Here is a 70,836-nt window from a genome sequence, read left to right on the forward strand (position 1 = left end):
TTTCTTCTAAAGAACATACGCTTGGATCTGACAGAAATCCAGTCTATTATATTTGCTCGGTGTAGTCTGCGAGGCATAGTCGTGCTTGTTGAAACTGCTGACACATGTGAACATGCTCTCGAGTCCAAGTGCTCCTACCCTGGCAGTGTAAGCCTGGCCGGTCACTTAGGCTCAAACCCCTCGTCCCGGCCTATGGTGAATGGGGTGGTTGTGTGAGGATTAAATGAGGTGCTGTATATAAATCATTTGGCAGACTGACCAACACAGGTAGGCCCTTAATAAAGATTCCTTTCTTCCCTGGACCTCCCTCCCCTTTAGACAAACATGGCAGACACACTCTCGAGGCCAAGTGGGTGTTAGAGATGCTCAGAGCACCAGGGGGAAGGAGACTGGTTTCCTCAGTGCAAAGTCAGGTGAGTGGGAGCGTAGAGGTGGAGTCGGAGGCCACAAGTCACAGCCAGGAGCCTGGCCCTGGATCAGGTCTCATTATTCCCTCTCTACAGATGAGCAGGTAACTGAGGCTCAGGGAAGTCACTTATCCCAGGTCCCCAAAGCAGCCCAGGGAGGCGGGGGCCCTGCAGCCTGTTGGAGGCTTGATGTCACTGGCAACATGCATCTCTCACTGCCGGCTTTTCCCTCCGCCCGTCAACTTTCCCTCAGTCTCGGCCTCAGCTGCACCACGTGTGGGAGCCAGTCTGTGTCTAGATGTATCTAGGGCTCTCTCAGAGGCACTGACACAAACTCTCAGTCTCTCTGGGTCTCAGCCTTCCTATCCTGGACCTCACTCACCAGTCTTTGTTTACGCGTGAGACAGAGGGACAAATCCAAGACAAGAGGAAGAGACACAGGGCAAGATGGTGACAATGACGGTTCACAACACTGATGGGGTCAAATGGTGCACAGACAGTGGGGTCATCAGAAACAGAGGCAAGGAGGCTGCAACCTGGCAGTTGGGGACAGAGGCTGTGACATCCAGTTACAGACACGGACCCTGAAAGAGGGACAGTACAGAATTGTGAGAGGCCAGAGGGCACACTGACAGGATGCTGGTACAGGAGGCTCTGGCGCCATGGAAAGGGCAGACTGAGTGCAGTAACACTGTACAGCGGCCACCACCTGCCAGGCTTGTCTGATTGTTACAGACTGTTCTTGCCCCATAGGGCCCACAGCTGGTGGGGAGATGGCCACCTAGCCATCTATAAGGACAATGCAGGGTGGAGCCTGGTGACTGCCCCCGGGAAAGCATCAGTCATTCATTCAGCAGACATTGGTCAGGGCCTGTTGCCCCATGCGCTGAGGACACTGAGAGTAAGACATGGCCCCTGCTCTGAGCAGCTCGATGTCCTTGGAAAACACAAACTACAGCTCTGCAAGGAGTAACTAGAATATGGTAGGAGGTCTAAGAGAAGTAAGTATGAGGCACTCTGGAAGCAGGAAGGGCAAGCTGAAGTCTGTCTGAGGTTGCGGAGGACATTTGAAACATCCTGGAGGCAAGAAGAGATGAGGGCTCCAGGCACAGGCACAAAAGCACGTATGGCAGGAAAAAAGTATGGTTTCTTCAGAACCAGAAGTTGTTTCATGTGGCTGGTGGGGCCACGGGGGATGAGGCCAAGGGCTGGGTTGCAAATGATTGTGACTGGCAGGTGGAGTTTGAGCCTTGTCCCACAAGGCAGTACTCTGAAACCATCTTCACATCACTGCACGCATAGAAAGGTGACAATATTCATATACACACAAGAAGGTACCTGGAGAGACTGCTTGGCACCCAAAGTGACTTATGTCTTGGCATGCTTGTCACCCATTCCCTGGGGAGCTTCCCACCGTGGAGACATAATTGTATTCAGGTTGCCTGCTGGAGGTGAGTGTGGAGAATGAAACAATAGTGTGTGTGTGTGTGTGTGGGCGGGGGGTGCATGTTGTGCGTCTGTGTGTGTAAAATGAAGGCAGGAAGGGTCAGGAATGAGACCCTGCCAGAATCCAGATGACAGGTAACAATGATGCAGCAGATGGATGAGAGATGGTTTTAAGTAAAACCAACAGGGCACATGCCTAGTAAGACTAGGGGGCAGGGCAGGAGAAGTGCATGCCGGGTGGGTGTCATGTGGTGCCCTGGATTAGAACAGGGAAGGTAGGAGAGAGGCTGAGGGTCTAGAGAGTCTCCTTGGGAAAGGCAGCCTCTCAAGTTGGCCGTGGAGTGAGACACAATGGACCGAGTGAGGCACCAGGTGCGAGGGCACAGCGGTGGGCTGGGCAGGTGCCCCTCCTGGGCCAAGCCGGAGGGAATGGGCGAGAAAAGACACCACGTGTGAATGTGAAGCCGGAGACACCCGGCATCAAGCCCCTGGGGACCACTGAGTCCCGAGAGCAACTTGACCCCAGCTGCCCTGGCTCCAAGGAATGATCCACATTGTCAGCTCAGCTGTGCTCTCTCTGAGAAGGGCCTGAGCAGGGTATGGAGGGTGGCAGGAGCCTTCTGGAAGCTTCTCCAGCTGGCCTGAATACCTTTATGTTCACCAGGGGCCTCCATCTGGGTCCCCTAATGAAGAGCTGTCACCAGACAGCCCAGAGCCTGCCCTGAATCACCTTGTCACTCTGGGGAATCTCATCAGTCCCCCACCCCGCCCCTCCCACCCCTTTGGGAACTCAGGGTCTCTGGTGGAGGTGGGGCCACCCTGAGGGCTCACTCCAGTCAGGGCAGCGGGGTGACGTGGACCCTCAGGTGAACCGTGAGTGCGGAGCTGCGGCTGAAGGTCTTCCCGCAATCGCTGCACCTGTAGGGCTCCTGGCAGGCGTGGACCCTCCAGGGCTTGATGAGGGAGAAGTTCTGCGCAAAGGCCTTTGTACAAACCTCACAACGATAGGGCTTCTCTCCGGAGTTCTCAGGTGTTGGATCAGGGCCGAGCAGTCACTGAGGGTGCGGCCACAGGCCTCGCACCTGTAGGACTTCTCCCTGGTGTGGACCCTCCGGCGCTGACTCAGATGCGTTACCCGGCTGAAGGCCTTCCTATGCTCCTCACATGCGTGCAGCTTTGCCCAGGTGTGTACGACGTGGTGCTGGGCCAGGTGGATGCTGCGGCCCAAGGCCTCCCCGCACTTCCGCGAGTGGCTCCTCTGTGCGCCCCCAGGGCCGCCGGCTCTGGAACGTGCTCCCACATTTGCCGCACCTGGAGGACCCCTTCCTGAGGACGTGCAGGCGGGCCCTGTCCGGTATCCACCAACCGCCCCAGTTTCTCTTCGGAAGGAGTCTTCTCTCCAGAGGTGAAGTCTGGCCACACAGTGGGACCTTCCCCCGAGGCCCTGGCTTCATGGCCCAGCTGGTCTATGGGGGCGTCCTCCTGAAACCCATCTCCTGGGTGGCAGACTTTGTCCATCTCTCCCTGAGAGCCTGGCCAGCCTCTCTGAGCTGCCCTGGGGTTCGCAGGCCTTGCTGAGGGCGGGTCCCAGGGAAAGCCCTCCCACCAGGGTTTCGGAGGCCCCGAATCACGGCTCCGACTCTTTGAGCTGCTCTGCTTACAGTTTGCCTCTGAGAGCTCAGACCCCAGCTCCCGTCCTGAAATAGCCAGAACCGCAGGGTCACTGCTTCCTCCAGACCAGGTCTCGCCTGTGCCGCCCAGCCCGGCTTACTCTGAAAGGGGAGATGTGCGCCACTCCGGACACTTGGCCCCATTTCCAGGGTAGAGTTTCTCATCTGGTGTCTTGGATGATGAAAGGGCACAGGACTGTCCTCCCAAACTCGTGCCACAGGCTCCCATCCACCCCTCACCCACCGGCCCCATCAACCCTCCAAACTCTCCAGTCTCTCAGGCTCCAGCGTCAGAAGAACCCTGAGGCTGCACTGACCTGAGAGAGGGCAGGAGCAAGAGTGAGCACGTGGGGCACCTGCTCCCCACCCCAGGGGCAGGCTAGAGCTCCCAACCCACCACCCTGCCCGCCCGCGGGGCCGCGGTGGGTCTGCAGATGCTCCGTAACTACAGGCCCAATGAGGGAATCAGTCCAGATGCAGCCGACTCTACTGTGAACCCCAGGCAGACAACTGCTGTGGGTGGTGATGCACCCCCTGGCCTGCCTGCGCGCCCCGGGAAGCGGAGGCCCATGCCTAATAAAGTGCCATGAAGGCGGGGCGGGGCTAGGCGAGCGGGAGAGGGGCTGTGTACCAGGTAGGAGCCAGCCCAGGGCACTGGGACGCATAGTTGGGCATCATTTACTGAACAGATTTCAGGAAGGGGAGGGTGGCCAGAGTAACTGCTGGGTAAGTCCGCAGAGGGGCCCCAGCTCTGCCACTGGCCAGCTCCCAGGCCTTGGGCAATCCTGCCCTCATTTGGGACTCATTTTCCCCATCTGTAAGAGAGGGACATGATGCTGCTCACCTCCCCAGGCTCTCGTTCCGTGCTAGGCTCCAAGTGCAGTGGCTAACTTCCACCACCTCATTTCAGCTTTATTCTGCTCTCAGAAAGAGGTACTTTGGTGAAGGTGTTTCAGGAGGGGAAACTGAGGCCCATCTGAGGGGAGGTCTTGAGTAATTGGTACAAGACCACGTGATTAACTCAGAGAGGGTGAGTAACTCGCACAAGATCACAGTTAGCTAGTCGGCAGGTTGGGATTTCCACTCTAGACTCCTCCTCCTCCTCTAAGCCCAGGGGCGTCCCACCGACTCCCCCAGCCTCCCTAGCCACACGCTGGGTCCCCACCACCCTTCTCCCTCTATTCCAGAAGCACTGACCCACCTGCTCTTCCCAGAATGCACCAGTCCATAGCATCCATGGGGCCTCTGCCCAAACTACGGTTCTTTCCTGTTGTCTCAGTGCCATCTGCATTTCCTCTGAAGACTCTTGACCCTACAAGTGATGGGGCCGTGCCCTCATCCCTGCCTGGGGCTGTGACATCTGCCTGGGAATGGCTGATGGGGCCCAGGGAGGGCGTCTGACCCGCCACTTTCAGAAAGTCTGCTTCTCAGGAGCTGAACAAGGTTTCACAACAGCTCCTCACTTGTCGGGGTACTGCTCCCCGTGCCACAGAGACTGCCTTTCTACACCTGTCCACAACACTGAGGTGCAAATTACGGGCTACAATCCCCATTTTATTGACAGAGAAACAGGCACAAGAGAGTCACACAGCCAGGAGGAGGCAGGGTGGTGGGTGGACCTACCCAGGCTCTGTGATTCTTCTGAGTCCAAACTCCATGCTCTCCCCGCCCCAGCACGCCTCCTCCCTGGTTCCTGGCACACCCACCCCAGCAAATGCTACCATCAGGCAGGGCTGCGACCCTCTGGGAGAAGCTTTCGCTTCCTGCTCTGGACTGTCCCAGGGCTGGATCCTGCTGGCATCCCTCAGGACCTCCCTGGGCTGCGACACCTGAGTGGGTGTCTCTAAGCGATGGGACCCACCCTGGCCTGGAGCAGGTCTGTCTCACCCAAACCCTGGAGGTCAGCATAGGGAGGGCTCTGAGGGGGCACATGGGGACACACGGCGTTTCTGCCCCTGCTCACCACCCTGCAAATCCAGCCTGGTTCTCTTTGGGGAAGTTCCCTTGCTCACAGCAGTCCCTGGGACTCTGTTCAGCCAAGCACAAGACCTTGACCAGCTCAGTGAGCTTCAGCTCAGGGATCTTCTGCTGTTGTCCCCATGGGGTTTCTACACTGATAAGACACAAGTCTGAGACTGGGAGGCCAACTTAGTCTCCCTTGGGGACAGAAGCTACTTAAGAAGGAAGCTAACACGTGTCTTCAGATTATAGTTTTCTCCTGTACACCTGAAACTAACACGGTAAATCAACTACACATCAATAGAAGACACAATTTTAAAAAATAATGCAACTAACACAGGAAAACCCAACTGAGAAACAAAGGAGGACGAGAGAGTCCTGATGCCGTCACCTGAGCCCCTGGACATGAAACCTCCCTGCCTGGTGATGGCCAGTTCGAGCTGGGGTTTTGGTCATTAGCGATCAAAACAGACCTGCTTACCACAGTGCGTGAGGGTCTGGGGCAGACACTAACATGAGACCAGTACGCGAGTGACCCCAAATCCAAGCCTGCATGCCCACATGCCAATCCAGCTTTGCCCCCAGTGTCACCGCTCACCTCTCTGGTCCAGGGCCTGAGTCAGATCCTCTACCAGCACAGCAGCCTCCTCGCCACTCTTGGGGTGCTGGCCCCGCACCCAGGCCTGGATCTCAGGCGGCAGCGCGCCCAGGAACTGCTCCAGCACCAGCAGCTCCAGCATCTGCTCCTTGGAGTGCACCTCGGGCCACAGCCACTGGCAGCACAGCTCTCGCAGCCGGGCCAGGGCCTCATGTGGGTTGGATGCCTCCTCACAGCGGAAATGCAGGAGGCGCAGACATGCAGCCTCGGGGTGGGCAGTGTGGCCACAGCCAGAGTCCTGGGCCTGGAACTCCACCTTCACCCATAGAAAGCCATCTTGGTCCCCGGGCACTGGGCTCAAGGGGCTGCTGGGGGTGGCCATTGGGCGGCAGACCTCTGATGAGATATAGGACGGCCAGGGCCTCCAACAGGGTCTGCCGGAAGATTAGAACTTGGTTGTCATGTGAACCTGGGGCCCTGCTTCATGCCTGCTGAGCAGGGCAGATGCGGGCTTGGGGCCTCTGAGATGTGACTCACTCTCACAGAGACATGGATGAGCAAAACCATCAGGGCAGCACCCGCGTGGTGCTGAGCACCCTCCTAAATGCTCGCATATAGTAACTCATTTAAAATTCACAGCAAACTCAGGAGGTGAGAACTTTCCTTCCATTTTATGGGTATGGAGTCAGACAGGAGGAAAAGATTTGCCCAGTTTCCTGGACAGTGAAAGGAAGGGCGGTGGCTGAGCTACAGACCCAGGCAGATGGACCCCGTGGCCAGTCTGCTTCAGGCACACTCCCTGCACAGAGCCTGGGCTGTCTCTGGTCTCACATGCCCCCTCCCCAGGCAGCCCCATGCTCCTTCCCTTACTTTCTCTGCTAATTGTTTTGCAGCTTCTGAGATGGATTCGTAGATAGCTGATGTTTAGCCTTTCTTAATTTCTAAGACATGTATTTCAGACTCTAAATTTCCCTCTAAACACAGCTTTAGCTGTACACACACAAGTTTGGTTTTGCATATTCATTATCATTTAGTTAAAAATATTTTCCAATTTCTATCGTGGCTTCTTCTTGTACCATGGGCTATTTAGAACTCTGCTGCCTCTTTTCCAAACAATTTGGAGTTTTCCAATTGTCTTTTTACCACTGATTTAAGTCTGTTGTGCTCAGAAATGGGCTTTGGTCAATTTCAATCATTTGATATTTGTTGAGATGTGGTTTGTGACCCAGTGTATATACTTACACTTAAAAATATGTTGAATGTTCCACATACACTTAAAAAAAAAACCATCTTAGATAAGTGACAAAAGTAAAACAGATAACTGGACTTCATCAAAATTAAAAACATTTGTGATCTGAAGGACACCATCAAGAAGGTGAAAAGGAAATCTACAGAAAGGGAGAAAATATTTGCAAATCGTATATCTGATAAGGAACCTGAATCTAGAACAACTCCATAATAAAAACACAAGTGATCCAATTAAAGAATGGGCACAGGGTTTGACTAGACATTTCTCCAAAGATATACAAATGTGCCTATAAGCACATGGAAAGAAGCTCGACGTCGTCACCTAGCAGAGAAGGCGAAATCAAACACCACCAAGAGATGCCACTTCACACCTGCTGAGACGTGACACTCAAAATGACAGGTGAGGAACGTTGGCACTTGAGCCACGGCCTTGGGCAGATGGAGAAGCGCACATTAGCAAAACAAGACCCCAATCCTGAAACCTTTCACTCGCAGCCGGTGATCTCTAGCAAAGCTGTGTTCCAGCCCTGACCCCACTGTAACAGCCATGTTTGCCGTTAGCCCAATTCCGCAGTTCCTCTGTCCCTGTTATTCTCTTGCTCTAAATCCCTCTCTGCACCTGTCTACCTTCTCCTAGTCCTCCAGGCCCCACGTTAGCTGTCACCTTCTCCAAGAGCTGCCCCAGCACCTGGGGGCAGGCTCAGTACCCTTCTGAGTGCCCTGGGTCTCTTTTCCCCCAGCTCTGTGCTCTAACCATACAGTTTCCCCAGAGAGACTGGACATGCTGGAGTCACAGTGCCTATAGCAAGTGCACAGTAAACAGGTGCTGAGCAAATGGAGAAAGGGACCAGGAAAGGTGGAGTTTGATGCAGGGAATTGTTGCTCAGAGGAGGGGGTGCAGGGGTGGCAGGACTGACAACAAATGCAGCAACAGTTTCCAAGCTCCCTTTTGTACTCTTGGAACTGCTGTTCTGGAAAATCTCTGATGAAAGTCTCTGAGACACATGGACAGGGACAATGCTCAACCCACCCCCAATGTGCTGACCTCACTTCAAGTTGAGGTTCCCTGTTCACGCCTACTTAACCAACTTAGGTAAGCTTGCTCCTGTAACCACACTTCAAATGGCTTCTGTCACGCTGAAGTACGCTTGAGTCTGATTTGAAACTGCACAAATTTTTCTTTTCCTTAGAACACAAGCCCACAGACCCCCTCCCTGAGCACCCTTTGTTCCAGGCACAGGAATGTCAAGAGATATGGCTCATTAACCCCCCGGGACAGAGGACAAACACCAGACCTGGGACCGATGAAGGGGGAGGACATAGTCTGAAAACCTCAGGAACAGGAGGCCCCGTCACCCACGCAGCTGCACAAGAGGAAGACAGCGCAGCCTGTATCCGGGATCCTGAACAGAAGCACCATGCTACAAAATCTCCTATTATCCCTCTCTAAAATGGGCTCACAGTTTCAAAGGCACGAGCCTACTGTGACTGCCTTTGCCTGGCAAAAGAAATAAAGCTGTCTTTTCTGCTTCACCCAAAACTGTCTTCAAGTCTTCATTTGGTAATTGGGGTACAGAGGCCAAATTTCGGCAACACTTCTTACTAGTACCCAACCTGGTAACAGGCTTGTCACACCGCAAACAGGCAGGAGATGCCAATCTGATGACGCCACGGCCCCCTGCCAGACTTCAGCCCACAGAAGGTGTTGGGGGACATAAACCCAGCTGGGTGACTGCTGGTTACATCATTTTAGCTACAGACATGGCAAAGCACAAACTCCCTGTCACACACTTGGTAAACTCTCTGCAAATCACCCAAAATCTCAGTCAGTCACAGTTATAGGCACACATCCTGTCTCAGGCACGGTGTGTCAGTCATATCGCCAAATACACCCGGCATCAGAACTGTCTCAGTGTCACCCACAGCCAGTCAAGTAAACAAAGGCCTTCGGAGCGTCAGCACCATACAGCACCGTTCCAGCATTTACTCATAATCACCGGTCACGGTCTCGGCCTGTCAGACACACACAGACTCTCAGTCACACCTTAAATCACACACAGTCAGTCACAGACACACCCTCTCACGCAAATCACTAGAACCTCCGACAAAAATCTCAAACATCTCTGTCGGCCCCACACTTGATAGGGCCGGTCAGACATCGTCCTACCGGCCGGTCACACACTCTCAGCCTGTCAGTCAGAAACCCCCACCAAGACGATTCAGATGCAAATACACGACCAGACACACGCAACTGGTCAGGCAGACCCACATCCTTCTGCTCAGTCAGCGGGTCCCGCAGATGACCAGTGAGTTCCACACTCTGTCCGTCCGTCTGTCCGTCCGTCCGTCCATCCACGCGCGGCTCGTGGTCAGCCCCTCACTGCCCTCCTGCAAGCGTAGGTACCCCATATCTCCTCAGCCAACTGCAGGCAGTAGTGACTTCGGGGCCTCAGGCTGCTCCTCTCCGGCCCCGACCCTGGCAGGACCCCATCCGGACCCACCTCACCTGCGAGGCGGGCTGACGGTCCTGGGAGCCGTCGCGGAGGCGCCGGAGTGGGGAGCCCGCGCGCCAGCTGGGTCCACAGCTCCCAGAATGCACCGTGCGACCACCGATGACGCAACGCGCCGGGACCACAGGTCCCATAATGCGCTGGGGTGCCTTCACGTCCACAGCTCCCAGAATGCGACTCGTGACCCCCGTCTATGACGTCACTGCTGTGAGAACCATAGCTGACGTCAGCGTGCTGGAACCACAGCTCCCAGAATGCATCGCGCAACCCACCTATGACGTCATTTCTGCGCGACCCACCGCTGACGTAAGCGTGCCAGGACCACAGCTCCCAGAATGCGCTGGGGCCCTTCACGTCCACAGCCCTCAGAATGCACCGCGCGACCCACCGATGACGTAGAGCACCAGGACCACAGCTCTTAGAATGCATCGAGTGCGCCCGCCCACCTGAATACAATTTCCAGAAGGCGCCGCGTCTCCCTCCAGGAGCCCGGACAGGACTGGAGTTATAGTCAAGAGTGGGTGAATGCGCAGGGATGGAGGGCACTTTGTGGGGCAGTGATGAGGGTGAGTGGATGGTCCCCTGGAGGGTGTTACGGAGGTGGGACTGTGCATGGTGCGTGGGGAGGGGATGTGTGAGGAGGTAAGAGGTGTGAGAGGTGTGTGTGGAGGTGAGGGTGTTGTTATCCACCCGGATTCTTGGATTCTGTAATCAATAGAAATTGACAAGAGGCCAGAAGAGAAACTCAGGAAAGGCTTTTTTGGGACTTGCCCTCTTGTCATGGGGGTGGGGGTGGAGGGTTCATGCTCTGAGCGGCCCAAGCCAAAAACTGGTGCTATTATCACCTTGATACTAGATGCCCTTGTCCCACTTAGATACCTGGGTCTCTCCCAGAGTCTTATATTAAAAGCCCTAACCCCCAGTGGGAAGGTATTTGGAGGTGGGGCTGCTGGGGGGTGATTTGATTTAGATCAGTTTATGAACCTGGATGTGGGCTGATAAACAGTGTGGCTACAGAGTCTGTGTCCCAGATCTCCCCAGGTTCAGAGTCTCCTCTTAGGGGCCTTAGATCAGTGACTGAGTCTCTAAGCCCCACCCTGGGGTGACAAAACGAGGGAGAAGAGGCAGGAGCCCCGCCCCAGGACTTGGGCTCCTTGGGGGCTGCAGCTCCAGTTCAGCTCGGAGGTGCAGAAGTGTCACAGAAGCACAAATGGAAATGGGAGAATGCTGGCATTTGGAAACTTCACAAGGAAGGCACCTGCGGGAAGTGTGGATTCCTGGGCCTCAGGTTTATCATCCTCGAACCGCCCCTGAGGAGGAAGAGATGGGGGAGGTCAGAAGAGGGGACTTGAGGGAGGCCAGATCTACCCTCAGGGACCAGAGACCCTAGTTCCAAAGTCCCCTCACCCAGAGCCCCCAGCCAATGGCCTCTCCCAGGGACCCTAGCCCTTCCAGTCCAGCCCCTATAGGGTATTGCTCCTGCGCTGCCTGCCCTGGGCCTGCTCCCTCCTGCTCACCCTCCAGGGCTCACCGAACAACAGCCCCAATGTTTACTACATGCCAGGCATGCTGTGGGCACTTTCATCAGTTTGCTTGATCCTCACTCGGCCCCTGTGAGGGAGGCAACGCTACCTGACCGATTTCACAGGATGGAAACTAAGGCCTCAAGAGGGAAGATGCTCACCTGAGTCCACATGGACAGATGGGGTGATTCGTGCCCCCCTGGAATTAGTCTGGGGATATGGCACCCCACCAGGGTGACCCAGGGTGGGAATACATGTTTGGAGCAGGAAACCCTGGACCTGCGGCTCCATTTCCCTCTGTGTCTGTTTCCTCTTGGGTCCAACAGGGACAGTCTTCCGAGAGGATGGACAGCATTATGCCGTGAAGTCTTTGTGAAATGAGGCACAACATGAAACAGCTCTCAGGGCCCTTGCCGCCCAAGGCCACACTGCCTTCACACTCTACATCCCCACCATGCTGGGCAGGGGCAGGTCACGGGGATCAGGGCTCCACAGAAAGTGGCCCTGTGACTTGATGCTTGAGGCTGGCCTCAGACTCCTCCCTCTACCACTGTCCCCGAGCCTACACAGAGTCCCTGAGCTGTGGCTCCATGCCACCCCCAGCCTGTGAGCTTCTCAAGGACTTGCTGGGCCACGCTGGCCAATTTCCCTAATGCAGGGACAAGGAGGGACCGTCACCACCCTATGTTATATGGATGGGGGAAAACAAGGGCGTAGAGGGGTTAAGTCAGAGATTGTGAAGCAAACGATGGGCAGGTGGGGATTTGAAGCTGTCCAGTCAGCTTGAGTCTGCGCCTTAAAAAGATCATTTTTTAAATAGAAGTATGTGTCCTCAGCTCAGTGAGTTTTGACCAGTGCACACACCTGTGTAACCACCATCCAGATCAAGCTCTAGAACTTTCTGTGAGGATGGAATATTCTGGAGCTGTGCTGTCCAATTTGGCAGCCATCAGCCCAGGTGGCGGCTGAGCGGGAGGAATGCAGGTGGTGTGACTGGGAAGTTGAATTTATGATTTTATTTAAGTTTATTTAATTACTTCACATTTCAATATCTGCGTGTGGCTCATAGCTACCAGTGGGAAGTTCAGCCCTAGGATGTTTCAGCACCGCGGACAGAGCCCTTCTGGCTCCCCTGCCAGGAGAGGCCCTCCCCAGCCTCGGGGTGGTGACTGCTGGGACTCCTGACAGCCCACGAGTTGTGTCTGTTCTCCAGCTTCACACACAGGGAATGATATGCTGTGTAACAGGCTGAGGTCTCAGCTCCATGCTGTCAGGTGTGTGGATGATGGCACCAGACACCCGTCAGGATCCCCCGTTATGGGGACTGTTGAGGACAAAGTGGGCGAGTACTCTGAAGGGTGCTGAAAATTATAGTCCCAGCTGTCCTGAATTCAGGTCCCGACAGAGACTCCCAGGAGGGAAGGGCTGACTGGTCCCTCTGCCCCTCCCCACAGTGAGCAGATCCCTGGGGCCCTGACCCACCCAGTGCCCTTCCTCCTAGTGTCCTTCCTAAGCTGGGAACAGCAAGCATGGGTGGTGAGTAAAGCCTGTTACATCTGGGAGCCAACCACTCTCTGCTGGGCGACCTTGGGCTGCGCAAGTCCTCTTAGGCCTCAGTTTTCTACCTGTAAAATGGGGTAACAGTACACCTTGTGGAAGGCTGTTTGTTCGTTCATTAACAAATACTCCATGGACCAGGCACCACATCATGAAACTTACAGTCTGTGATGAATGGGAACCAGGATAAAGTGCTCAGATGTGGTAAGTGCTAAAAAGCATAATGTGGGCGTGGGTGGCCAGGGAAGTCCCCCAAATCGCTAAACTTATACCTTCCTGAGTGACTGGTGAGGTGGAGGAGGAGCACGGTGGGCAAGGGGAGCCGCAGGTGAGGCCTGGGAAATGAAGAAATCAGGTCATGCAGGGCCTGGAAGGCATGGATCGGAGTGTGAATTTGTTTCAAATCAGGGATCAGCAAATTCTGCCCCACTGCCCATTTCTGGACAGCCAGTGAACTAAGAATCATTTTTCTAGTTTTAAGTGGTTTGAGGGGAAAGGGTCAAGAGAAGAGCAACGTTAACTGAAATTCTGATTTCAGTGTCCATCAACCAAGTTCTGGATTTTCTCAGGAAAAAAAATGTGGATCCGTGTTTTCTCTCTTGCTAAGTAAGAACCTCCATGCGTCCTCGGTTTTGCCTCTTGGACTGCAAGGCAGCACTTTACAGGGAGGGTCTGCTGACCCTGCTCTTATGACCTGGCCGGTGACAGAGGCTCAAGGGGAGGGGTGGCCTCACCGTACACAGTTTAAAGACCCCTCCAGTGTCATGTGGAGAGCGATGGAGGGGGCAAGAGAAGGCAGAGAGCTGTGAGGAGGTGGTGGCCTGGGCTAGGTTAACGAGGGCAGGGCGGTGAAGTGAAGGCAGCAGGTGCAGGGTATATTTTGAAGGAGATCCGGTTTCTGAAAATGTTCAGCCCTGTGAACACCACCGCGCCCTCTGCCTCCCCTGGCCTTGGGCGACGCTTGCAGGTAGGGATTCCTGTTCCTAGAGTCTACTTCTTACACAGCAGTGGGGCTCCAAGCTCCTGGCTTGGACGTTGGAGCCCAGGGCTGGGATTCTGGCCAGAGAAGTACTGCTGGGTAAGCACAGGTAGCACGGAGTGGGTGTGGCCACAGCCACACACATGAGCTCCCTTGGGACAGAACAACTGCCTCAGTCCCACAAACTGAAAACGTACACCCACACAAAAACGTGAATGTTCACAGTGGCAATGTTTAGGTAAACAAACTCGTGTATCTATACAATGGGGTATTATTCAGCTACAAAAACGAATGAAGTACCAATACACAGCACAACATGGATGGACTTGGAACACATTATTCTCAGTGAAAAAAGCCAGACACAGAAAAACATACATTGTATGACTGCATTTTTAGGAAAAGTCCAGAATAGAAACAAAAAGTGGATTAATGGGTGTTGAGGCTGGGGAAGAGGTGAATGGGGAGTGATGGCTAAAGGTATAAGGCATAGGCACACACTTGAGTCACACCTGCACACACAGGTGGTGTCACACATGCAGGACACCCCTCTCCTCACACACACGCAGTGACACAGTTAAGCACATGGACACACGAGGACACACCTACACACAGATTAAGTCTCACATGCAGGACACTCCCTCCGTTGACACGTACACGTGCAGGGTCGCACTCGGACACACACCTGAGGTCTCACCTGCTCCTGCAGGTCGTTCCCCGTCCCCAACCCCTAGGACGCGCACCACACCCTCCTCTCTCCGCTCCCCTACAGGCTGTCGGGCCCAGGTGTACGCCCCCTCCAGCCCCACCGCGTGCACACGCGAGCAACCCCTTCCTCTCACTCACACCTGCCACCCAGCTGGGACAGCGGACTCACCAAGGTGGGACCGCGCCTCCTACCGCCCGGTGCGCGCTCACCAAGGGCACTTCCGCCTGGCGCCGGAGGCTAGGACTTCACCTCCCAGCGGGCCCCGAGCCCGCGGGCCTGGAACGGGCCAGCACGGCGCGAATGGCCTCCTGGGAAATGAAATCCAAGAGCGCCTCCACAGGAAGAAGCGTGGGAATTGGTCATCAGCTGAGCCCTGCGGTGGGAAGACTAGATCTATACTGGCACTGCACGTAGTTTTCTGTATGTCCTTGTAGGTGTGCAGCCTATGTACTTTCCCCATCTTTCTCTTTGCACATATATCTGTGTAAGTATTAATGGAAGAAAGTTTCATATCTTCAGGTGTGAAAAAGTCATTCTGTTGAGTCCATGATTTAACTTTACATTTATGCTAACTAAAACATACATTGTATTACCGTATTATTTACTCTAATTGTTAAAGAAAAGGGTGCACTGATCAAAAGTAAAGAATGTCCATGTTAAAAATAAAGGTTGCCTCCCTTCCTGGGACACCAATGCTAGGCCTCCTTCAATGATGACTCCCTTCCCAGGTGCCAAGGCCACACTAACTTGCTGTGTATGTGCTGGTCTAGTTTTTAAAACCTTGAAGGACTATATCCCTGACTTGTTTGGTGTTCTTTGTTCTGACAGGATATAGAACTGCTGAAAACCATGCTTCAATGGAGCAGTTTCTCAGAGTTATCTGAGAGGCTGTCTCCTGGACTATATAGTCCTCAGTTTGGCTCCAGTGAAACTTTTCTATTTCTATTATAGGTTGTTAATTATTTCCATTGATAGTATATAGTGTGGGAATTTGCCCCCGAACCTATATATCCTTCAGCAAATGTCCACCCACCCAAGACACAAGGGAGAAACCATGCCATCACCTACTCCATAGCCCACATGCTAATTTCTCCCAGTAATGCCCTAGGTACTTTCTCTTTCATTTTTTATTGAAAACCACACTTTGCACTCTGCTGCCCCATCTTGAGTCATCTTCAATCTGGAAGGAATCCTCAGCTTTTTTTTCTTTTTAATAGTCTTCACATTTTTCATGTTTCCAATCTGGTTTTTCAAACTGTCTTCCAATTTAGATTTGACTGATTGTTCCTGTATATATAACTTAAAACAATCATAATCATATTTTACACGCTCCTGTTTCTTTCCACTGACTCTAACCATTTCTCCACTTCATTATTTTTTGAAAACTGTTCTTTGTTAAGTGGCTACATATTATTCCATTGTATTATTGGTGGAAGTAATCAATAAACCATCTAAAATAGGAAAGGAAAACAGTTTTATTTGAGCCCAACTAAGGACTATAGCCTAGGAGACACAGATCCAAGAAGCACTTGAATTGTGTTCCCACTGACTACAAAATGGGAGAGGCTTATAAAGGCAAAACCTGCAAAGTTACATAAATTGTCAAGAATTAGGATTAGAGCTGGCAAGAAGTAAGGGTGCTTGTTAGGCAAAGATCGGCTGGGGTCCAAAATGGTTGCACAGTTACAAGGGGGAGACCCTGAGACCATAAGCTTGCAGTTGGCAGCCGCTGGCAGATACAGTTTTGAGAACCGCTGGTGGTGTCCTTGAGTCTGATACATTTTAAAAAATTCCAGTTCTCAGTGACACAGAAACATGTCTGAAACCACATCCACAATGATCCCCCAGCTCCATTTTGGATGCCTCAACCATAGTTACTCCATTTTAGTTCTAAAATGCATTCTTAGTAGTTAAAGCAGATGTACAATGCACGTTTGACAGGCCTTTCGACAGGCTGTTTTGGATAGAATAAAGTTCAAGTTAAATCATGTATAAGCCAGAGTGACTTCCCCATATCTCGATACGTAAAAATTTCTTCCATCTGTATGAATTTACCATAACTTACTTTCTCTTTTGGGTTCTGCACCCAATTCCAATGTGGCAAGGGAGGAGTGGGAAGGTGGGAAAGGGGTTGGGGGGCAGTTTCCTCCAAACCAATAATCAATTAATTCTCTGACACTATCAACCAGGAGATAGTGTCAGATTCCACAGGTTGAGGGTTCAGTCCTACAAAACTGCCCTCAAAACCCCACTTCAGACACCAGTCCAGACCGTTACCTGAACTTCTGACAACTGGTTACAAATCAGAGGCTCCCACATCCCTTCCTTCAGTTTGGTTAATTTGCCAGAGTGGCACACAGACCTCAGCAAACCCATTTACTCACCAGATTACCGATTTATCAGAACAGGAGATGACTCAGGAAAAGCCAACTGGGAGAGACGCAGAGCAAGGTGTGGGGGAAGGGGTGGAGCTCCCACAGCCTCTTCAGGTGCGCACTTGCCCAGAAGGACGCACATTCACCAACCTAGAAGCTGGTCAAACACCCACCTTTGGGGTTTCTTATGGAGACACTTCATTATACAGATATGAGAATCATTGGCCACTGCCAATGAATGGCACCCCCAGCCCCAGAAAGCCAGTGAGTGGGAACCCCAACCTTGGGTTCCCTAAGGGCTTTCCAAAAGTCACTTCATGTAAAAGACACCTTTACACTCTCATCACTCAGGAAATTCCAAGGGTTAGGAGCTCTGCCAGAAGTGGGGATGAAGACCAAATATATGTTGTTATAAATCATGGTATCACACCTTTCTCTCCCACCTTTAACTGGAAATTGAGATACTATAAACACATGCAGTGAATGTCCCTGCACCTTAGTTTTTCTGTATATCCATGAGGACTCCCTAAAAATCAATAATGGATAGGCACTAGGTGATGCAAATTACCTTCCCTAATGAAGGGATGTCCCTGGGTACAAGATGGGACATTAAAAGCTCACCCACAGGCAAAAGGCCTGTGTGACCTGGTGGAGAAGCAGACCTAACCCTTTTCCATTCCCCACTGCAGTAAGGCGATCACAAGGGGGGATTTTTAAAGTCTTCTCAGCCACCTACAGTTAGACCAGCACTATCCAAAAGACCGTTCTGAAATGATGGAAATGTTCTATTTGTAACCAGTGAGCAGTTAAAACATGGCTAGTGTGACTGAGAAACTGACATTTTAACTTTGGTTAATTTATTATCACATGTGGAAACCACATTGGACGGCATATTCTGGAAGCTGTTCACCTTGGGTCTCCTTACCAGAGACTGATGGGAGACTGCTTTTCAGACTGGAAGCAGATTTCTTCCCACCTACCTTTTGCCCAAATGACTTGACAGTCTCTGAGAATGTGCAAGGAGACACTGAAAATGGAGGGCTTGGCTATTGGCCACAATTTGTGTGTGGGGTCTCACGTTTTGGGTTGGCTGATACAGGGAATTTAATAAAATAACTTGGAAATGTATGTGCTACAACTAGCTTGCAGGAAACTTCATGGAGTCCAGGGTATTGTACACTCAACTGGTCCGATTAGCTACACACATACACACAGTGTGTGTATATACAGAACAGATGGGGCCAAGACATAGTCATGTGAACCTTTAAGTCCGACAACAGGAAAGAATGGAACAAATCATCAAATTTAGCTTAACTGGAAAGAGTTGAGTTTTTAATTTAAATTTATTTTTTGAATTGGTAATAATACTTCTACATGTTTCAAAATTCCAAAAATATCAAAAGATAAAGAGTGATAATCATTCCTCATCCCTTCCCCATTTCTCTTCCCCAAGAGCAACTAGGATGTCTGGTTAGTTTGTACCACTCAGGTATCTTGTGTGTGTGTGTAAAGATGGTTTCCTCTTTACACAAATGGAAACACTATTTTACACCTTTTCACTAAACAATGCTTCTTGGAGCTCTTTTCCACATGAGTTCATAAAGACAGTCCCCATTTTAAAGTCTGTGTAGTTTTCCACTCCACCAGAAATCACTGAGCCAGTTCCCTGTGGTGGACACTGAGGCTGTTTCCAGATTTTTACTTTTGATATCGATACCACAGCAAATACCATATACAAATAGTCTGCACGCATACAAATATATCTGTAGGGTTCACTATCGGCAACTGGTTTGCCGAGACAACTGGTTTCCATGTTTGTGATTTAGACAGCAACGAACTAAGTGTCCTTCACAGAGGCTGTATCAATTCATGCTCCCCCAGAAATGTGTATGGAACCCTCCTCCCACTTCTGGATAAAAGCCAAGGCTGGGAAGATGGCGGGTGGAAGACACGTTGCTACAATCCTCCTGAAAGGTAATTTAAAAAGCTACATGAAACCCATTTTCAGAGGAAAATGTTCAAAATATAGTTAGAAGCACGTTTCAAGAGAACTAGAAGAGATTCCAATTTTCTAAACACAAGGTAACTATAAGTACTTTTGGTGTTATGTATAAGATACACGTGTATATTTCAAGAAAACAATTATAAGAAAAATTAACAAAATCTTAAGGTAATGACCATCTCTGGATAGTGGAAGTAGGAGAAATTAAATTTTAAATCAATCTTCATACTTTTGTGTATTTTCCAGGTTTTGCTACAAAGAATTTGCATTACTTTTATCAACTGATTAAACCGTGTATTTTCCCTAGTTTACAGTAATTTCCCCTGAGGGGTTTCTTATCTGACTCAGTTTCAAAGTATTATAAGGAAATCAGTAGGAATATTATGCCTAGAAAACATGATCCGAAATGAGAAATGAAAATGTGCAAAGATCTGGGCTGCACAGGAGTGGGTGGCAAGTGGCGATGGTGACAAGCTTGTCCCCAGCTTTCCCAGTGAGGCCACTGCAGCCTCAGGCCACCCAGCGTCCATTCTGAGAACTGTGGGAACATGACCCTTAGGCAACTGCCGTTCTGGGGGCCAAGGTGGAGTGGGGACAGGAATCGCAGGCTGGCTTCCCGAGTTGTCCAGAACCACAAAGTTACTGCCGGGTCTCCCGTCCCCAGGGCACACTGGTAGTTGGAACATTCTGAGTCTGCACTCACCACTGACAGCACAGTGAGGAGGAAAAGTGGAAAGCGGGGAGAGCTCTGGTGCCCAGGCCACTTGGTGTCACGTCACTTCCCCCTCGTGGCCATCCTGCACCAGTGCTGGCAGTGGGAAGGGAATGAAATGAAGGTAGCTGAGATGGTTAGATGGTAAAATCAACAGGACATCCAACTCCTGGCTTGAAGAGTGGGATGGCAGATGGTAACATACCCTGTGGAAGGGACTGGGGGAGGAGGGACAGGTCTGGACTGGAAAGTGGCATTTCCGTCTGGATTGGTGGTGTGTTCGGAGTCTGTGGGGCATCTTGGGGGAGCTGAAGCTCAGAGACCAAGATCTGGGAGCGAGTGACACAAAGCCACAGGTGTGGATGGGGACATCAGAGGGGTGTGTGGGGACAGCGCCCCAGGGATCCCAACATTTAAGAGGGGCAGGGAGGGCAAGAAGCCCCTCGAGAGATGGAAGGACTCTGAATGAGGGCAGATTTCAGGACGCCAGGGGGCTGAGCTTTGGAAGGAAGGGGCCCGGCCAGCTGGACAATCCGGGAGATGAAGACACAGCCCCTGAGAAGAAAATGGGGAGCACTGGCGGTCCCTCCAAGAGACTGGAGCAGAAATGTGGCAGCAGGTTCGGCGATCTGCCTCTCCACCCGCTTCCCGAGACCTCTTTGTACAGGTCTTTGTCTCAGAGGTTAGAAAAGCTGAACATGAGCTTTCTGAGACCCCTCATCATTAAGGGAGGCCCTGGGACCCAGTCTTGGCCAGTGAGACATAAGTGGGCCTCTGCCAGGAGCTTCTGGGAAAGGCCTTTCTTTGACCCTTGCCAAAGAAATGACTGCTGCCTCCCTCTTCCTCCAGTCTGGATTGTGATGCAATAGCTGAGCGGCAGCAGCCTCCCCATGACCATGAGGGACAGGCTGCGAGAAAACCCAGATTCTGACGTAGCTGAGCCACTGAAGACAGCTTGTGAACAAAGCCTGATTTGTTTAAGCCACTGTTAACTGGGCGTTGACTTCAGATTCTACCTCCACTACCTGGCCGTGCAGCCTTGGGACAGTAACTGGTCCTGTGCTTTGTTTTCCTTAAGTGTAAAATGACACACATCACAGGACCGTCTGAAAACACATCTCCTCTCAGCTATGTAAGCAGAAGGTTATCTGCTAAGCACGAAATAGGAGCTGGTGCGGGCCAAGCTATGAGGACAGAGCTCCCGTGACAGTGAGAGCTGATGCGAAAAGCCATGAGGACAAGCCTTGAGGAAAGGTGAGCACAGAGCACAGAGAAACTGGAGCTTCGACGGGGTCTCATGGAGTCTCTGCACATACGCCATGAGGCTGCAAGCATCCCAGAGGCCGGCTCTGCTACAACGGACACTGGGGCCATGGCACTCACAGCATCCAAAGAACAGAAATGGACACGCAAGTCCAGGTGGAGTTCCAACACTCAGCCACAGTGACCCAGTGCTGAGTGCCGATGCTCAGTCACCGGCCTGGCTCCCAGAGGTGCTGCCACGCCTCTCTGGGGGGAAATCCCTTCAACGCTGGGCCAATGCAACGTTCCTTCTGCAGGGTATTTTTAGGAACAATTTCTACAAGCTGAGATGTGCCCTATTCAATTTTCTTTCCTCCCAACTTCTGGTGTTTATGGTTTGTGTTTAACTTTGCTAGTTTCAGCAACTGCAGCAGGAACAGCGAACAAACAAGAAAAGGCAACGGTTGTGAGTAACTGGAGCACAGACGTAGAGTCCCAGTGGGCTGGACATTTCATTTCCGGACGGTCCTTGAGGTCTTTAATTTTAGGTTAGAGAGCAGGCAGGTTAAAATCCTTGGGTTTTGCATCCTTTATGCTATAGATAGCAAGGATCACACCACGGAGACAATGTTCTTCTTTATGTCAAGAACAGCAGAGACGAAGGTCAGGAAGCTCTGCTTTCCTCAGGAGGAAAACCGGAGGAAAGCAAAAAGATGACCCAGGCGAAGTTTCCAACAGTGGACATGAAAATGCTCACATGAGACGGTCCCGTGTTGTATAAAAAGCAGCCGTTTTCTAAGAAGTCTGGCCCTCCTCGGGGTTGACAGCTGAGAGAGAGGTCTTCCAGCAGAGACCCCATGGAGAAGGGAGCTGCGCTTGGGAAGGGGCCGACAGCTTGTGAGAGCAGAACGGGGGCACAACACAGCACAGCCCAGCGACTGGAGTCCAAGTCAGAAGTCAGTCCACCAGGCTGGGAGGGTCTGAGGGGCAGGCCTGGGATGGGCACAAAAGTGAGGTTACCCTGCTGTTTCCCCCAACACAGAAGAAAAAACTACAAAGGGGAGACCTGTAAATTAAAAGAGACCTAAGGAAAGTATCAACCAAAGGCACTGGGTGGTTTCTCTTTAGATCACAATTAGAAGAAACCACACAGAAAACTAAACTTACAAGGCAACCAGGAACACCGGAACACAAGCTGCTTGGTGATGCAGCTTGAGGAACTGCAACTGAGGAATTGTTGTTTCTGTTTAGATGTGATAGCGGTAATGTAGTTTTACTTGAGATTTAATAAAGTTAGTAATTTTTCCTGCTTCATCATGGTCATTCTTATGAGAAACCAGCACTGTCCCCCCTTTACTGCAATGCAGGGAAGGAAGAATACGAACACCGACCCTGGGCCACATCCTCGACTCCCACTCCCTCAGGCCATGGCAGGTTTACCCAGCCGGTGCTTCTGCACTGTCAGTGCAGACATCAACACGGTGAAAAAGGCAAAGTCTTAGCACAATTACAAAAGGGTTTTGTCCCCACGGACCAGCATAGTTACGTACATATTTTTGAAAGGCCTTGCTTTTTAGAGATATTCAGAAAAATGGATGAAATGACTTGATTTCTGGAGCTGCTGTGAAAATAATCCTGTGGTAGGTAGGGGTGCCAGTGAAAATGTATTATCCACGTTTCACATGGAATGTCCAAAACAAAATGCTAAAATTTAATTACTCAGAAAAATAAGTGGATTCTCTTCCTTCTTCACACCAAACTACAAAGGCCACCAAATACTGAAAAAAAAATTACTGAAAAACATTCTGTACATTCATTAATGATATCATTTGTTCAAGTCAAATGCATAGGACTGTTAGTCTAGCCCTGATCCATCAATTTCCAGAGTCAGGAAAGTCAGCGGTTGTGTTGGGTGTGGCTTCTCCACTGCGGGGCCGATGACTCTTGGTTGAGGGCTGTCTGGAGCTTTGTGGGTGTTCAGCCGCATCTCTGGCCTCTCCCATTGGATGCCAGTGGCATAGCTCCCTTCCACCAGTCCTGACAACCAAAATGTGTCCAGGCGTCACCAAATGCCTCGTAGGGAACAAAACCACGATGACTGAGATCCTCCATCTCACAGCAACATGGGTGTTCTAAGGCGATGGTTTTCAACAGGAGCTGTGACAGCCTGAAAAGCTGTGGAATTTCCCGGGGCTTCTCTGTCACCCGATTTGGGCGTGAGTGTGGCTGCCACACAGGCTCTAATGACCCTGAAGTGCGGCCCCGGCCCCGTGGACTGTTTATGTATGTGTGAAACCACCTGGTGGTAATGTATGAACTGAGACCCTGGCTCGACCTCAAACACAAATTAATTGACATACAAACACAAATTGATTCCTGCATGTTTAGAATGTTATACAAAATCTTCCAGAAATGCAATGGCATTTTGTCTTGCTCAAAACCTTTTCGAAGAGTTAGTCACCACTCTGGAAAATCACACCCATACATGAATGACCCTTTTAGGGTTTCCTGGCCGACACCACACCGTGTATGACGGCAAATGACAGGCGGTGCCCCCGGCCTCCGGGCACAGAGGCCGCCCAGTCCCAGGGACAGACTCCACACCAACTCAGCACACATTACCCTGTCAGAAGTTACTTTTGTTTTAATTATCCTTTACAGACGGGGCCATTCGTGGATTTTTTGACATCACACACATGTAGGTTACATTACCGGTGAATTCATTTCAGGGTAACAAGAGGTTGGGGGCACCAGGCTTGAGAGAATGCAGAGGCACTGACCCCAGGTGTTCGGAAAGCATCATTTCCTTAGGAAACCCGAGGGCACTTGTACCCCCAGCCCCCTTTCCGTAAACACACCATGCGGACTTACCACATCTTTGTACCTGGGCTTCAAAAGTCATCCTCAGTTTCTCCCCTACGTGGATTCTCGGATGTCAAATAGCACAGACGTGCCCACAGGAGGCTCTTCCACCCCAATAACGTGCACTGGGTTTTTCTCTTGCATGATTTCATGGATGTCAAACAGGGCAAGCGCTCGGCCAGCAGGCTGTCCGGCCTTCATCCCGCCCCCAGGATTCTCGCCCGAGGGTGCCAGCGGGTGCCGGCTGAGGTGCGGGCTCCGGCCACGGGGCTGCTGGCGCCGCCGGCCTCGGCCGCGGGGCTCCTCCCGGCTGTGCGTGATCTGGTGTCGGATGAGGTGCGAGCTCTGACTGAAACACTTGCCACACTGGCCACACTTGAAGGGCCTGTCGCTCCGGGGGGCCCTCTCACCCGGGGCCAGGGGTTCCGGCCACTCAGGCTTCGTGAGAGCCGGCATCTGCTCGAAGACCAGCCTCTCCCCGACGTGCTTGCGCTGGTGCTGGGCCAGGGAAGAGCTGTGCCGGAAGCCCTTCCCGCAGTGGTTGCACTCATAGGGCCGCTCCTCAGTGTGAGTCCTCAGGTGCAGGAACAGGCAGGTGGTCCGCGAGAAGGCCTTCCCGCACACGCTGCAGGCGTAGGGCTTCTCCCCGGTGTGCGTGCGCCGGTGGCGGCCCAGGGAGGAGTTCTGATTGAAGGCGCGCCCGCAGTCCTGACACTCGTAGGGCTTCTCCCCGGTGTGGATCCTCCGGTGGACCGTGAGGTGAGTGCTGTGGCAGAAAGACTTGCCGCACTCGGCGCACTTGTAGGGCTTGTCACCCGTGTGGATGCGCTCGTGCTGGACCAGGGAGGAGTTCTGGCTGAAGGCCTTCCCGCACTCCTTGCACATGTACGGCCTCTCTCCCGTGTGGATCCTCTTGTGCACCGTGAGGTGCGCGTTGTGGTTGAAGGACTTCCCGCAGTCAGCACACTTGTAGGGTTTATCCTGAGCCTGGCTGCGCACGGGCTCTGGCCCGGGAACAGTCGGCCCCGGGGCTTTGCCACAGTCACTGCCATCACCCAGCTGTTGTCCTGAGCCCGTCTGCTGACCCGCTGAGCTGGAGTTCTGTTCCGAGCTGGGAGCCTGTGAGTCATGGGTCCACAAGTATTCTGCCCCAGAGATCTCTGGGAATGGGTGCAGGTCTGAACTCACCACACAGTCTTCCCCGAGTCGGATGCTTTCGTGGCTTCCATCTCGAACTGGTCCTTCCTTGAGGCTGAATTCCAATTGCCTCAAATGTCCCTGGTCTGTCTCTGGTACTTCGGGGACCTGGCCCTCACACCCCGCATCTTCCCCAGGGGTGGTGGGACACGGAGCCTCCATCAGGAGGCCTTCCTCTCCCTTCTCGTCAGGAAGGCCCTGCTCCCGGGGTGGCGCTCGGCCTTCAGGTCCAGGCTCCCAGCCTGAAAGAAAACCAGAGAGCTGTGAGGGGCTGGGGGAGAAAACACAGAGAAAACACAGAGCCTGTGTCCTGTGTCCTAAGGACCTGCGCAACCTCCAGGCAAATCCCAATTCTGCTGTTACTGCAACACCAGTGCCCTGTCTGCAAACACAGATTCACTCATTCACTCTTTTCAACAACTTCTTCAGCACCCATCATGGCCAGATATTGATATTGGTCAGGAGCTGGCGCAGTACAGCCCCCAAGCTACTAAGTGTTTTCAGGTTTTTAAATAACTGTAGGAAAAAAATACATGACAGAGATGGCAAAATTCGGAAGCTGTCCCCTGGCTGTTCGGTCAGACAGCCATGGAAGTCCTGCTGACGAGGCAGTCTGCAGGTGACACCAAGCTCACTCATCAGCTGATCTTCAACCTCAAAACAGGGAGACGATGCAGGATTAGCGGGGTGGGCCCAAAGCCACCGCCTCAACCTTGAAAAGCAGGAGGAGGCAGAAGGGAGAGGCTGGCTGGGCAGAAGGCATGAGCCAGAGGATTTGGGTGCATCTCGAAGCTGAGAACAGCTCCTGGATGACAGTCTGCAAGGAACCCGAGTCCTATGACCTCTGGGAACTGGATTCTGCCAACAAGCTGACCAAGCCCAGATGCGGACGGACTCTCCCTGAGCCTCCCAGTGAGTCCACCCCAACCCCCAGCCCGCTGACAACGCCCAGAGCAGACACGTGGGTCAGGTCTGACAGCACTGTGAGATGATAAACGCGTGTTGTGTAAGCTGTGTGTTTGTGGTGATTCGTTCCAGCGCTGAGAGGAAACACACTTGGAGACTGCACATGGCTTGCAAAGCCGAAAATATGTGCTGTCTGGCCCCAGATGCTGGGGATAAAGCCCTGGCCTCGGAGCCGAGGAGACAGACACTGAGAAAGGTGCACGAGGAGCAGTGGGGGTGGCAGGGGACGAGGAGATCAATTTTAGGAAACCCAGCGTGACAGGACAGGTCCCCAAGTGCAGGTGCCCTCTTGCATTTAGGACACCTTGGGAGGAGCAGCCCCTGGTCCCGGGACCCCCCAGGGTCAGAATCGCCACTCAGGCAGGCAAGGTGCTCAGCTCCCTGCAGGACAGTGAAGGTGGAACAGCTCACCAGAGAACAGGCCTGAACTCGGCACAACCTGTTCTCGGGAAGTCTGAGTCCTAAATCAGTGCCGGTGGGGCCACACCCCGGGGGCTGCAGGAATGGGTTTCCGGGCCATTTCTGGCTGTGAGAGGCTGCCAAGTGCCCATACCCCTGCCTCCACCTCCAGGGCAGTGACTGAGCACCTGCAGCCTCGGCACCAGCTGTCCTCTTCCTGCCTCCCTGACACCAGGGCTGCTGTGACTGTACTGGGCTGGCCCCACGACACAGAAGGCAATTCTGAGGGTGATGGCAGGCACATCTTTGGGGGCCCCAATCCCCTCAAACCTCCTCCCTGGCTGGAATTCTGTCTAGAGCACGCAATGTGTGCTCACTCACTCAGGGGCCATCTCACCAACCGATGTCCACAACCAAGTCCCAGAGCTGATGGGAGCAGGTCCTCAGACGTGAGGCAGAGAGGCGCACTGGCCCAGGGAGAGGGGCAGGAGGGGCTGAGGCCAGGCGGGCAGCGGGCGCCCATCCACTCACCCCCAGCCCCTGAACTTGACTCCACGCACAGCCCCCAGAGGGCCTCGTAAACACACCAGTCAGTCCATACAAAGACTCGGACAGGAATGTTCACAGTGGCACTGTCACCAGAGCCAAAGAATGGAAACAACCCAAATGTCCATGCATGGATAAATAACCATGGTCCAGCCACAATGGGGTGTTATTCAGCCACAGAAAGGAATGAAGCATACGACGCAACTGAACCCCAAAAATGTGAACTCACAGAGGTAAGTTAGACACATACAAACTGTTACAGACAAAATAAGCCATAAGGATATACTGCACAGCATGGGGAATATAGATACAGCTGATATTTTATAATAACTGGAGTACAGCCTTTAAAATATAAATGGAGTAGAGCCTTTCAAAACTGTGAATCACTATATGGGACACCTGTACTTTATATAATACTGTACATCATCTACACTTCAATTAAAAAAAAAACAGAAAAAAGAAAAATCAGCTCGACACCAAGGGCAAACACTTCAAGATTCTATTTAAATGGAACATCCACAATATGCAAATCCACAGACAGAAAGTGGATCAGTGGTGCCCAGGGCTGAGAGGGACAAGGTCACAGGGAGTGAGTGCTTGGGATACTGTCATGTAATGAAACATACGCATTTGGTCTTCATCCCTGGTTCCTGGCATATGGCTCCTAAAACCCTTGGAATTTCCGTGGTGAGAGGGGTGAGGAATGTCTTTTGTTAATCGTAATAAATCTTCCTCAACCATTCAAGTTTATGCTACTGGGGTGACCCTGGTGGGCCCCTAGACAGCTTCACGATGGGGAGCTTCAGCCTCTCTCCCCCGACATCTGACTGTTCATTTGTAACCTTTACGTTATCATTTATATTAAAAAAAAAAAAACCACAGTAAAAGTAAGTAGTGTTTCCCTGAGATCTATGATCTGTGAGCAAACTCATGAACCTGAGAGGGGGGAGCATGGAAGCCCTGGTCTAGTCAGTCCGTCAGAAGTACGGGAGGCCTCGTCTTGTGACTGGTGTCTGAAGTGGGGGCAGCCTCACAGGCCTGAGTCCCTCATCTGTGGGGAGCACAGGTGAGGAGGCCACAGGGCATGGGAAGCACTCCACCCAGGGGATGGGAGGACGGGCCAGATCGCCTATGCATAAAAGAACTAGGCAGGCAGGCCCACTGCCATCCCAGGAGGGCCAGCTTTCAAGGCTGGACTTGGAACCTAGACTCGGAAGGGCTGCCACAAACCTAGCTGCTAAGAGAGGGTCCCTGTGCCCAACTGTCTGTGCCAACGATACGGTTTACGGTGAACACCTGCTTTCTCCTTGGAGCTAGGGGTCTTGTTCTGTGTCAGGCAGGGGTGTCCACGTGACCAGCCCCTAGTAAACCCCTGGCACAGACCCATAGTGAGCTTCCCTGGAAGCCAATGTTTCTCACGTGTTGTCGTGACTCACAGCCAGGGCAATAGAGCACGTTCAGGGTGACTTCACTGAGAAGGACTTGGAAGCTGGCACCTGGCTCCCTCTGGACTCAGCCCTACCCTTTGCCCTTTGCCCACCTTCCTCTGTAGCCTGTCCTGTCTCGGAGACCCTGACCCTCCACCATCCAAGCAGCACAACTGCTCCTGTTCGGGATTCCCACTCGGCAGGTTCTCACCTGGACAGCAGCCCTGGGCAAGTTCTCTCTCTGCCACCCACAGCTCAGCCCCTTGCTCCAGCTGGGAGATGACTTCAGGTTTGGGAAGCTCAGGCCCTGGAAACAAAGAAAGACAAAGAAGGTGAGGGTCTGCTCCAGCCTAGACTCCTAACCATCAAGACACGGGGGCAGAAAAGGGCAGACACCTTCCTACCCACATATCCCACAGGGAATGAGGATTCAAGGTCTCTGATCCCTAGCCCACAGCCAAGTCCTCGCACCAGAGGCCCGCTGACCCGTAACCCAAGAAGAATAAGTCACCGCAGGAATCTGACTGTCAGCTCGGGAAGCGGGCCTCACCCACAGAAAGCAAGTGCCCAAAGGTCTCCAGCATCACATCACGGTACAGCGTCCTCTGAGCAGGCCCCAGCTGCCCCCACTCCTCCTGGGTGAAGTCCACGGCCACGTCCCGGAAGGTCACCGGCTCCTGAAACATCACACATACACTCAATCAGCTGAACTGTCCCCACTGGTGCTCTCAGGAAGAGGAACAGGGAAGGTGAAGACAAGCAGGCCAGTGTCCTGAGAGGGTGCACGTTCTGAGCAATGCAAGTCAGGTCTTGCTGGGCACCTACTGGGCTGCTGTGTGTGGTGTGCCTTGTACGGCGAGGACAGGAGAAGGCGTTCAGTCAAGATCAAAGCCAACCACTGCAGACCTACAACTGACCTCAGACAGGTAACGGTGCCAACAGAGACAATCTAAACTGCTGACTCGCAGATTTGTAGGCTAAAGAAATGGCTGCTGTTCTAAGCCACTAAGTTTTGGGATAGATTTTTGTGCAGCAAGAGCTAACTGACACACTAAGAAGTCCTTAGATTCAAAGCGAGGCTCGTTATCCTCCCTGAAAAGAGGGGTGTGCAGCTGGAGTCAGAAACTTGCCGGCCTTCAGAGACTGGGCAGCCTCACAGGTAATAACTGAAATGGGCCCATGTAAGACAATCGTGTAGCAAATACGCAGAACCCTTTGGTTGGGAGTGGAGGTCTCTGCTCCAGTCCGCGTATCCTCACCTCACACTCGGAAGGTCCTCCAGCTCTGTTCATGCTGTCTGTGCCTCCTGCCCCCACCGCCATTGCCTACTCTGCACGCATTGCCAGCAACGGCCCAGCTGTCAGGTCCACTTGAGTACTGGTCTGTCCAGACCACAAGACCTCTCAGTGGCATCATGAGTCCTTCATGTCTCCTCCTGGAATTCTAGCAGGAGCCCACTCCTTGCTGTCTCGTGACCCTCTCTGCTGCTGTCCTTGGACCCCTGCAGCCCTCCTCCTGCTCTGCACTGTAGGGGCCTGGAGGGATGGGCTCTGCCAGATCCCTTTCCTCCATACTCTCCCCCCCAGCTGACCAGGCTGCCCCGGCATCAACCGGCACCTGGTCATTGAGCCCACCCCCTACAAGCCTGTGCCTCAGTTAGCTCTCATTGTCTCTGCTACCCACGCCCCAAGTTTCTAAATGTTTTTTTTTCCTCAAACCCATGTCATTCCTGCTTCAAATATTTGAACAGCTCCTTTTCACCTTTGGATACAGGAAATCCTTTTTAGCCTGGCTATGGTTCGGTGAAGAATGGCCCCCAAAGATATCCGGGTCCTAGTTCCTGGAACCTGTGAATGTCATAATAAATGGCAAAAAGGACTTTGTGGATGTGACTAAGGATTTTTTTTTTTTAAAAGGGGGGATTATCCTGGATTATCCAGGTGGTCCCTAAATGAAATCACAAATGTCCTTGGAAAGGAAAGGCAAAGGGAGATTTAACTACAGGAGGCAGAGGACAACGTGACCACGGAAGCAAAATGCTATGCACAGGCTCTGAAGAGGGATAAAGGGCCATGAGCCAAGAAATGCAAGGTTTACAGCTCTAACAGATGCAAAAGCCAAGGAGATGGATTCCCTCAGAGTCTTGACAGGAAGGGGAACCTGGTTCCACCTTGAGTTCAGCTCTCTGACCCCCAGAACTCTGAGAGTAAACATGTACTGTTTTAAGCCAGTACCCCTGTAGTCACCTGTTACAGCAGCCAAAGCATACAAGTACACTGGACCTCAAGGCCCTCCACTTCTGGCCCTGGCCTCCTGCAGTGGCTGGCCTCCAAGACAGCCACCAGTGGCCCCCCAGCCCTTGTGTAGTCCCCTCCTAAACTGAGCGGGTTTGACTTCTGCAACTGATATTGTAGGGTGTGAATTCTGACCCCAGGTCACAAAGGGCATTGTGACCTCCACCTTGCCCTCTTCTAGGTCACTCACTTTGCAGGCCAGATGCCATGTTGTGAGGACACCCACGCAGCTCCACAGGGTGGCCCACATGAAAAGGAACAGAGGCCTCCTGCCAACTGTCATGTGAATGAGCCACCCAGGAGATGGATCCTCCAGCCCCAATCAAGTCTCAGGTGACAGCAGTCCAGGCTGACATCTTAACTGTCAATTCATGGGCTCAGGGGAGACCCACCAGCGAAGTCATTTCAGAATTCCTACCATCAGAAACTGAGATGATATTTACTGCTGTTTTAGGCTACTAAGTTTTGCGTTATTCCTTACACAGCAACAGATAATGAACACACTTCCTCTTAAACCTCTCTTACTGCTGACAAAGACTTTCTCCTTGACCAAACTTTAGTTGGCCTTCTCCGAATTCTCTTCCCAACTAAGCCCTAACCTTTGGGCTTGTGTGTCCATTTAGCATCAGGTAGTTTAACCAAAAACCCTGTCACATTGGTTTAGCCAGGATCCCATCATCCACATCTGAGCACTCATGATATCTTTTCAAAGTCCTCATCCCCCACAATCCTCCAGGTAATATCCCAGCACTTAGCCTCCTTCAGCAAGAATCCTGTTTTAGGTCAGCGCAGCATTACCCCCGTTATAAACCCCAGCTTCTCTTGTTGTATTCAGAATTGAGTCCAGTTCTATACTGAAGTCTCTTCCCTCTATTGCAACAACTCCTGAATAAAATCTGTTTTTACTGCTTTAACTACTGTCCGGCTCTCCTATTCTCTGACTTCCTTCCTGCCTCCTTTCTCCCATCCTCAGCAAAAGCAAACTAAACTAAGGCGGGGTTGCATTTCATGCCTATCTGCAACAACACACCTCTGAACACATGCATATAGGAAATTATCAAGAGTTTCCCTTTGTCTACCGAATCATAAATAAATGCAGCCCCGATAACCCAGTCCATAATTTCAAAGATGCAGAGCCTCAGGATTTATGAATTCCTTTCGGCTCCTGCCATGTGGAGTCAGCACTATACGGAGAACACAGGCAGCGGCCACTTTGTCTAGAACGGCTGTAGCTTTCAATCAGGAGCCTCCCAGATGGCCCTGTAAGCAGACTGCCCTGTACTGCAGTCCCCCACAGCCCCGCAGGGGTCGGACCCACGTGGTATGTGGCCACTCGTCCTCACCCCAGAGGCTATGCCCCAGCCGCGGGCCAGGGGCTTCGGTAAGCGGGGCCCCGGGTGTGAGTCGGCGGACTCCATATGTTGAAGCATCTCTACTCCAGTTACTATTACCCATTCTCACGGCGGTCGGCCTTCGGGGCGGGGACAGGGCCAGCCTGGTCCTCGGGAATGACCCAAAGTCCCACTCCGAAACGGCAAGGCCGGAGGACCCGGGGAGCACGCGCACTCGGGGGCTGGAGAACCCGGGTTCGAATTCCGATGCCACCCCTGACGGCTGGGTTAGTCAGTGAGCCCGACCCGGGCTGCAGTCTCCCAGCAAGTCTCGGGGGACAACGCTGACCCGGCTCACCGTGTGCTGCGAGGGCTAAAGGGGCAAATCTGAGGGAGACGCCCGCCCGGGGCCCGCTGCCGTCGTTGTTATTGTTACTATTATTGTTCCACCGTACCTGAAGCCGTTCCGCCGGCGGCTCCGTAGCCATCGCCAGTGCAGCCGCTTCCTCCTCCGGGTCCATCCTGGGCCGACAGGTCGAGAACAGCCGCCCGCGGCGACTCTGAATCCGAAAGCCACCCACGCCACACGAACCGCCGGACTCTCAGCCCGCCGGACAATGGCGGCCGCGCCGGCGACGCTGCAACTACAGCTCCCAGAAGGCCGTGCGGCGCGGCGCGGCCCCAGGCAAATGAGAGCCTTCGTTCGTCGAGCCTTCGACCAATGGGAGCCTTCTGGCTTCAGGCCAATGGGAGGGTCCTCCCGCTTGCCCTTCTGCCTATGGGGCCTTTCTGGCTTCGGGCTAATGGGAGACTCCGCCCGCCGGCCTCCGGCCAATGGGACGCTCAGGCTGTAGCGCAGAGGGCCGGGAGGGCGGGGGTCCACCGCCCGACACTGTTGTGTTACGGACCTTGATCGTGGGGGGAAGCCTTCTCCCAGCTCAGCCGTCCCTCAGCCTTGGCCCTCGCAGCCCCGCTTCCAAATGCCAGGCTGCACCCAGGAATGCGACAGCTCGCGTTGAAATCGGGGCCTGCTCGGATTTCAGCATCTGGAAAACGCGCAGGAGGAGGCCTGGGGCTTTCCTTTTCTCTCTCTCTGGATTGGACACTGCTGTTGTACTTAAAATACTTCCCATACTTCAGAATTACACGAACATTTAAATGTTTTGTTAATAGAATAGATTTTGGGAGGCTAGCGGCCGGGAGGGGGCACGCGCGGTTTCTGAGAACTGATCATGTTCTGTTTCTCAATTTGGGGTGTTCTCTTTGCCATGGGTTATTTCCGTGGGTCTGTTAGGGTCCATTAGAAAGTTTATTAGAAAAGAAGAAAGGCAAAGCAAGTGTTCACCAGGATGCAGTCGAACCAGAACAAATATTTATTTGACCACTTACTGTGTGCTAGGAATCAGGCACAGCAAGGCAGAAGACAGATACTCTCCACGGAGCTCTTGGTGTAGTGGGGAGGGACAGGCAAAAAACCACAAACACGACAAAGGGGTGAATAATCGTGGTCACTGCTGGGTTAGGGCAGCTGGCTTCCAAGGGGCTTGTGATGTCCATACTCTCCTATTCCCTCTCTTTTCTGACTCTGATTTTCTATGCTCCAGTCCGCCGACTGCTCTGCTCTCTTCTGGACATCTGCCCCACCACCCCACATAGGGCCCAACCCGACAGGGTCTACAGTACCAGGAGGAGCATGAGTCAGGTATCTTCACTCACCAGAGCAGGCGGCTGTGGGAACCTTGGTCCAGGAGACCAAACCTGGCCTCTACTGGGAGCCCAACCAAATTTCCTGGTGGCCTCCCTCTCTCTACAGGCAGAGAAGGTCCAGGAGGATCTACTGCTTTCCCCTTAGCAGGAGCCTCCCAGAGGCTGGAGGAGCATGCAGTCTACTATTTTCTCCTTACAAACAGCCCATGTATTTATTTGTGAATCAGTCCCTCAACTTTCCTCCTGGTTCTAATTGTTCAAATATTGATTCCTAATATGGCAAATATTGAACCAACATCAACAAAAACTCTTTGGGGTCCTCAATACATCTTTAAGACTGGGAAGGGCTCTTGAGATTACTGAAGCTTGAGACACAATTGTGTGTACCACAAATTTGTTTAAGAAGCAAGCTTTGGTAATAATTGTGTACATATTCTTAAGGTTTTAATGTGGAGTATTTTTTAAAACTTTTTTTGCAGGGGAGTAATTAGGTCTATTCATTTTTAAATTTTTACTTAAAATTTTTTTAACAAGGTATTGGGGATTGCACCCAGGACCTCATGCATGCACTCTACCACTGAGCTATTACCCCCCTACCAGAGTATTTTAATTTTTTATCAAAACAAGTTCAAATTACTGTTTGTACATTTTATTCACTTATTTTATTATTTTCTTTTTTGACTTTTCAAATAGCTTTCGGATGATAGTTTATAATATCCAGCCTGAGGAGCTCCCCAGCTATGGGTCCTGCACCAGAAAGAAGAGGCCCTAGAACGCTTGGTTTTGAAGGTCAATAGGGCTGACTTTTGGGAGAGCCAAAGGGCTGTGGGAAATAGAGACTCCACCTTTTTTTTTTTTTTTTTTTTTTGAGGTGGGGAGGTATTTAGGCTTATTTATTTATTTCTTTTTTTAATGGAGGTACCAGGGTTCCCAGGATCTCGTGCATGCTAAGCATGTGCTCTACCGCTGAGCTATAATCTGCCCCCAACCCTCGAGACTCCATCCTTAAAGGGCACGCACAAAACCTCACAAGCTCCAGGACCCAAGGCAGAGGAAGTCATTTGAAAGGAGCCTGGGTCAGACCCACCTGCTGATCTTGGAGAGTCTCTGGAGAGGCAAGAGGTGACTGGAGCACAGCTGGACAAGGACACTGGCAGCAGGCGTTGGTGGGAGCGCCATCTACCATGAGGACACTGGTGCTGGCGAGGATTTTGGAATCCTCCCTCTAGGTTATTAGTGCCAGGACCCAGCCCCGCCCACCAGCCTGTCGGCATCAGTGTGGGACACTTCAGGCAAAGCAGCTGGCTGGGCAAAGACAGCCCCACAGCCTTAAGACCCTCTGAACCCACAGCCAACCCAGGTCTCAGCCCTGTACACCAGTGTGCCATCACTAGCCCTGGGACCAGCCTCATGAACCGGTGAGAAGGCAGCCCCAGGACCCTCTGTGCCCCAACCCTGTGCCCCAGCAGTCTGGAAAACCAACTCAGGGACCCCCAGCAACCTGCGGCCAGAGACCCTGTAACCCATCTCTGGCCTCCAGTGAGCAGATACCAGCCCAGGACCACCGCAGCCCTGCATCCTGCCGTGTCAGGACCTAGCCCAGCCACCAGCGGGGCTGGCCCCATCCCTGAAACCCACAGCCTGCCATCAGGAACTGACACTAAGTCTGGGACCCCTGGCCCCACAACCACCCCAGAAGCTGGCTCCACCAGCCACTGAGGCAGCACTAGCCCTGGGAACCCTGGGACTCCACAGCCTCCTGCCTTATGGCTGGGCCCTGCCCACTAGCACCCAGCAGCCTCAGCACAAGGCAGGGCTTGGAACCACTGGGCTGTGGGCCAGCCACGCCTACCAGATGGCCCACAGCAGTCAGCCCGCCACCACAGAAAGAACCACGCATCCCACGTGGGGGACATGCCTAGAACAAATGGATCTGTTGACCAGAGGGGAGTGTACTGCTGGGACACACAGGACGTCTCCTAGAAAAGGCCACTTCTCTAGGGTCGGGAATCATAACCAAACCTACCAGATATGTAGAAATAAAAACAGCACATTAGGCAAAATGAGGCCACAAAGGAATAGGCTCCAAACAAAGGAACAATATAAAACCCCAGAAGCAGAGCTAAGTGAGGTGGAGACAGGCAGTCTGCACAATAAACAGTTCAAGGTAATGATCGTAAAGACGTTCAAAGAACTCAGGGGAAGACTGGATGAACAGAGTGAGGAATTAGAAGTATTTTTTAACAAAGAGGAAATACAAAATCCAGAATATAATAACTGAGATGAAAAAACCTAAAAGGAGAGGATAGTGGATTAAATGATACAGAGAAACAGACTAGCAAGCCGGGAGACAGAGCAGTGGGAAGAGGAACAGGAAAAAGGAAAAAGCATAGAAATAAATGAGGACTCTCTGTGTGTGTGTGAATGCGTGTGTGTAATGAGTGTGCAAACATAAGTATTGTGAAGACTGTGACTACATCAAGCTTCTTAGAGGTCTTCTCGTGGTGAACCACTTTTCTGCTTCATCAGCCATGTTTCTGACAGAGAGAGATGTTACAAGTTTCCTTGAAGGACTGCAGGCTTACCCAATTTCCTGGTAATTCAGTTGGAGAATTTCTAAAGGATCGTGACCATTGAAAATCTTCGTAGATTTTAACTTTCATCAACATAAACATTCCTCTGCAGGACAGAGGTTACTGGGTGAACTGGTCCAAATGAAACCTTGCAAAGCTCTTTGTGCCCCAGACAAGAGCATTTCCAGAAACTGCCCCTCAACATGTCTCCATCCCCAGCTATTCCCCACCTGATATCTCTACTTTAAAATGGGGGAAATGGATCTGTTAAAAGGAGCCCCTGGGTCACAGCTAACACAGGTGTGGTATCTGTTCAGGGTCTTTTAAAAAATAAGCCACATGTTTAAGTGAAACAAAAAGAGGAAAAGGATATATGGATATAGAACTTTGAGACTACTCTTTGCAATATGTTAAGATGGGTTCAGTAACCTGTAATTCTAACACATGCTTTCAGGTGGGTCTTATGTGTGTCTTGGTTTAGAACCACTGGCCTCTGGGTTTGAGAATCATTTGGGTGGAAAGGTCTTAGGTTCCGAATTCAAGTGAGTCCACTTCTTAGGTCCTTAAGAGCATGGGTTTCTGAGTTACAAAGGGTGGAACAGCTCTCAGAAAGGCCCTAAGGCGCTGACTGCACACACAGCCACTGCAGGCCTCCCATCCCTGCACACGCTGCCTTCTGGTGTGTGACGCCCATTGGACATGGTCTCAGCCCCTGGGAGGAGTCACGGTTCTGAAAGAAGGAACGTGAGGGCCCTGCGGCATCGCACACATCTTCCATGTCTGAGTCTGTACATGGTGACTTCGCTGAACGAGGCTACTTTCACGATGTGCTGGACGGAAACGTCTCTCAAATGTTTGGTCGACAAGCTGTTGGGCACATCCTTCCTGCCAGGCCCCAGCACCTTCTGAAAGCTCTCAGCAGCAGAATCAGCTATACAGTCAGGAAGCAGAGTCCCATCTGCTCTGCCCTGGCCGCTCTAGGACACGTCCTGTCTCAACCTGCGTCTCTCACACGAGACACAAGGGCTTTACGGGAAGTACCAGTGATGGCCACAGCAAGCCTGGGGAAGCGCCTTTAGGACTCGGCTGTTCTGCAAATTCACAGCCTGTCTTGCCCGCTCAGAAGGGACTGCACCCAGTTGTCCCAGGACACCAGCACCTCTCCCAGTCCCCACTCTCTGGGACCTACCAACTTCCTGGAGAGAAGTTTTCTGGAAAATGGAGTCTTAGAGCCTCCAAGGACAAAAATACCCCCTTTAATTCCAGGGACTGCTAAGACGCCAAGGAGCCTTCCAGCTCTACTGGAATTAACTCTGACTGGTCAACAGAAGAGTCTGACATCTTTTCTTTTATCTCTTGCTCCTTCAATTGTCAAGTGACGACTACAGTAACACTGAACCAAGAGGAAGACTGTACATAACCCCACAAGCCACCCACAGGCATCCTTGTGTGCCGTAGCATTGCTCACCTGCAGATACACACTTGAAATAATTTGTTACCCAAGTAAGAAGTGTGCCACCAGGGGAGGAGGTACTACAGGACGTTTACAATAGAGAGCCCCACCTTACCCACAGTCACAGACCCTGCCAACCACTTTTAACCAATTCTATTCCAGCTCTTCCTGAGGCCACCCTGGTAAGTCTGATCTTTCATGGTCCATAGACTTTACTGACTTCCTGCTCTGATAAGGCATTTAGATTTGACTCACATTGCTGCTCCTCCATTTGTTTCCGATTTTTGTCATATTACTGTTTTGAGCTTGAATTTTGGTCTCCTAAGTGACCTAACGTGTTATATTTGAAAGTGCACTTCCTAAGATGAGGACACAGGGATACTCTTCACCTCTCCTCTACTTTACAGCAGACTGAGCTGTCACTGTTGGGACAAGACTGGGGACAATGCTGCTCCACTACACTGCCATTATGAAACCTCGTGTCACTGCTCTGAGGTTCTTCCTAAAGTTAAAAAAAAAAAAAAACAACCTAGTATTTAATGTTATATCACAGCTATGAAAACACAGTTTCAGTGAAAGGTCAATAAAAACAGGATGATTGTATTCCCCCCTCTTTTATTCCAACTTCATGAGTCCTCTGCTTCTTCCAGGGAGAATTATAAGCATCAGGGTCAAAGGAGGACTTCTTTCTAAAGTGTGCTTCATTTTGGACTACAGTTGTCTTGTACAAGCTGTACATTTCCTCTATTTGTTTACTTTGAAGTCTCTAAGTTTTTTTTTTTTTTTTAGTTAGAAGAAATATTCCTTTCTTGGTTTCAAAATTATTCTTTCCAGAAGTGTCTTTTGATCTTTTTTTTGTGTGTGTGCTGTTCTCAATTTCTCATGCTGCATGGATCTTATTAATCCTGGAAAATACTGGGCATGCTCTGAAGATCTTTCAGCTCTGGAGAAGAAGTCTCCCTTTTTCTTTTTCCTTCCTTCCTTCCTCCCTTCCTTCATCCTTCCGTCCCTCCCTCCCTCCCTTTTCCCAACAGTCTTACTTTTAATTTCATAAAGTCTATTCTTCCCATAATTTTTCTTTTAAAAGACCATCTTGGGTTTATTTTTCATTAGCAATTATTTCTTGAAGGACTCCTAGAATAAAATATTTAAAATATTTGATTCCTCTGAACATTCATTCTCTTTGGGGTTTTTTTGTTTGTTTTATCTTAGACATTTTTTCTTTCATGTTGGAGGCTTTCTTCATCTTTCACTCCTTGGCTCCCATCCATACCGAAGATCCTATGAGAAAGCAGACGGGAAGCTCCACAGATGGGGAGACAGGTTTAATGGCATACTTTGCTTTAGGATGAAAAGGGCAAGAACTGGGTGTTAGACGAAGGTCCTTGAAATGCCCAAATAAGACAGCCCCTTTCCTGGAGCATAAAACACCATATTCCCTAGACCCTCAGATTTTTTTTTTTTAAAGCACATAATTTCTTCCCTACTTTGTTTTTTGCTTACCCACAGCCAGATACTTAATGCAAGAAAAGAAGGGGCAACTTTGGAATTTCATGGAAAGACCTTCAATTAACCCTGCTTCCCTGCCCTGCCGGTAGGTCCGCAGCTCTGCCAGGGGGCCGCGACCTCCATGCCGCATTCCTCTCTCTGCAAGTTCCCGGCTTCAGCCTTCTTGCTCTGTGTCTCCACGCGATGCGCTCCCACCTGCTCCACAGCTGTTACTTACACTTTGGCCTTTTATTGAACATGCTGCTGAGCGGACCTCAACTACCACCTGTGTACGTGTTTATGTGTTGGAACATTTTGTGTATATACTATTCTGGGTCCTGTTTTCACTTCACTTGATAAGTTTTCTTACTGCTATGGACCCAGTTCTGCTTCCAGCCAACCCAACTGAGCAACAACGTTGAGTTAGAGCACAGCAGAGTCCCTGAAAAATTCAGTCTTTCAATTTCAATAAAACCATTTTAGAAGACTTCCCATCCTTACCCTTCCTTCAATTTGTGTTTTTAATTGCTGGTTCACATTGAATATGACTGGCTTCAAATTTCACCTCTCAACACCAACTTCCTCCTGCACTGGTGTCTCCTTAGGTTGAGTGTTTAGGGCTCTGTATCAAGAATACCTTTCAGTCCCCCACCATTCCCAGGAATGTGTTACAGGGACAATATCTGATTGAGTTTGGGTGACTAGCTGCACTAGAAAGATTATCTGGTGGGTACAGCTCCATTCTGAATTTTCTAACTCCTGCTAAGAGCTCTGACTGGATGTGTTTCATCAATGGTCATGTTCATAGCTTCTTACCTAAATGCAGAAGTGAATAAATTTTACTGTGCATACAAATCACTCACGCTGCTTTTGGAAACTGTAGGCTCCTGGGTTTTAATGCTTGAGATCCTGATTAAGGAAGGCCAGTGTAAGCTTGGCAATGTGCAGTTTCCACACACACTCCAAGCAATTCTGATGCATGTGGTCATTACAGTACACTGAGTTGTACCTTGGTCATCAGATATCTAGTAAAGAAAGTTTGGCAGTGACCTTTTCCATCCTGATTATCTACAGGGCTTATCTTCCATGGGTCTTCTCATGTTGAATAAGGGATGTACTGTAACTGAAAGCCTTCCCACATTCATTACATTCATATGGCTTCTCTCCAGTATGAATTCTCTGATGCCGAGTAAGTTGGCACCGCTGGCTGAAGGCCTTGTCACAATGATCACATTCATAGGGTTTTTCTCCAGTGTGTGTCCTCTCGTGTTTTGTAAGAGTCGATCGATCACCGAAGGCTTTCCCACAGTCAATGCATTCATAGGGCTTCTCTCCAGTATGTGTTCTCTGGTGTTCAATAAGGCGTGACCTCTGGCTGAAGGCTTTAACACACACGTTACACCGATAGGGCTTCTCTCCAACATGCGTTCTCTGATGCACAGTGAGGGGAGACCTCTGGGTGAAAGCCTTCCCACAATGACTGCATTCATAAGGTTTCTCTCCAGTGTGTGTTCGCTCATGCACAACAAGCTGGGATCGCTGCCGAAAAGCTTTCCCACAGTTGTGACACTCATACGGTTTCTCTCCAGAATGAATTCTCCGATGTGAAAGCAGGTGAGAGCTCCCAGTGAAGCCTTTCCCACACTGATTACATTCGAAAGGTTTTTCTCCAGTATGAGTTCTCTGATGTTCAATTAGGTGAGAGCTCCCAGTGAAGGCTTTATCACACTGACTGCATTTATACGGCTTCTTCCCAGTGTGAATTCGCAGATGCCTAATAAGCTGAGTGCTTCGAATGAAGGATTTCCCACACTGGTTACATTCATAGGGTTTCTCCCCAGTGTGAGTCCTTTTATGTGCGACAAAGTCAGAGCTCTGGCTGAAGGACCTTCCACAGTGAGCACACTCATAAGGCTTCTCTCCGGTATGAATTCTTTGATGTACAATAAGGTTAGAGTTCCACCTGAAAGACTTTCCACAGTCATGACACTTACATGGTTTTTCTCCAGTGTGAGTTCGCTGATGCCTAAGAAGTTTGGAACTCTGGGTGAAGGATCTCCCACACTGGCTACACTCATAGGGCTTTTCGCCAGTGTGAGTTCTCTGGTGTATGATAAGGTCATAGCTCTGGCTGAAAGACTTGCCACACTGAGAACATTCATAGGGCTTTTCACCAGTATGTGTTCTCTGGTGTACAACAAGCTTAGAGCAACAGCGGAAAGTCTTTCCACACTGATTACATGCATATGGCTTCTTTCCGGTCTGGATGCTGTCACAGCCAGTGAAAGACGAGGCCATGTGGAAGGCATCACAGTCCTCCTTGCATCTGAATGGCGCCTCTCCAGGATCTCTTATTTTAGCTTGTGCAAGACACTTGTTACACTCATTCTGACTTTCTCCAAATGGCACTGACTTGCGTCCATTCAGAGACATGCTATGATTAACATTGTTTCCACAGTCCTTACCATCAATCACGTTCTCTGCTGAAAAAATTCTATTAAGAAAACACAAGGAGGTACCATAGTCGAACAAGTCACTACTGACAGTATGTTCATAAGGTTTTTTATTTCCTGTTTCAGCATTTGCAAGTTTATTTAAGTAAATGCTCTGAAAGAAGGTTCTAGCCCTCTGATCATCTTCACAGGACTTCAGATCAGCCCAGTCTTTCTGATGATTCATGAAAACCGAGTTCTGTTTCACATGTGAGTTGAGCTTATGGAAATGTGTTCCTGTGGGCAATGTAGGAGGTAGAAGGCTTAAACTCAGACAACTTCCCCTGAGGTCATGCTTACAACACCCTCTTTGAGCAAACAGTCTTTCTGAGGTGAGCACTTGATCCAGGGAGTCCTCCTGGTGCTGCCCTGGCTGGTCCCTCCACTGCTGCACAGCTCCAAATGACACCAGCCAGGGGCCCTCTGTCTGCACACAGTGTTTCACTTCCATGTGGTGGGAGCATTCTTCCACAGCAACACCCTCTTTCTTTTCAAGTGTAATCTTCCAGTCTGAAAGAAATCCAAAACGCCTGAGTTATTGGAGGTACACTGGAAGGGGTGGATGGGCTGAAGGAGACCACCGAGTATGAGTGGTATCTCTGGGTTTGTGTCTCATCCGTGGACTGTAATTTCACACAGGACGTGAAAGGCAGGCTGGATCGGCAAATAGGAAACCAGTGGTAAAGTACAAAAAACAAGCAAAGACAAAGAAGAGACAACTCAGGACTATGCCCAGAGGGAGCAGAAGAGCAAAGTAAGTAGGGAAGGGTAAAGATCAAAGGAGAAATCCACAAAAAGACTGGGGTCTTGTTCAGCTATTGAGTTGGGAAGCAGTATGGCACAGAGATTAAAAGCAAAAAGCAAAGACTTCAGGGAGAATATGTTTACTTTCAAATCTTGAACTTACCATGTGACCTTGACCACATCTGTAAGATGTAAATAATGGTATCTACTTTATCTATATACGTCTCTGTGAAGGTTAAATTAATATTCATAAAGTACTTAGAATAGAAATTAGAACATACCAAATACTGTATGTTAATTGTTACACAAACAAAAATAATTAGTCAATAAAAAAAAATTGGGTCTGAACAGCCCTCGATCACAACAGATACCTACACCCACTTTGTTGGGACCCATCAACATGGTACCTTATTTGGGAAAAGGTGTGTTACAGATTTGAGATGGGGAGATGATCTGGGTGGGCCCCAAATGTTATCACAAATGTCCTTATAAGAGAGAAACAGAGATTTGATATACACAGAGAAGGCAATCTGAACACAAAGAGATTTGAGGATGTTGGCCTTGATGACTGAAGTGAGATGGCACAGGCCAAGAACACCACAGCCACCAGGAGCTGGAGGAGACAAGGACAGGTTTCTACTGGAGCCTCCAGAGGGAGCACGGCCCTGCTGACAACTTGATTTCAGCCTAGTGGGACTGATTTTGGGTTTCCAGCCTCCAGAACTGCTGGAGAATCAATCTGTGTTGTTTTAGGCCATCAGCTGGTAATCTGTTATGGCAGTCACAGGAAACAGGGTCCTAACTTGGTCCTCAACCTTGCGATCCACAGTCTCAGTCTATCTACTTCCTCGTGCTGGATCTTGAAATGGGACCCCAAATACCAATGCTGACTTAATTTTTTTTAATTGAAGTATAGTTGATTTACAATGTTGTGTTAGTTTCAGGTGTACAGCAAAGTGATTCAGTTATGCATGTGCATATATATTCTTTTTCAGATTCTTTTCCACTGCAGGTTATTGTTAAGATACTGGACATAGTTCCCTGTGCTTTACAGTAGGTCCTTGTCTTATATTCTTAAAGCACCATTTCTACCATTGATCAGGCTGCCCACAGAGAAAGTCTCTTTAACTCCAGAATGGATGCCAGACTCCCCCAAAAGTGTGGTGGTCCCCAAAGCAGTGTGTTTGGCCAGAGAGGACCACAAATGGATGCCACTGATTGGCGACTTCTGAGGCTCCCTTCCCTCGTGGTCAGCCAGGAGTAAGAACGCATAGCTTACAAAGGTTGCTTCAACATGTAAACAAATCGGTATGTGAGCCTCAAGCAGCGCCTGGCACAGGGTGCACTGTCTGTACACAGTGCTGTTGACATCGCCACACTTGTCATTGTCCTAAAGGGGATTCCCGTGTCTGGTGAAGACACTGGGCCTCCACCACTGAGTGCCACAGGTTCCCAGCTCAGGACCCTCGCCTGGGTTCTTTGAGATCTCCAGTCACCTGTCACTCTGTCCTTTTCAGTCATGTGGCCACCCCCATCGATAAATATCAGGTTTCCATGTGACCCTCTCCATGCCTGCCAAGGAGACAGGATCCTCCACTTGGTAAAGTAGGAACTAAACCCTCTGGCAGCCCCTTGACTTCCTGGAGGACGCTTCCCTCATGTCAAAGACCTTCCTTCCCTCGTGGGGAAGGTCTTCTTTGATGCCCAGCCCCCACAACCAACACTGGCCTCCCTCCTAAGACTCTGCTGTGCTCCTTTGGGGTGTTGCCCTAGAACCCTTAATGTCGAGAACGTCTCAAATGAAACAACAGCCCATGATGGGGAGAGAAAGGCTATTTGGGGATGAGGGGGAGGAAAGGAAAGAAATCCTTGGGTGGCTGAGACATGTCCAAGTTGTGCTGGGCTGTTGGAAACTGGGAAAAAGGAGGTTAAACATTCTACAGCAGCATCTGTGTCAGGATCATGAAGTGAGGAAGACAGATGGTGCAGGTCGGCCAGAAAGTGACATCTGTACAGATAAGCAGAAGGACAGAGCAGTAAACTGACTTCAGAATGATGTCATCTGAGGACCAAGGGTGAGTAAAAGTAGGCGAGACCAGAGGAAGAAGTAACCGAGACTGCAGGCAAGAGTTACAGGGTAAGAAGGAGCAGGAACACACAGCATAAATTCACCCCTCCAGGCTGGGGGGACGTCAGAAGTTGGTGTGAAGGACGGACGTGTAGCTTATCGCTAAGTGAAGGCAGCCGGTCAGAAATGCCACAAACTGCATGATTCCAGCTACAGGACGCTGTGAAAAAGGTAAAACCACAGAGACAATAGAATAACCAGTGGTGCCAGGAGTTACCATGGAGGGAGAGATGGACAGGGAAGGACAGAGGAGCTTTAGGGCAGCGGAACTATTCTGTGTGATACTGAAATGGTGGATACATAATGTCATTCATGTGTCCAAATCCACAGAATGAGCCTCGTGTAAGCTGTTGGTCTCTGATGATAATCATCTATCCTTGCAGGCTCATCAGCTGTAACACATGTACCACAGAATGTAAGCCATTAACAACAGGAGAAACTGGGGTGTGCTGTGCAGGAATTCTGTGCTCTCTGTAGACATGAAACTGCTCTGTATGAAAACAAGACATCAAAAAGTCAGAAGCAGTCCAGTTAGTCAGGGTGATGAGCATGTTCTAAAATTGACTGTGGTGATGGCCACACTGGCTGCATACTTTTAGTGGGTGGACTGCAGGGTATGTGGACTGTGTCTCGAGTCATCAGCAGAAAAAAGGAGAAAGAAAAAGAAAAAAGAATTCCAGTGAGGCTGACACCTGGGTAGGGGTGGCCTATGGGATAAGGAGAGGCAGGGAAGCAGGCCCAGGAACGGGACTCAGTGGGGACCCTTCTGGTAGGTGTGGATGCACAAGGTCTCCCACACACTGGAGTCACCCTGACATCGTGGGAATGTCCAACATTGCAGAGCATAGACCAGGCTGGAGGGGAGGCCTGGGGAGCTGCCACCCTAGGGGCAGTCAGGATGACAGGCTGGCAGAGAGGGGGGTGAGGTCCCGAGGGGTGAGACCAGAAGGGATGGGGATGGAAGGGGACCCATGTGTGAGATGTGTCCTGACCACAACAACAAGCATTCCATGTGGGCTGGGCCCGGAGACAGGCTGGCATGGATGAGAACAGGGCCACTCTGCTGGACAGAGAACACCCAAGGAAACTCCCCAAGAAGGGCCTCGCTGCCCTGGAACCTGGGGCCTCCATGGACCGCTCTCTGCCTGTGTTCACCGCTGGGCTGCCCGCCTCTCTCACCTCGGGGAGGTCCTCGCTGCACCCTCCATGGGTCTTCTCCTTGCTCCAGGCGGCAGATCACGTCTGGTTTGGAGAGCAGAAGCCCTGGCAGTGGGGAAGAAACAGAGGGCTTCGTGTCCTGCTTGGGGATGGGCCGAGCCCTCGCCCCAGGGTCAGATGTGCATGGACTAGGAGGACACACTCCTGAGGAAACTCCCCACTCCCGGAACCACCAGCCACCAACCTGCCAGGGTGGGCGGGGTGGGATGAGCACGTCTCAAAGGGCCCCACTTCCTGGCACGCCCTGGAGGTGAGCCACGGCACTGGGTCCTGCAGTGGGCAGCACCCGCCTTACCCAGGGAAACAAGGTGGCTGCAGGTCTCCAGAGTCACGTCACGGTACAGCGTCCTCTGGGCTGGGTCCAGCTGTCCCCACTCCTCCCATGTGAAGGTGACAGCCACATCCTTGAAGCTCACAGGTGGCCAAAACATCACCGGTGTTACTGTGAGGCCCTGCTTTCCCAACAGGGAGGGCAAGGGGACAGGACGGCAGAGGGGAGGGAGACGGCGTGTGAAGACCCTCCAGGGCACCCAAAGGGTTCCCACCTTTGGGCCGCGTTCAGATCAGGCCCAGGCCCAGGCCCAGGCCCACGGCATTCTCATTTCTCTCTCTCTTGAGTATCTCATCTACCGCTGGTCACACCAGTTTTCCTGATTTTCAGTTTTGGGAACCAATGGGGACCCTCTTGGAGATCCCACTCCAGCTTCCCTATAAAATCACAGATTGGAAGCCAGTCAGAGAGGATGCCCTAGATCAGGGGTCAGCACACTGTGGCAGGGCTGCGGTGTGTTTCTACAAGGCTGCTGCTGTGAGCTGTTTTCCCCCAATCCACACGTTGAAGTCACCCCCCAGTGACTTGTCTGGAGACAGGGCCTCTGCAGAAGTAGCTAAGGTCATGGAGGTCACAGGTCACACCCTGTGATGGGACTGGTGCCCACACAGGAGGAGGAGGAAGCACCAGAGCCTCTCCCCTCCGTGCGAGGACACAGAGAAAGCGCCATCTGGAAGCCAGGGGAGTCCCGACCAGAAGCCGAGCCTGCTGGTGCCATGGTCTCAGGCTCCCAGCCTCCAGAACTGCGAGAAAACAGACACCTGCTGTCCAAGCCCCCAGCTGGTGCCGTTCTGCTACAGCAGCCAAAGCGGACGCACAGCTGAGAATGGATTTTACGTTTTTAAAGGGCCACGTGAGACAAGAACAGGAGGCAGAAGCCCCATGAGGCCTGCAGGCCTAAACAGTTCCCATCCGGCCCCTTTCAGAGAGGGCTGGTCAGCGTGCTCGCAAGGGGGGCCAGCAGGTGAGGCCTCACGCCCTAGTCTCAGGCGCCAGGCCAAGTGGGCATCTAGCGTCACGACTTGCTAACTGGACACTTGGACGTATTCCTGAACTTCTCTGGCCCGAGCTGCCCTGATCCGACTGTGAACACAGCCTCCCGCCTATCGCCCCACTCCTGGGAGTCTCACAGGACGTGAGTGGACCTGACCCCGGGCACCCAGGAAGCACAGACAACACGTGTGGCACTGGAACCCTGAACGAGGTCGGGGACCTGCCCTCACCCACTGTGCACGGCACTGAGTGGTCTCAGGGCAACCCCAGCACTTTATGGGACACACACAGCTACCCTCTTGAGTGGCCTCAGCCAAGGTCAGTGGGTCCAGAGTGGCTGCTTGTTTATGCAGGTTCAGCTCTGCTTGTACTCAAAGGTCAGCTGAGCAACCACCACAAACCGAACGTCTGGGGAAGCAGGCATGTGCTGGGTCTGCTCCTAGGAGCTCCTGGCTCGTACACACAGGTAAGGCGCTTTATCTGCAGGAGCCTGCAGACTTCACCCCAAGGCCCTGGGGCAGCATTACAGAGCCCTCATGCGTGCTGGCCTGAGGAGGTGGGTGTTACTCCTGGACCCATTACACAGTCGAGGAGACTGAGGCAAAGAGAGCAAAGGCCCCCGACTCACATGGGTTGGGATCTGTTGAGAACGCAGCTCCATTTCCTCATACCTGGAGAAGTGGTTGTGAAGAGGGCAGAGGTTCTCAGAAGGCAGGCCTGCAGTTAGGAGAACAATTAGGGGTTCAGCCCTACCTCAGCCCCCCAAGTTCCCGAGTGCACCCCCATCCCCAAGAGAGTGTAGCCAGTGCCAGCTGAGGACCATTCCCTTGAAGGTGAGGGGCAGGGAGCAGGGCTCTGCACACGTGGCCTCCCTGCTCAAGGTTCTGAGGTCAGCTGAGGCAGCCACGTCAGCTTTCCAGGGGTGGAAAGGGCCCATCTGCCTGGGGCTGGGCCCAGGTAAATGCCTTGAGGCACGTGCTGGGGTGTCTGAACCATTAGCCCACAGATACAAAGCCGTCCCTCAACACTCCCCTTAAATAAAGGAAGCGCTGATTTTTCTTGTCATCTCAAGATACGAAATGGGTAGGGGGAGGCAGCATCAAAACAACTAATTGTACAATTAAAAAATACCCCAATGAAACATTTGCTGGTTTCTAAAAACAGAGGGGGAGATTGGGAAAAAAGAGGGAACGGAGTCCCCAAGAGGACATCCAAGGGCAGTCTGAGAGGGGGGTCTCATCCTTCTGGAGCGACCGGATGCTGCCCCACTTCCTGGGTGCCAAGCCTGTTATCCCCTGCTTTATTCCACGCTGTCACTGCGCCCAAACTCTGCTCACCCCAGAGCCTGGCTGTAGTCATGTGACCATCCCATGAAGTCAGCCAGGCAAAAATCCTCTGGGATCCACCCCAAACCCTTCCCCATGTCTGACTCCTGCTCACCCCACCAGTACCAAAAGCACATCCACGCTGTGCATGCACGCACCCCCGACCTCTCCAGTCACAGCTCACCCAAGGAGATCCACCATTCTAGAAATGCACCCTGCGTCTCCACTCACCAGAAGGTGTCTTTCATTTCATGGTAATTCCCGGTTTGCAGAGAACCATGAACCCTTGGCAAGGGCCCTCTGGGCTGGGGACCCAGAGAAACCCCTCACTCTTACTCCTTCCTTCTGGGAGGCAGACACTCACCCTCCTCTTGGGCTCGGAAGCTGGCATTTTCCTCACCCTGATTTCACTATAAAACCCGTTTCCCCGGAGAGTCAAGAATCGAGTTGCACACCAGGGACTCGTGCTCTCTCTGTGCCTCGCGTTTCTGGCGAGTCTCACCTTTGCCTTTAATCACCTGGGTAAGTGCTTCCAGCAGTGTCACCTCCTCTTGGTGGCTCTCCAGGTGCTGGGGTTTCTCTCCGGTCTTGAGCTCACCGGAGTGCATGGTTGCAGGGCTGCCCTGTCAGGAACACAGTGCCCATGGCCAGGACCGGGCCTCAACGCCTGCAGCTGCTGGAACCACGAAACCCTCAGGTGCAGCTCCCACCAGCTCTCTGGCTCCCGAGATGATCTCTTTTGCTAACTCTACTGCTGCCCAAACAAACTGGGGTCTGAGGACTCCCTCCCCCGGCTTAATTCTGCAGACACTCTCCTTCTGCACACGATCTTCAGGGTGGGCCCCAATTTCTCTTTTCACACAAATTTAATATGCGTCAGGTGAGACAAGCACTCAAGTCCTCCGAGAACTAGAAAAAGAGTGAGGAGACTGAGCTGCAAATTCAATGCTAGAACACAAGATGCTCCTTCACAACGCAGGGCTGGGTCTGACGCTGGTGCTGAGGCTGGGCCAGATGAGGCAGCAATTAATATACAGGAAACTGAAGGCCAGAATGACTGGAGTTGCTGTCAGATAAGAAGTCTGGGGGAAGACCTGTTCACATCTCACTGGAAACCACTTAAGGCAGAACAGAAGTCCTAGACAAGACGTTCAACTCACAAGTGTGAGCACAAGTCTCCCTGACCCCCAGCACTGAGCTTAAAAGAACACACAACCCCATACCCCAAAAGAGGTAAACACTCCATCCACCCACGACAACGTTAGCAAGGCCATACGGTCCAGAGCACAGCACTAGCACAGTGAGAACACAAGGGTGGACTCCCTAGGCCTGGGCTGTCCAAGCCCCGCACATCCCCAAGGTGTGTTCCCTGACCAGCTGCGGGGAGGCCCCCTCTGAGCCACAGGGGATGTCCTACTGAATAAAATGTCTTGGTTTCCTTGGGGAAGGACCCCCCCCCAACACAGTGAGTGTCAGATTCAGTCAAAAGAGGCAGCCATGAAGAGAACCATCCCTGGGAAGCGTGAGAAAGCTGGCCATTTCCACGGGGCAGTGGTCTTCCACGGGGGCAGTTTTGCCCTCAGGGGATGGCTGGCGACGTCTGGAGACACATGTGGTTGTCATGACAAGCAGAGGGACGTGTGGATGGGGAAGCTGCCAGCTCCCGTCTAGTGGGCAGAAGTGTGAGGTAGTCCCAAACGCCTCCCGGCGCAAAGGACAGCCCCCACGGAGAATGAGCCGGCCTCAAACCTGCTGCTCAAGGAGAGGGAGCCAAAGGGCAAGGCCTCGTCATGGGGGCACCAGGACTCTTCAGCCTGGGGCTGACCTCACAGATCAGCAGACCTGCAGAAAATCTATGGCCCTCTTTATTGTCACCAACTTCCCTTCCTGGATAAAACAGAGAACTTAGAGCCCACCTGGGACAGAAGTGACAGCAAACTCTCAGGATCCATGCCCCTCACCCACCAGGATGTCACCACCCCTTGTGTCCACGTCCCTTCCACCCTTTCTTCCGCCCACAGTGCAGGCCACCTGTCTCGACCGACCCCTACCTGGGCACACTGATCGTGGTTCTGCAGATTTCCTGACCATGGCTGTGGCTGGCTGAATAACGGCCCCCAGAAGATGTGCTAATGGCAGAACCAGTGAGTCCGTTACCTTGCACAGCAAAAGGGCCTCTGGAAACGTGGTTTGGTTCAGGATCCTGAGATGAGGCATGTATCCTGGATTTTCTGGGTGTGCCCGATGTCATCACAGTGATCTTTATGGGGGAAGGGGAGGAGGGAGGGGTGGGGACAGAGAAGGAGAGGTGAGGACAAAAGTAGAAGTTGGGCACCCTGGGTGCTGCAGACCAAGCACAGCCGTGCTTCTCCACCGCAATGTTTGTTTTAACCCCTGGTCCTTATATGTGTACTGAGAATTCTAAGGCCGAGCTGGGACACTGAAAGTCCATCTGGGCCCTCCTTCACACTCACCAGTCACACACAGTCAGTCACAAAGACCCAGGGTCTCTTCCTTCCACACATCACATGCCTCTCCACACCCCTGGGCCCCAACGCCCAGCCCAGCTACTGCCTCCTGCCTCGGTTACCCAGCAGATCCAAATGGGTCCTGCCTCCTGGCTTCCCACTTGCTCCCAGGAAGCACAGGGAACCCTGTCGGATGCAGCTTTCCCACATCACTTTAAGTGGCAGCGTCCCACTGCCCTCGGGTTCAATTCCAGAGTCCTCCACAGACCCTGGAAGTTCCTATGCAGATTAAAATTCCCCCGTGGAGAGCTGGTTCAGACACTGAGCTGGGAAAAACCCAATCTTTCCTACCCTCACACCACCACACTCACAGCACTTCTGACCCTTATGTGTGGTTTTCTTGCCCACACCAAGCAATTCTGTGACATCAGCTGGGTGTACTATAATTTAGTTCAATTCTGACACTATCTACCTGGAGGTTAAGGCTCAGTCCCACGAGACTACCCCCAGACTCTGATTGAAAGGAGTAGGTCCCCAGATGATCCACAACTTCTTGGCTATAAATGAGAGGTTCTCATGACTCCCTCAGCCTTGGATTAGATTACATGCTGGAGCAGCTCACAGAACTCAAGGAAACACTCACATCTACCAGTTTCTTAAAGGATGTGATAAAGGATACAGATGAGCAGCCGGGGCAGAGTTGGAGTTGTCATCCTCTGGGTACCTGGAAGTGTTCACCAGCCTGAAAGCGCTCCAAACCCCACACTGTCGGGATTTTTATGGAAGCTTCCTCATGTAGGGTGATCAAATATTAGCTCTATTTCCTGTCCCTCTGTGTTCTCCAGTCTTTCTGGTGACTCGCCCCCACCCAGGAGCCCAGCCAGAGCTGCCTCATTAGAACAAGAGAGGCTCCTGGTGCTCTTGTCACTTGGGAATTTACAAGGGTTTTAGGAGTGCTGTGCCAGAAACCCGGGCAGAGACCAAAACACGTTTTCTATTATCTCACAGATGCTCACCGAGCATTTCAGTCACACGAGCCTCTCTCGGTTCCCTGACCCCACATGGGCCACCTCCAGCCATCATCTGACAAGCGCCCTGGCCACTCCACTGACTCCTCAGGCCCCGGATTCCACACCAATCAGGGGCCATTCCAAGGAGACTCGGGGCTTCTGGTGAAGTCCACACAGCAGGGTGCCCGCTCTGTTCCAGCCACAGATAAGACACAGAGAGAACACAGCAAGGAAAACGAGCAGCACTGAAACCTTCAGGGGTCATCAGGAAGCAAAGTGGTGCTGGGGGTTGGGTCCTCCAGCTATGGGCCTCAGGGACACTCAGGAAGCTGGCAGAGGCTGGGGTCTGGCCCCTACAGCCTCAGAGGAGGAGGCCCGTTGCAGGCTGGGTTGCACCAGAGTCAAGGCCTCAGTCTGAGACCAGAGCCTCAGGACCCCAGCTTCCCAAAGCTTGCTGAACATGCCTACCAGGGTTGCCAGGGAGGACCAAGCTGCTGGCCTTGGCTGCTGTAACGAAATGCCACCCGCACGGCAGCTTCAAACAAAAGAAATGTCTTCCCCGACAGTTCTGGAGGCCAGAAGCTTTTCTGCTGACAGACTTTTTAATTTATTGCTTTCATTTCTTTGCAATCTGTTCTGAGAAATGGGTGAGCTGAAAAATTCCTAGAAAAGCATTCTCTAACTCATGACTTTCTTTTTAAAAGTCACCAATAGATAAAAGTGAAGGGCCCTGAATGGCCAAGTCACAAACAAGGGAATAAACACCCAAACACCCAGGAAGCTGCCTGACCTCACCAGAAACATGCAGGGTGGGGTGTGGTGATAAGCATGGCTGGTATGGGAATCTCTTACAGATGGAAAGCAGCCTGGCCGTAGGTAATGACAGCCCCAGTTATCGAGTCTCTGGTACAGAAACCCCACCATCGAAGAGACAGAACAAGTTTTAAGGATAAGGATGCTGATAATAAAAAACGATGTAGCCTAAACTTTAGTGCGAAACGCGGTAAGAGAAATACAGTTTTAGAAACAAAGGTTAGCCTGGAGGAAGATATAGTAATTTCTATTATTCATTTACACACCAGACACAGATATAAAGCAAAATCTGAGTAACATAAAGGAGATATGAGAAAAACCACTTGGAAAACTTCAATACACATCTTAGAATTTGACTGACCAAGCAGACAAACTGGAATATAAAATATAACTTATATAACATACAGTTTAAATTATTTCAAATATAAAGTCAAGCTGAAGTATATACATAGTTATTTATTCGCATGCTCCTGTCTGTGCCCTACAGACAGAAATGTTTGAATTGCCGGGGAAAATGAACAGAATTGACCCCATCCTGTGGATGAGGAAACTAGGCAGAAAACGCTTGAGTAAAACTTACCCGCAGCCTAGTGGCTGGGGTAGAAGGCTAGAGGCTGAGTAGCCCGTAGCCCTGGCACCCTGCCATCCTGGTTCTCAGCACCCCCATTGGTACCTGCCTGCCCGGCCCACTGCTCTGCCCTCTTTCTCAGCATCGGCCATCACAGGCACCTCTCGGCCTCTCACCTTGGGTGATCCGTGCATGCTACCACTAGCTGCCCCTTGGCCTGCCCCTGCGGACTTCAGAGTCCTTGGTGGTGGGAGACAGCAGGGCCATTACATTCACTCCATCTCCATTCCCCCCGCAGCAGCAAGGCTGCGCTCTCCCTCCCTCTTTCAGCCCCTCTCACCAAGATCTATCTTCCCTGTGCTGACAAATCTGTTCTTAACCCATGCCAATCAATGACTACCTTCCTGGCATACAAACTCTTAAGCCCACACCTCCAGTGCTCCCCTCAGCTTCTCAGGGGAGAGGTTTTCCTTCTGGTCAAGGTAACTCCTGCATCCCAGTGCCCTGCCCTTACCCCCATGTACCTGCTCAGCCCAGCAGAGCCCTAGACGGAAGGGCTAACTCCCCACTCCCCTCCTCACGGTGCCCTCTCTCTCTCTCACACACACAGATATACACCACACCTCAGAAGGCTGCTCACGACTCTGCATGATGCGTCTTGTTCTGACATTCCTGCCCATCCACAGGCAATCTCCTACCTGTGTCCACTCTCTGAGCCTCTCTTTCCTTGGCGAGGGCTGGGAACACACTTTCCTCCCCTCTGCAGCCAGACTGCCTGCTTGAAAGTCCCAGCTCCACCACTTGCCTCTGCAGGACCCTGCACCGGCCTCTTTACCCTCTCTGGGCCTCATCTGCAGACAACTAGGATAAGAGCAGCCCCCACCTTGTGATGCTGCTGTGAGGATTAAATGAGTTGTGTTTACAGAGCTTAACACTGTGCTGACACACAGTAGGAGCACAGCAGGTTTAATTATATAGATTATATTTGGACATAAAACTCCCCTTGTGTTTCTCCTGCTGGACCCAGAAGGGGGCTGGTCTGGCAAGGGTCCCTCCGGCTGCAGGACTGGGGAGGAGGTCTCGCTTTCTCCTTCCTTTTCCAGTTTCCTTTTTCTCTGTTTCTGCGGGGTGGGGTTTCAAGTGCTGACTCAGGCTTCATGCCCAAGCTCCCTGCCATTGCCATTCCCTCTGCCACATCCAGCCATACCCTCAAAAACTTGATGAAGTAAAATTCAGATTTTTATGGCAAGACAAAAAAAAATTCGAACTTTTTCTCTGCCCATTTGGGCCTCCTCCCTCCGCTTTAGTGTGTATTGCGCATCTGCACGAACCAGACCTCATTAGGAGATAACCTTCCTTCTCTGTAAGGGGTCCAAATGACCCACTACTTGCTTTGTACTGCAAGTCTGGATTATATAAACTCTCAACTCATTGTGTAACCTATGGCCCTTTGTCGCAAAACTGTATATAACTGTACTTTGACCTCTAGAGTGGGAGAGTCCTAAGAGGTCTCTGAAAGACTGCTTCCTGGGTTATAATCCTCAGGTTGGCTTGAATAAAATGTTCCATTTCTTAGATCGGCTACTGATTAACTTTTTAATCAACAGACTCCTCAACTCAACAGAGCTGAGTGACCACGGATTGCTCATCTCTTGCCCTGCAGCCTCCACCCCGACTCCTCACTAGAAAGGGAAACTCAAGCATCCTCACTCTCCACTCCCTCGGCACTGCCCCTCGCGCTGAGTTTCTTCCATCGCGCGAGGCTTCTACTTAGCGAGGCTGTGAAATTCACACCCCAGCCCTCAGCACAGGGCAACTTTGTATCCCTGCCCTCCACACCCCCGGCCCTGCTCACCTGTCCAGCCCTTTCTCACACAGAGCCCTCAAGCTGGGGCATCACCAAACACAACCATCACAGGCCCCCATGGCTGATGACTTTTGCTCTGCGAAGACCACCCCTAATTCTCCGTTCACCTAGACAACATGCACGTTCTCTTCAAGTTGAGTGCAAAGCTCACGTACCGGTGGGAAAACACGTGTCCATGTTCTGGGGCTCAGCTGGCCTCTAGGGTACGGTGGAGCCTCGGCGCTCGGTCCCCGGGGTCAGGCTCACCTGAGAGCGCGGGCAATGGCGGCACTTCCGGTGGGCAGCGGAAGTGCGCGCGCTCGGAGCGACCAACTACAAGTCCCAGAAGGCCGCGCGCCGGCGGCCGTCTCTCCCGCTTCGGTGGCAGTTTTTCCAGCTGCTCCAGCGGCTGTGTGCGCGCGGCGGCGGCGGCGGCGGCGGCGGCGGCGGCGGCGGCGGCGGCGGCGGCGGCGGCGGCGGCGGCGGCGGCGGCGGCGGCGGCATCGTCTTGGAGGCCTTTGGCGTCTGGGCGGCGGAGACCCAGCTATTTTTCTTCGACAACGGCTCGTGTTGTGGTTGAGAATGTTGCTCCCGTCAGCTCTGCCCCTCGGCCCGGTTTAACGGACGACTCTGACTCTCCACAGGGGCGTCTGCGACGCAGGTCGGGGGCCGGACGTGGGCCCCTGAACGGTGCGCAGCCTCGGCCATGCCCAGACCTGCCGAGGAAGGGAAGGCGGACCACCTGATGAGGACCCCAGCAGCTGTTTCCGCAGAGCTCCAGCCTGCGAGGGGAGTGCGCCGCCAGCCGAGCGTTTGGCAGAAGCCCAGAGGCCGGCAGAGGGGAAAGCGTGACAGCGACAAATGGGGAAGGCCTCGGCCGTGTCCTGGGACCTCTTGGCGGAGTGTGGAAGTTGGCCGGCTAACTAGTAGTGGGTCATCCTATATGATTGCTCAGGGGAGCCTATTTGGCTTCCTCTGGTTGGTCCTCGGTGGGACAAGCGGCCAAAAAATTGTGCAGCTGGCAGTTACGGACCAAGTCCCGACTGTTTGGGGCCTGTTGCTACTGAGGTTGTGGGTCAGAGAGCTCTGATACATGTGGTCTGGCCACCGTTTGTGTGTTCAGTCTTACTGCCTAGTGGGGCTGAGACCCGCATACCTGCTCGCCTGTCCTGGCTCTTCAAGGAGGGAGAGGCCACAGGAAAACTTACTGGGCCGGCCTTCTGGCGGGAACCACTCTGGCTCCACGGAGCGTCAGGCATAGATAAGCTCCTGGATTGTGTTTTGGTATCTGGGATACTCCAGTGACCAGTCTTCCTTGCAGATTCTCCTGGGTGTGACCTTCCTGGTTGCTTTACTCTATGGTCATCACCTTATTTGCCTACTTCATACTTGCGCAGGTGACCGTGCAATTTGCAGATTCTTCCAGAAAGTCTAGAACTTAACTTCCAGATGAAGAGTCTGGATAGCCTCATGCCTCTTGAGTGTGAATCAGGCAAGGGCATTCTGGCCAAGGAGAAGTGGCAAGTCGGCTGGGGGCTTCTGGGGCAGCTTCCCTCTCTTTTATAATGGATATAAGACACTAGTGTGTCTCCTTGTACTGCTTCTGGACAGTGTTGTCTGCATGTAATATGTGGAACAGTCCTGCCTTGCCAGCATCATGAGAAAACCAGCCCAAGGGGCAAAGTCAGCATGCTGAGAATGGCAGAGCAGAGCAGAAAGATGGAAAGAACCGGAATCAGTAATGGGATCCTCCCTGAGTCACTGAATCAAGTAGTATTGTCTGTGCCCACCTTGGGACTTTTCACTACTGTAAAATAGACAACCCTGTTTGGTTTTATTATTGAAAATTTCAAACATACAAGAGTCAAGAGAATAGTGTGTTGAAATCCCAAGCTTCCCCTATGCCTTACTCAGCTGCATTTACTGTCAGCATTCTGCTTTTTAAGTTTAGTCTATTCCCACCTACTCTCAGCCACCACTGGTTTATTTTGAAGCAAATCCCAGATCCATCATTTCACATGTAAATGCCTAAGAATATGTCTCTGAAAAATAATGGTCTTTTTCCAGAATAGGCAAATCCGTACAGAAAGTAAATTAGTGGTTACCTATGGCTGGAGGAGTTTTGGGGGAAATATAACTGCTAAATGTTTCTTTTGGGGTGATGAAAATGTGCTGCATCCAGCGCAGCTCGGGACCGTGTCTGACAGAGCAAAGCAAGACTTAAGAAATAAAGAGGCAGAGTAAAGAGTAAAATGGAACTGGGTGACTCAAGATCTCGTGGACCCAGAGTCCCAAAAGCCTGGTCAGCATCATATTTATTAGGAGTATACAGCTCAGAAAAAAATGCATTCAAACAGGTGGGGCTTTAGATATTCCATGTGATCAGCACTAAGTTCTGCTTGCTGGTTAACTGATTAATTTCAGGCCTTCCCTTCCAGGAACAATCACCCTCCTCGGGGTATGCAAAATTTCTAAATCTATCCTGTTATTGCCTCCGGGACATCTTGAGATAGCAAATAGTCCCCCTGGGCTTAACCGCATACTTTCATGCCCAAACAAAGTTCTGTTAATGGATGATCTGGCTTTCCATTGTTTTACCCTAAGGAAATATCTGCCCTCCTTTGTGCCCTTATGGTCAATCTCAGGATTGCTCACCACAACTTTTCTTTAGCATAATACGTGCTATAGGTCATCTACTGCATAAAACATTAAAACAAAGCAAGCATGTGCATTTTAAGCAAGCAAGTGTGAATATAACATTTTAAGCTCATGGAAATTTAGGTGCAGCTTGTTTTCCAGCTGTTCATTTTCCAGCGGCTTGTTTTCCAGCAGCTTGTTTCCCAGCAAAACTGTTCTAAAGTTGATTGTAGTGATGACTGTAAAACTCTTGAGTATATTAAAAAACATTGAATTCTGCAACGTAAGTGGGTGAATTGTATGTGAGTTGTCTCAGTAAAGCTGTTAATAGTACATAAGGTTACCGACACCTATTAGAAAAAAAAGATAATGGGGAAAAATGACTTTTAAATATACAACTACAAAATCATTAACACACCTAAAATATTAGCAATGATTCCTTAATATCAAATATCCAGTGTTTTAATTATCCCAAATTGTGACTTGTTCTTTTACATTTTGCTTCTTCCAATTAGGATCAGAACAAGGTTCACACCTTGCATGTGGTTAATGTATGCTTGAGTCTTGTAGTTTATGGGTTTCCTCCACATATGCTTTTTCCTTTTATTTCCATTTATTAAAGACAGGTAAATTTTTCCTGTAGGGTTTACCACAGTTTGGATTTTGTAATGATATTCTGTAGTTTAATTTCTCTTTTTCCTTGTTTTTTCTGTAAACTGGTAGTTAGAGGCTTAATTAGATTCAAATTTGTATGTATGTTTGAGAATCTTTCATACGTGGTACATGTGTTCCCTTTGCATCATATCAGAAGGTACATTATATCTGGTGCACTTCTGTGATGTTTATTTTGATCATTCTGTTACGGAAATGACAGGCCAGCCAAGAAACAAGCACCACTCAGAGGGTTGGAGTACTCAGATTTATTACGCCGGCGGGCTCAGAGGGGCTTCTGCTCCGAAGCTCTGAGCACCTCCAAGACGTGCACATGAGGTTTTATAGGGTTAATTACAAGTATGGGGCTATTAGCCAATAAGGTTCAAACAACAAAAAGCAAGGAATCAGTACTCTGGAGCTTGTCAATTTGGAACAGATCACGTTACTGACACTTGTTGAGCTTGGATTTACGAGTTAGCTTGTTAGCCCAGTAAACTGACACTAAACTTCAGATTTATGAGTTAGCCCAGCAGAACTTAGATCAGTAAACCGACACTTACCACACTTAGATTTGTGACTTAGCTCGTTAGCCCATCTGGGCTTTTCCTTCACATTCCCCCCTCTTGATGCTTTCACAACCCTTGTTGGAGTAAGCATCATCATTTACCTGTTGCAGGGGCTCATAATTGGAGGCTAACATCTGGAGTTTTATAGCCTCTATTTGCTCACTGACAAAGTGGGTCAGGAAGTTTAGGACACAGGGCCCAATTAGCAGAACTGCAAAAATCAGGAGTAAGGGACCTGTGAATGGTGCCAGCCAGGAGATCCAGCCCCAGGGGCCTGTCCATGGGCTCTTATCTAAAATATGTTTTTTTCTTTTTCACTCAGTCTTGTAACTCTTGAACCATTTCTCTGACAATTCCTGATTAATTGGCATAAAAACAACACTCTTTGTTTAGGAAGAGGCATAGTCCCCCCTCTTTGGCCGTGAGTAAGTCCAGACCCGTTCTGTTTTGTAAGACCACCTCGGCCAGAGAGTCAATCTGATTTTGCAGAGTTTCCAGGGTTTCTGCTATTTGTTGGAGATTGTGGCTGAATTTACCTGTAAGCTGAAAATACAGGTTGGTACATGGACCACTTGTCACCCGGCTCCATGCAGGTGCATCGTGCAGCCAAGGGGAGTGAGGTCATTAGCGTCAGTAGCATCAGCCTTATGATTATCTTAGACATGATGCTGCAGTGATGGCACTAATTATAACAAGGTATAAAATAGCTATCAGGATTTTATGGCCTATGTTCCAGTCAGGTGGGGCGGCGCTAGCTAGCCCCACTGCTAGTACGCAGACTGCTATAGCAAACAAGGAAAGAGGCAAGGGAGCACAAAAGAAATACATTTAACAGCTGCGTTGAGCTTTCCTCAAGCTTCGGCCGTGCGTTGACTAGCCAGCTTCCGGGTGTGGCTAGAGCAGGGCTCGTCTATCCTTTTCTGGTCCCTCTTGATCTTGATCTTGAGCGGGTCTCCCGGGACACTCTCAGTTTTTCAGGGACCCTCCGTCTGAGGTGCAGTCGCTCTTTTGACCCTTCCTTGAGCTTTGAGGCTGGTATGCTGTGTGCAGGTTCCAGCGGTTGCTCAGTGCCTTTGCCACTTGCTGTACAATTTCTGCCACAAAGGCAGGTCCATTGTCAGACCCGATGGAGGTAGGCATTCCAAATCGAGGGATAACATCCCTGAGGAGAGCCTTTGTCATTTTCTTTGCTTTCTCTGTCCTGGTGGGGTAGGCCTCTATCCACTCTGTGAAGGTGCAGACGAAAACCAGCAGGTACTTATATCCCTTACTGGGCCCAAGTTCAGTAAAGTCCACTTCTAAATCTTCAAAGGGAGCCAGTCCGCATCGCTGTATTCCCATTGGCCCAGTTAGCCCTTGTTTTGGATTGTTTTGTGCACAGAGCAAGCAGCGTTGGGAAACTGATGCACACAGAATAGGGAGACGAGAAATTAGGAAATATTGCTTTAAGAGGGCCTCCAAAGCTGTTTTTCCCATGTGTGTGGCTTCGTGTTGTTGTTGGACTAGACGATAAGCTAGTCGTTTTGGGATGAAAACCCTTCCATCCGTCATGATCCACCATCCGTCCTTTTCTTTCTTTCCTCGTTCAGCCTGTGCCCACTTGTTTTCGTCTTGGCTACATTCTGGGGCAGTGGGTAGCTCTGGCGCTGCCATAACTTTAATTACTGAGTGTTCCCAGGTGGCTGCTTCTCTTGCCTTTTGATCAGCCAGCCTGTTCTCCTGGCTCACAGGGTCATTTTCTCTTTGGTGTCCCTTACAGTGAATAACGGCCACTTTCTTTGGATCCCATACTGTCTCCAGTAACTGTAAAATTTTTTTGTTTTTGATTTTTTTTTTCCAGCAGTTAAAAGTCCTCTCTCCTTATAGATGGCTCCATGTACATGCAAGGTTGCAAATGCATATTTGGAATCGGTGTATATATTGACTTGTTTTCTTTTCCCTTCCCTTAGTGCCTGGACCAGTGTCCAGATCTCTGCTCGCTGAGCAGACCATCCTGGGGGAAGGGACTCTATCTTTATTACCTCTCGGGTTGTTGTTACAGCGTAACCTGCTCACCGTTGTCCATCTTGCATGTAACTGCTGCCGTCTGTGAAAAGTTCCAGGTCTGGGTTTTGCAGGGGCTTGTCGGTTAGATCAGGCCTGCTTGCATACACCTCTTGGATGATTTTTTCGCAGTCGTGGTCAGGCTGCCCTTCCCCCTCAGGCAAATATGTGGCTGGGTTTAAGGTTTGCACAGTCTCTAGACGGACTCTTGGATTTTCACATAGAAGCCCCTGGTAGTGGGTCATCCTTGTGTTAGTTATCCATTTGTAACCTGGGCCGTTTATTAGGGCCACCACAGAATGGGGCACTTTTACATTTAAAGTCTGTCCCAGTGTGAGTTTGTTTGCCTCGTTGACCAGGAGGGCTGTGGCAGCGAGGGCCCGTAAACAGGGTGGCCATCCTGATGTTACAGGGCCCAGTCTTTTAGACAAATAGGCCACAGGTCGCTGCCATGGCCCCACATTCTGAGTCAGGACTCCAAGAGCGGTTTGGTCTCTTTCATGTATAAACAGGTTAATCTCTCGTGTTACATCTGGTAAGCCTAGTGCTGGGGCTTGGGTGAGCAGTTCCTTTAATTGCCTAAAGGCATTTTCTCGTTTAGTTTCCCATATGAGGGTTTCTTTTCCTGATCCAGCAGTTGCTTCGTAGAGGGGCTTGGCTATTTTTGAAAACCTGGGGATCCAGATCCGGCAAAACCCAGCTGCGCCCAGGAACTCTCGCAGTTTTCTTTTTGTTTCCGGTCTGGGTATGGCACAAATAACTTGTTTTCGTTCTGGTCCTAGGGCTCGGTGTCCCTCTGAGATAATAAATCCCAAGTATTTGACTGTCTTTTTGGCCTGGACCGGCTGAGCTGCTAATATCTTGTATTGTCCAGGTCCATTTGAGCAAAACCGAATCCATGGGGGTAGAGTCTGGGCGATATTTAGCCAGGAGTCAATGTAAGGGAATTGATCTGGGTGGCCTGGGGTTCCAGTGATTATTTGATAGACTGCTCGCACTGTTGCTAGGTCCAGAGTTCCTCCTGAGGGCCACCCAACTCCAAATGCCGGCCATTCAAGCTCACACAAAGTGCGGAGCCTGCCGGGGATCATTCGAATTCCATAGTCTCCTGAGAACCCCTTTTTGAAATTCTTAATCATGCAGTCTAGAGTGGTGGGTTTCGACTTAGAGCCTCCCATTCTTTATAGATGTTTAAGGATAATAGATCTGTTGTTTTAGATGTTTAGGAAGGTAGCCTTTATATCTTTTTTTCTTTACTCTTCAAAACACCGGAGTTCCCAGAGAGACTGCTCTCTTGCTGGGTCTATGAGTTGTTTTAAGGCTAACTTGGTCAGGGACTCTGGGTTCCAGTCACAGCTGATGTCTCTGGAGCTCAAGGCCTCAAGCAGTTCCAGGGACTTTCTTCATTAAATTCTCTCTATATTCTGAACTAATGTATCAGGGGCGTGGGACTGACGACAGATGGTAAAACAAATGGACTAGAAAAGGGACCTCCGAGGCTGGGTGAGCCTGGTCCTGAAGGAATTCGTCTTCTAAATTTGAGTCCTGGGGGTCTGAGGCTAGGCAAAAGGGGCACTACGTGGGTCAGTTCAGTAGGGGAACAATAAGTCTCAGGTGTTCTGTGACAGAGTCAGGTAGGAGACTTTCGCACAGAAATAGCATCTTAGCCTCCGAGGGCACAGGGGCGATGACTCATTGGCTGTCTATGTCCTTTTCCCTCCCAGTGTAGCCACCCTGTGCCGGTGTCGCAGACAAGACAAGGGAGGGTTTTCGTTGTGTCCGCCTGGCCACTCCCCTTGCGGGGACGAAGGTGCCTCTTAGGTTTGGCGGGTCAGTATAAGTCGCTGACTCCGATCGGGACCCTGAGGGACCGATACCTCCCTGAGCTGTATGAGGTCACCACGGAACCGCAGGTTGGGACTCACTCGAACTCCGTAGCAGAATGCCGTGGAGCTACAAACTCGAGCCTGATCGCATGCTTCACAGGCCGCTCATTCACTCACACACACACACACACACACAGAGGTTAACAACATTCCTCCCACCAATACCAATATCCTGTTTCCTGTAGGAGGGGATCCGCCTCCTCTTCTGTCCACTGGGACAGGACCTGATACCTGATCTGATTTCCCCGTCTGAAATACCATCAGACGGAGAGCCTGTAGGAGGGGATCAGCCTCCTCTTCTGTCCAATGGGACAGGACCTGATACCTCCCGGGGGTTCCTACCTTGTCCAGACGGCCACCTGGTGAGTCTGTCCGTCCCTCCACGGAGTCTGGCTCTGGTTGTAGCCCAGCCACCCGGGGGCCGAGTTGCTGTCACGAAAGAGAACCCGGAATACCGTCGGGCGGCGCCACCTCGTTCGCTGCCGGAGTCCCGTCCCCCGGTCGGCCGGAGCCACCAGTCCAGCGGCTCAAGGGGCCGGCGTGGTTGTATCTCGCTGGGGCCTCCAGAAATGTTACAGAAATGACAGGCCAGCCAAGAAACAAGCACCACTCGGAGGGTTGGAGTACTCAGATTTATTACGCCGGCGGGCTCAGAGGGGCTTCTGCTCCGAAACTCTGAGCACCTCCAAGACGTGCACATGAGGTTTTATAGGGTTAATTACAAGTATGGGGCTATTAGCCAATAAGGTTCAAACAACAAAAAGCAAGGAATCAGTACACTGGAGCTTGTCAATTTGGAACAGATCACGTTACTGACACTTGTTGAGCTTGGATTTACGAGTTAGCTTGTTAGCCCAGTAAACTGACACTAAACTTCAGATTTATGAGTTAGCCCAGCAGAACTTAGATCAGTAAACCGACACTTACCACACTTAGATTTGTGACTTAGCTCGTTAGCCCATCTGGGCTTTTCCTTCACAATTCAAGTGTTGTCATCCATCTATTAAAAAATTCTCCAACATTTTTCACAGCATGGTTTTAGCAATCATTGATGATCCTTGCCTTACACCCATTATTTCATTAGGAGTTACAAAATGGTGGTTTTCTAATTATGTCATCCATTCTGTATCTATTTGCTGAAATTCTCCCATAAGGAAAAACTTTCCCTTACCAATTTTTTGGTTACCCGAAGTTACAGTTTGTTTAGGAGAGGCAGGATAAAAGCTTCATTCTTTTCCTTTACTTTGAGAAAACTGAGAAGTGCTAGCATTCTTCAAAGGTAACCAGTGAGTGTGTTTTATATACACGGATTTTAAACATATTACCTGTTTTAATCTATCGCAGTGAATAACTTGATGCTTCAATTGCCCAAACGTTGGTGAAGATCAGCTCCTTCAATCTGACTCCTGTGTCCTTTTGACATGACCTCAGAGGCTGTTGGTAGCTTCTTTGCTTTTCTGTCTGAGATGATGTTGCAGGTTCATTTTGTACATTTCCAAACCCAGCCCATTTCTCCAAAGAGCCCTGGTTCTTTTTAATGGAAAAAGTGTTTCAGAGACCACAGCTTGGGCACTAGTAGTACTCATTACTACTAGGGTAGTTATTATTAAAAACTTCTTCAGTGGACATTTAAACTTTGAGACTATATATATACATAGGTATATAGATATATATAAAGAGAAACACATTTTGGATTCATCCTGATCTTTCTAAATCGAATTTAGAATGACAGGGCTTTAATTTATATTTTACACTTCAATTTTTTAAGTTGAAAATCAGCAGAACAGTTTAGTTTCTTTATGTTTCACATTACTGCCAGTCTTATTACTGCCAGTTAAAGATTTATCTGTAGTTCTTTTTTGTCCTTAGGATCTATCTCCACAGTGAAACTGATGTGTTTTAAAGTTAACGAAACCTAGGGTATAGGGGTACAGCTCAGTGGTAGAGCATGCTCTTACCATGCAGGAGGTCCTGGGTTCAATTCCCAGTTCCTCCATTTAAAAAAATAATTTAAAAAATAAACATTAAAAAAAGGAAAGAAATAAATTCTCTAACAGAAGTCAAAGATAACTGAAAATGTTACAGAAATGACAGGCCAGCCAAGAAACAAGCACCACTTGGAGGGTTGGAGTACTCAGATTTATTACACCGGTGGGCTCTGAGGGGCTTCTGCTCCAAAGCTCTGAGCACCTCCAAGACATGTGCATGAGGTTTTATAGGGTTAATTACAAGCTTGGGGTATTTGGCCAATAGGCATGGAACAGCTTTAGCAGCATCATTATTACAAAAGTAGAGGCAGGGAGGCAGCAAAACAACATTTCAAGGCCAGATATGTCTCTTTGAAAATTCAGCTGGCTAGCAAAAAAACATGAGCAGGGAATCAGCAAACTGACACTTATTAACTTAGATTTCCGAGTTAGCCCAGCAGAACTCAGATCAGTAATCCAACACTTGTTACACTTAGATTTCTGAGTTATCTTGTTAGCCCAGCCCGGCTTTTCCTTCTCAAAAACACACAAGGTAAAGACAAGGAAGAAAAAATAGAGTTCATGAAACCTAAAAGTAACATTATAAATCAACTACACCTCAGGAAAAAAAAGGGAAAAAACAAAGTTAATGGAAATAATTATCCACGTGATAAGCTTTCCAGGGGATACTTTTCAATTTCTAGAGATCACTTAGAAATCACTGAATTTATAATTATGTAAAGCACTTTCATGGTTCCAAAGTGAAAACCAGAAAACAGAAGTAGACTCCGAGAAGCCTAGTCTGTGCCCGCTCCTCCCTCTCTTCCTGCCCTCTCCCACTGCTAATCATTTATATAACCTTTGAATTATCCTTCCATTAAAAAGCATATAAGAAAATATGTCCTGCATGTGTGTCCCACACGCTTCCTTAGGTAAGAGGTCCCACACCACACGTAGTGCTGCGACGTACTTCCCTGTGTCCACCTCATCCGTTGGTGGACGATCACTCTCCAGCAGCTGCCCAGGGCACTGCTGTGTGAGAGGACCGCGGCTCCTTCCACCAGCCCCCTGCTGATGACACATAAGCTGTATGGAAGGTTTTACTGTTACAAACAGTGCTGCAGTGGATGCTCTGTGCCCACATCATTTTGCATCCCACAAACAACATATGGGAGGGCCCATTCCCCACTATCTCATCAGCTGGGTAAGGCATCAAACTTACAAATCTTTGCCAATCTGACATGTAAGAAATGGTATTCCAGTGTAGTTCTAATTTGCATTTCTCTAAAGTTGAGAATTTCTCTAACTATGGGCATCTTTTAATATGTTTAAGAGCCATTTCATTTCATTAGTAAAAATGTATTTAGTGACAATAATAGTACAAATAGTAAAATACTATCATAAACAATGAACTGCAAATTTCATCTTCATAACGACCTCCCTGAATTATTGATGAGCGAAATGAGACTCTTGAGAGATTAAGATGATTCTCCAAAGAACAGAACTTTTAAATGGATGAGTCATGATCAGAATTCCAGTTTCTGGAGCTCTGTCCTGTAGGACTCCTCCTATTGCATTTCCCAAGAGTATGTAGAACTATTCACCTGACCTTGATTCTAAAGAATTTCGGATTTGGAATGTGTTTTTGGTGTCTTGAGAAGATAAAAAATGATACTGTCAAACAGCAAGGAAAAGGCCCAGGAGGTGGGACTTCCTCACCTGAAATGTGTTCTGAGGAGAGTCTTCGCTCTGCTCTTCTGCGTGGAACACAATCATTAATAACTCAGAATTCTTCTGTAATGGGAACTAGCATAGTGCTGTAGGTCAATTACACTTCAGAAACAAACTCGTAGAAAAAGGGATCAGATTTGTGGTTACCAGAGGTGAAGGGTGGGGAGAGGGGTGTTGGATGGAGATGGTCAAAAGGTACCAACTTCCAGTTATAAGTAGGTACTAGTAATGTAAAGTACAATATGATAAATAAAATTAACACTGCTTTGCTGTATGTTATATATGAAACTTGTCAAGAGAGTAAGTACTAAGAGTTCTCATCACAAGGAAATTTTTTCTATTGCTTTAATTTTATATCTGTATAAGATGATGATTGCTCACTAAATTTACTGTGGTCACCAGTCCATGATGTATGTCTGTCAAATCATGATGCTGTGCACCTGAAACTTACACAGTGCTGTATGTCAATGATCTCTCTATAAAACCGGAAGAAAAAAATAATTCAGAACCCTTCCCTATTTTGTGCCAAGACTCTTGGGAGAACTATCTCCCTTTTTGGACAGTAAAGACAGTTCTTCCATCCCCACTTTCCACTTAATTCCCCTCCTAAAGATTGATTGCCTACATTATTGGCCTTTGATTGAAAATAAACATGTAGGGGGAAGGGTATAGCTCAATGGTAGAGCACTTGCTTAGCCTGCATAAGGTCCTGGGTTCAATATCCAGTACCTCCTTTAGAGTAAATAAAAACCTAGTCGCCTCCCCTCAACCAAAAACAAAGAAAGAAAGAAAGGAAGGAAGGAAGGAAGGAAGGAAGGAAGAAAGTAAGAAAGTAAGTAAGAAAGAAAGAAAGAAAGAAAGAAAGAAAGAAAGAAAGAAAGAAAGAAAGAAAGAAAGAAAGAAAGAAAGAATACATACTCAGTTTCAGCTTTATCCAACCATTCCCACTTTAGCACTTTTCCACCAAGCATTCAAAGTTGTTTTTCTTTCTTTCAGGTTGGAAAAACCCAAATGACAGAAAAAGCTGGAATTCAAAGCAGGGCATTTTTGAGGAGGGACTGTCCCCTGGTATTAAAATGAAAAATTTGGTAATGTGATCCTTAGTGCTTTTCATTTGGAGAATTTTGGGATAGTAACTTCCAGATGAGGAACTGCTGGGGTATCCAAGACAAAAATTTGAGAGAAGTGGTATGTACCCCCAAAGAAAACACTCATCCAGGAGAGAGGCAGTGATAATGATGACTTATGGGGCCATTGTAATCTGAGTTCCAACTTTCTCCCATTCCAGATGCTTCATAGGACAAAGCATTTCCATAAACCAGACTCACAGGGTAAAAGTTTGAAAAATAAGTCAATTTTCAACAATTACTGGGAAAACCATGGAAGTGAGAAATATACAAAAGTGAGTGTGCAACACTACACTACTACACCTTCCACTTTAATCAACTAATAAGAAAAGAAACAAAAGATAAACCATATAACTACATGGACAGTGACCATTCTTTCTGCTATGGCTTACCCTTGAATAATTAGAACAAAATTCATACAGGAAAAGAAACAAAAAAGTATGAAAAAAACCTTTTAAATAGAAAAAAATTTAACCACAGTATATCCCTTAATGAACACCAGAGAATCCCTATTGAAAAGGAATCTGTACAATTGTAATAAATATGGAAAGAAAAAAAAAACACCTTCCTTCACAACTCTTTCCTTTCTCAAACCGGGAGAACTCATACTGGAGAGAAGCCTTGTGGACGTAATGTGGTAAGTATTTTGCATAGAGTTCTCACCTGGTTGCACATTAAGGAACTCACATCTGAGGAAAACTGCATGGATGTAATCAACATGGGACGTCTTTCAGCTGATGCTCCCAATTTGTCAGACATTATGTAACTTGTTCTGGAGAGACCCCATCGATGTCATGAAGCGGCAGAGCTTTCGGCAAGAGGCCTCAACTAACCGGGCATCAGAAAAGTCACCCTGAAGAGAAACTCTTCTGTTGTGATTGATGTGGGAAGTCTTACAGTCACATCCTTGGTTTTAATGTGTATCAAAGAAAGCAGAATGGGGAGAAGCCTTATGAATGTAGTTAAAATACGAAATCTTTCCCTCAAAGCTTTGACATTATTTCACATCAAAGAACTTACGTTGAAGAGAAAGAAGCCTTATGAGTGTAATCAGTGTGGGAAATGCTTCAGTTGGAGTTCTCACTTTGTCACTCGTCAGAGAACTCACACTAGAGAGAAATCTCATGAATGTCGTAAGTGTAAAAAATCTTTCAACCAGTTTTCTTATCTTATTGAACACCAAAGAACCCATATTACAGAGAATCTCTATAGATGTGGTCAATGAGGGAAATCTTTAGATGGGACTTTTATCTTACTGTAAATCAAAAAATTCATATGGGCAAAAACCCCACATGAAGGTAATGTGAAATAGCCTTCAGCAGACTATCTGACTTATGGAACACCAAAGAATTCATCGTGAAGGAAATTCTATGCATGTAATCAGTGCAGAAAGGCTTTCAGACCCTTCCCTGGTCAGACATCAGAGAACCCATTCTTGAAGAAAACTGTTAAATAAAATTTTTTAGTGTTAATGATTTATGGTCAATCTCTGCATTTATGACACAGTCCTACAAAAGTTAATCAACTAGGCAGTGTTCTTAATAAAACCAAGGCTTACTGAGAAGGAACCATTACAAAGACAAAATGAATAACATAAACACTGATGTGGGGAAAGTTCTTTCTAGAATGATTACATTATTGATACGAAGATCGAAACAGATGACGGAAATGTAATACAAATTTTTTTCACTGAGCTATTTGATCATTTGGGGCCATCTGTGTGGTTTCTACTGTGTTTCATTAATTTTCTGTAAGGCCTAATTATGTGAAAATGAATGCTGTGCACAATTGTGCTGTCATAGCAAAATATGTCTGCACCTGGGTGAGGATGAAAGCGGAATGGATAAATAGTTGATTTGACTTTTCCCATTTAAAAATATTAAACTAAATGTTCCTGTGATGTTACTAGATAACAGATGAAAACAATCCAGAAAAGAACTGGGGTCCTGTAGACTATTTACCTCCTTTGTCTGAGAATTTCAGGAAGATAAGAGACAAGTAACTAAGAAGCTAAGTGCTACCTGGCTTCTGGGAAATATCTCTAGAAAAGTGTGTGACAGCCACATTTTCTCTCATTCTTGGATTCCTTGGGGACTTCACCCTTGAGGACCCAGTGGTTTCTCAGGAGGGGGTGTGAGATCCTTTGGAGAATCTCATCCCAGAAGAGAGTGCCTGGCAGTGCAGAAGGGATGTGTGCTCGCGTCGCCGCACACACTAGCGCCGTGTACTCAGAACTTCCTCCCTCCTTCCACATCCTACCTGTGGACAGTGACCAGTGATACAGGGAACCGAGAAACGTGAGGGAACAGCTTCAACCCACTGCCCATCCCCTGAGTCTAGCCCACTTGCGTGTCTGATTTGAAACCAGAGTGGAATCCACTCCATGAGGTGGCTGGAGTCTTCCTTGTCGTCCAAGTTTTCCGTGTTCCCCTGATGAAATAAAATTTGTATTTTAAGACAGGACAAGAAAAAATTGAGCATAAAATTCTTTGTATTTGGGTCTCCTCCCTCCCTCCCTAGTGTGCAGCATGCACATGCACCACTCGTTAAACAGAACTCCTCAAACGTGGGAACGTCTGCTTGACCATGAAGATCATTTTTTCCCCTTTCTTCTGACAACGCTAGGGATGTAACTTCTTAATAGTGTTCTTTTCCGGCTCATAGGGGTCATGGTCTTAGGTGCTCACCTGGACTACATGTCCTTGGTGAACTTTATGTAAAATATCAGTATGTCATTTTGATGTATGATTCTTTGTCTCAAAAATGGACATAACTGTGCCTTTGACTTCTAACAGGCAAAACAGTTCTCAGAGCTTTCTGAGAATCTGCTTCCCAGGTTATAATCCTCAATTTGGCTGGAATAAAATTCCCCTCTTTTTCCCTTCTTAACTTGATAGTTAATTGAATTTCCATTGACACCCTAGATCAGAGGATCTTAATCTGTGTCTAACACTGTTAGCAGGGTGCAGCAGGTCTCCAACAGAATGCTGGGGCTTCACCAGCATGAATTATCAGCTCTCTTCATGGGTTTTTCCAGAAACACTCCACCCTGCCTGCTCATTGGAGTTACCTGGAGAGCTTGAAAAATACCCATCCTGGGGCCTGTGCCCAG

The 70,836-nt window shown here is 50.0% G+C and overlaps 2 protein-coding genes across 4 annotated transcripts; both read right to left on the bottom strand.

The window, feature by feature from the left end:
* Window positions 1–339: 339 nt before the first annotated feature.
* On the bottom strand, window positions 340–10,017 carry ZSCAN22 (zinc finger and SCAN domain containing 22). Its single transcript, XM_074370897.1, has 2 exons — window positions 6,081–10,017; window positions 340–3,550 (listed from the first exon to the last, which is right to left on the bottom strand). The coding sequence occupies exons 1-2, from the start codon at window positions 6,460–6,462 to the stop codon at window positions 2,985–2,987; spliced, it is 948 nt and encodes a 315-aa protein (XP_074226998.1). The 5' UTR covers window positions 6,463–10,017; the 3' UTR covers window positions 340–2,984.
* Window positions 10,018–18,302: 8,285 nt separating this feature from the next.
* Window positions 18,303–32,587, bottom strand: ZNF8 (zinc finger protein 8). 3 transcript variants are annotated; one of them, XM_045521922.2, is made up of 5 exons: window positions 32,412–32,587; window positions 28,882–29,008; window positions 28,543–28,638; window positions 23,806–25,235; window positions 18,303–21,927 (listed from the first exon to the last, which is right to left on the bottom strand). In XM_045521922.2, exons 1-4 carry the CDS (start codon window positions 32,475–32,477, stop codon window positions 23,851–23,853), a joined length of 1,674 nt encoding a protein of 557 aa, XP_045377878.2. In that variant the 5' UTR covers window positions 32,478–32,587; the 3' UTR covers window positions 18,303–21,927; window positions 23,806–23,850. The 3 variants fall into 3 exon arrangements, with proteins under 3 accessions (XP_045377878.2, XP_010960318.2, XP_074226980.1); XM_010962016.3 differs by having other exon boundaries at window positions 18,303–25,235; XM_074370879.1 differs by lacking the exon at window positions 28,882–29,008 and having other exon boundaries at window positions 18,303–25,235; window positions 32,412–32,553.
* Window positions 32,588–70,836: the final 38,249 nt, after the last annotated feature.

This window comes from Camelus bactrianus, chromosome 9 (assembly GCF_048773025.1).
Source record: "Camelus bactrianus isolate YW-2024 breed Bactrian camel chromosome 9, ASM4877302v1, whole genome shotgun sequence".
Taxonomy (NCBI): domain Eukaryota; kingdom Metazoa; phylum Chordata; class Mammalia; order Artiodactyla; family Camelidae; genus Camelus; species Camelus bactrianus.

What these genes read in the sequence shown, in the direction of transcription:
- ZSCAN22 (XM_074370897.1), bottom strand. Translation starts at nt 6,462, where the DNA reads ATGGCCACCCCCAGCAGCCCCTTGAGCCCAGTGCCCGGGGACCAAGAT. An exon ending in TCAGGCCCTGGACCAGAGAG is followed by an intron (nt 3,551 to 6,080) that starts GTGAGCGGTGAC and finishes TGGCTATTTCAG; the next exon opens with GACGGGAGCTGGGGTCTGAG.
- ZNF8 (XM_045521922.2), bottom strand. Translation starts at nt 32,477, where the DNA reads ATGGACCCGGAGGAGGAAGCGGCTGCACTGGCGATGGCTACGGAGCCG. An exon ending in CGCCGGCGGAACGGCTTCAG is followed by an intron (nt 29,009 to 32,411) that starts GTACGGTGGAAC and finishes GTGATGTTTCAG; the next exon opens with GAGCCGGTGACCTTCCGGGA. An exon ending in TGGGCACTTGCTTTCTGTGG is followed by an intron (nt 28,639 to 28,881) that starts GTGAGGCCCGCT and finishes CTTTGTTTCCAG; the next exon opens with GGCCTGAGCTTCCCAAACCT.